The 56,914-nt window shown below is 42.1% G+C and overlaps 3 protein-coding genes across 4 annotated transcripts; 2 read left to right on the forward strand and 1 right to left on the reverse strand.

Annotated features, from left to right (window-relative positions):
• Positions 1-21,226: 21,226 nt before the first annotated feature.
• On the forward strand, positions 21,227-23,110 carry LOC109218984 (pentatricopeptide repeat-containing protein At2g22070-like). The gene has a single exon (XM_019383385.1). The coding sequence runs from the start codon at positions 21,227-21,229 to the stop codon at positions 23,108-23,110; it is 1,884 nt and encodes a 627-aa protein (XP_019238930.1).
• Positions 23,111-23,242: 132 nt separating this feature from the next.
• Positions 23,243-28,020, forward strand: LOC109218985 (CRIB domain-containing protein RIC4-like). Of its 2 annotated transcripts, XM_019383387.1 has the most exons (5): positions 23,243-23,596; positions 23,832-23,872; positions 23,993-24,067; positions 26,728-26,886; positions 27,594-28,003. In XM_019383387.1, the coding sequence occupies exons 3-5, from the start codon at positions 24,061-24,063 to the stop codon at positions 27,758-27,760; spliced, it is 333 nt and encodes a 110-aa protein (XP_019238932.1). In that variant the 5' UTR covers positions 23,243-23,596; positions 23,832-23,872; positions 23,993-24,060; the 3' UTR covers positions 27,761-28,003. The 2 variants fall into 2 exon arrangements, with proteins under 2 accessions (XP_019238932.1, XP_019238931.1); XM_019383386.1 differs by lacking the exons at positions 23,243-23,596; positions 23,832-23,872; positions 23,993-24,067 and adding an exon at positions 25,987-26,250 and having other exon boundaries at positions 27,594-28,020.
• Positions 28,021-28,482: 462 nt separating this feature from the next.
• Positions 28,483-31,257, reverse strand: LOC109218986 (L-ascorbate oxidase homolog). The gene is made up of 2 exons (XM_019383388.1): positions 29,782-31,257; positions 28,483-29,183 (listed from the first exon to the last, which is right to left on the reverse strand). Exons 1-2 carry the CDS (start codon positions 31,152-31,154, stop codon positions 28,883-28,885), a joined length of 1,674 nt encoding a protein of 557 aa, XP_019238933.1. The 5' UTR covers positions 31,155-31,257; the 3' UTR covers positions 28,483-28,882.
• Between the last annotated feature and the right edge of the window lie 25,657 nt (positions 31,258-56,914).

The following is a 56,914-nucleotide window of genomic DNA, read 5'->3' on the forward strand; positions in this document are numbered from 1 at the left end:
GATATCCACGTCAGGAGCCAAGTAGACTTCAGACCACCTGATGGCGATCATGAACCCGTGTTTCTGAGATGGATGCGGAGACGCTCATTGCATTTAGGGCTAAATGGTGAATCCCGGCCCACATCAAACTTATTCCTGCTGGTAGCGATGTAGTGCAGGTACATCGCCCAAGGTATTGTGCACTTTACGCGTACCCATTTGTTGTCGGCTATACACTTCCTCTTCCTTCCTTGGCGGAGGATTTTTGCCATTATTACAGTGTGTGCCCGGCTCAGCTCTCCCCGTACATATACAAGCTTTTCCTTATGCTTATCAAGTATGCGGAGCTGGCCAACCGTGGTATTTATCTCCGCCATCTGCTTCATCTCTTCGCCCCGTGTTTTCATAGGGGCACGATGATACACCTGCGCCATCGTGGGACCAAGGGATTGGCGGTGAAGATGGACGATAAAACTAATCACTGTTTTTGGGCCAATTTCTTCTACATGAGGACGGAGCACGTGGAATCGAACCCCAGCGGATTCCCCGAGGAGTGGAACTTTGCTCGTAAGTGTTTTCTCCCAAATGACTTTGTTGTTTCTTTTTGGCGATCTGATCGGTCTCCTTTACTCTTTTTTCAGTCGAGAGGGACCTCCTTCGCTAGTCATCGACATTCACGACTGGGTGAGTCAGATTTTGCCTCACACGGTGGCGATTCGTGAGTGGTTGCAGTTTAATGAGAGGTTTGGGCGCAGGCCTGCGACCGGTGAGTCACCTTGCTTTGATCTTAGTAATTTTGACCTTTGTATCGTCCTTTCTTTCCTTCTGTTTATTATTTGTCTTTTTTCGTTGGTAGGCCGGAGGGCTTCAAAGAGGGTGAGGGCTCCCACGCCTGCTTTTGCCAGTCAGGTATTTCGGTCGGGCCCATACTCGTTGTGGCTGCAAGTGAGCCTGATCAGACCGTTGTTACTCCTCGGACCCCGACCTCGCATGGTCCTAGCCGCCAAGCTGCTGCCCCGCTAGCGGAGATTCCAGCTTCTACAGTGTTTCACTTGGTCGATGAGTCGGACCAGGGCGAAGACGAAGAGACTCCGCTGGAAAGACGAAGGATAGAGGTTGATGGAAGAGTGGTCAAAGAAGAGCCGGCGGGGGGTGAACCTGAGTTGACCACAACCGAGCTGAAGGGCGGTACGACCTTAGATGTAGAGACCGTGCCTCCTTCGGACATGGAGATCACCTCCATGGAAGAAGGGGAGCGACCAGAAGCGGCTGTGATCATTCCGAGGAGTGATCCGTCAACGTTAGGGCAGGCCAACGTTCCTTCTTCGGCTGAGAAGAGGGCGAAGAGAGTGCTCGTAGATGATTACGAATCCGGCTCTGATGTTGACCCCAAAGAAGCGAGGATATTTGATGAAGGGCATACTCGGGTGGAGGTGAGAACGGGTGGATCCTCTCGCTTGATATTAATCCCTTTGGACTCCGATTTGTTGGAGGATACAGTGAGTATGTTCCCCTCATTTGCCCCTCTTTGCTCTGCCGCCGAAAACAGGACCCTTCAGGCGCTCCGGGATTCCGACCTGTCACTGGGCATATCTGGGATGGCTCTGAAGGTTAGTTTCTTTCATCATTTCTGCAATTTGCGTCTTTTTCCTCTTTCTATCTTTACTAATTTTCTTCTTATTCTCTTTTTTTAGACTTTCATTTTGGAGATCGAGAGTTCTCAGCGAGAGGAGACACGGAAGGTTGTTTTTCAGAAGATGGTTTTGAAGTACGTTCGTTATCGTGACAAGTACCGTGAGATGCGTGCACGGTTTAGAGCAGGTAGTAACCTCCAGTCCCTTAGAGACGAATTAGGAGAGAAGGATGAGGAGCTTGTGTGAACTATTGGTAGATGCAGTGAGCTCGAGAGGTTGCTCAGAGCCAAGGACGATGAGCTCGAGGTGATCAAGGGGGTCGTGGTCGAGTGCCTCGACCTTCAAGCGCAAGTGGCGACCCTGCGGGCTGAGCTTGAGCAAAGCTCAATTAGAGTTGCCGGCCTGAATGGTGAGTTGATTAAGAAAGTGGCAGAGTTGGTGAGGGCCGAGGATTCTCGGTAGAGGCTTTGGCAAAGGCGGCGCATTAGAGAGATCAATCCCCGTCCTTAGGTCTGAACGTTCAACTGATGCGGAAACGGCCGCGCTAAGAGAGGCACGACTTGGTGAGCGAATTGGTATAACGACCCGACCGGTCGTTTCATGAGTTACAACCCCGTTTTCGCTATTTCTGCTTCTTTATGTGTTGTTCAACCGTATTTCATCATATCAAGTTGGTTGTTCTGTGTTCTTTGTGGTCTTGGAGTGGAATGAGACACTTCGTCTCTAATTTAGGAGCTTAAGTTGGAAAAGTCAACCTGATGTTGACTTATGTGTAGAAGGTCTCGGATGTGAATTCTGATGGTTCGGATAGATTCGTTAGGTGATTTTGGACTTAGGAGCGTGTTCGGAATTTAATTTAGAGGTTCGTGGTAGATTTAGGCTTGAATTGGCGAAATTGGAAATTTGGTGTTTTCTGGTCGGCAGTGGTAATCTTGATAAAATTGGAGTAGGTTCGTTGTGTCATTTGTGACATGTGTGCAAAATTTCAGGTCATTCGGAGGAGGTTTGATAGGTTTTGGCGTCGTTTGCGGAATGCATAAGTTTGGAAATCCTTAGGCTTGAATCCGAGGGTGATTTGGTGTTTTAATGTTGTTTTGAGTGTTCCGAAGGTTTGAATAAGTTCTAATGGTGTTATGTGACTCGTTCGTATGTTTGGTTGAGATTCAGAGGGCCTCGGGTTGATTTTGGGAGGTTGACGGATCAAGGATGGGATTTGAGGAAGTACTGAAGAATTCCTTCAGCTGTCATAATCGCACCTACGGAGTGGGGACCGCAGGTGAGAGGTCCGTAGAAGCGTAAAAGCAACCACAGAAGCAGTTAAGGCCAAGGAAGCCAGGATCTGCAGATGCGGGAGGATGAGTGCACCTGCGCGACCGTAGGTGCGAGTATTAGGCCGCAGATGCGGCTAAGGCCGAAAAGTGAAAACCATAGATACGGTTGGTTTGACCGCAGAAGCGGACCCGCAGGCGCGGGTAATGGCCACCTTTCGCGAATTTCTGCCATTTCTTCACCATTTTTGGACGAGTTTGGAGCTTAGGGCTGTGATTTCAAGAGGGAATCAAGTGTTTTCAGTGAGGTAAGCTACTTGGGCTTTGTATTTTGTGTTTGTGATGATTTTTCCACTACCTAATCATGAAATTAGTGGGGAATTTGGGGTGAAATTGAAGGTTAGGGCTTGAGTTTTGGAGAGCTTTGATTGGGGCTTTGAGGGACCATTTGGGATCCGATTTTAATGATTTTGTAAGCATAGACTCGGGAGTGAAAGGAGTTTCTAGTTTTGCAATTTTTTTTGGGATTCTGAGACGTGGGCTCGGGGGCCGGGTTTGAGTCCAATTCGGGATTTTTGGTCTAATTTGATTATTTTCGTGTGGAATTCATTCCTTTAGCGTATATTGATGATAATATACTGATTTTGGGTTGATTCGGAGCATTTGGAGGCCGGATCGAGAGGCAAGGGCATCGCGGGTTAGAGTTTTGGCTTGGTTTGAGGTAAGTAATGCTTCCAAACCTGGTTTTGAGGGTTCGAAACCACGAACTATGTGTTCTATGATTAAATATTAAGGTGATGTAGATGCCAAGTGATGGGCGTGTGGGCGTGCACCGTGAGGATTGCAAACTGGATCGTTCCATGGCACCTCTTAGTGACTCTTTCTTGCTGATACCTGTGCAGTGATCATGTGGCTAAGTTAATGAGCTGTAAATCATGCTAATTACCATGTTAAGGCTTCACGCCGATACTGTTGAGACCCGAGAGGTCGTTTCTTGCTGTCATATCATTAGCATCATTGATATTCTGTACTCAGTCTTATTCATGCTTATATATCATGTCTCAGTCTCGGTTATTGTTATTTGGTACATCATATCATTGTTTCGGGCTGGTTTATTGGCATTGTGAGCCCGTGTGTGTGAGATTGGAGAGTATTGACTGAGTGAGGCCGAGAGCCTGATTTTGAGTGACAGTATTGGATCGGGCTGCACGTCGCAGCAGATTATTGATTATGCCTTCGATGGATTGTTATAGCGCTTGGGCTAAAAGGAGCCCCTTTGGAGTCTACACACCCCAGTGAGCGCGGGTGATATTATTGAGGGATGGATTTCCCTGGACATGGATTTGTTCGAAGTATTGACATATGGAGATGGATTTCTCCGCAGGGATGGATTTCCCTTTTACTCAGTACCGAGTGACGTCTAGTCATTATTGAGTATGTTCAGGAATGGATTTCCCTAGTCCGGATGGGCATATGCGGTATCGAGTGGTTGAGTGTGTATACATATATACCTGGAGATGGATTTCTCCTCAGGGTTGGATTACCCTTGTTCCTCGGTACTGGATGACTTGCAGTCAGCGCTGTATATGTTCTGGGATGGATTTCCCTGGGCTGAATGGCCATATGTAGTACCGAATGGTTGAGCACTTGAGAGTGGGAGCACACGGTATATTTTCATACATTTCTGGCATTGACATGTAGCGATTTACTGAGCTTTATAATTCACATTATTCGGATTAGTGATTTTCTTTACTGTCAAGTTAAAAATATTAAATTGCCAATAGCCTACTTTCCTGTACAACTTAAATGTGTTATAATTTCTGAGGTTTAGTTCGTCACTACCTATCAGTCCATTGTTTGGACTTGTTACTAACTAAGTTGGTGCACTCACGTTACCCCCTGCACCTTGTGTGTAGATCCAGTTATCTTAGGGCACGGTAGCGGCTGTTGACTATTCCAGTCGCGAATTATCACCGGAGATAGCAAGGTAGCTGCCTGGCGATCGCAGTTCCGCCTTTCTCCTTATTTTTCTTCCTTCTAGTACATTTTGGCTATTTCCAGACTATTTTGGTCTTGTTTTGTTTCAGAACTATTGTAGCATTGTTCATGACTTAGTGACACCCGAGGTCGGGCTTTTATTTTCCGCTTTTATTTTGGTTTTGACTTTATATCTTTTACGGAATTTCGGTTGAAAATGGTATTGTTTAAGATTTAAATGAAATGTTGAACTATTTTGGAAATGTGTCGACTGGCCTAGTTTCACAATAGGCGCCATCACGACCGAGTCAGTTTTGGGGTCGTGACAAGTTGGTATCAGAGCCTAGGTTAGATAGGTCTCACGGGTCATGAGCAGGTTTAGTAGAGTCTCGTGGATCGGTACGGAGACGTCTATACTTATCTTCGGGAGGCTACAGAACCTTTAGGATAAACTTCACATTCTTGAATTTTTGTTGTGCGAATCCGTTGACTCTGGTAACTAAACTTCTGTTATTCTATTCTCTCACAGATGTAGAGGACACATGCTACCAGTTAGGACGGACGACCACCAGTACCATTAGTTGGGGCCACTAGAGGCTAAGGTCGAGTCCGTGGTAGGGGCAGGGGTGTAGCCCGCACCGCTGATAAGGCAGTACCTGCAGATCCATTAGCCGCCCCAGTTCATGATCAGGTTCTAGTAGGGGATGCTCCAGCAGGACCAACTCAGGCACCGACTATGCCTATTGTTATTCTGGGTCTTCAGGAGACCTTGGCTCAGATCTTAACCGTGTGTTCTAGTCTTGCTCAGGCGGTCGCAGTTTCTACTACAGCAGCTACTTCTCAGGCTAGGGGAGGCACTCAGACTCCCGCCGCCCGTACACCTGAGCAGGTTATTCAGGGATTGCAGACACCAGAGGTACCACCAGCCTAGCCGGTTGCACATGCTCAGGATTATTTGGTACCAGTTATGCCTGATGACGAGCATCGTCGATTGGAGAGGTTTGGTAGACTTCAGTCTCCGACTTTTAGTGGTGCAGAAGGAGAGGATGCCCAGGGTTTCTTGGACAAGTGTCAGAGGATTCTTCGTACAACAGGTATTTTGGAGATTGGTGGGGTCTCATTTACGCCTTCACTTGGTGGGAGGCTTATGAGAGGCGTAGGCCTGTTGGTGCAGTGCCCCTTACCTGGCATCAGTTCTCCATTCTCTTTCTGGAGAAGTATGTACCGCATTCCCGCAAAGAGGAGCTGCTCAGGCAGTTCGAGCAGTTACGTTAGGGGGATATGACCGTGACGCAGTGTGTGATGAGATTCTCCGAGTTGGCCCGTCATGCTATCTGGCTAGTTCCCACGGATAGGGAGAGGATCAGGAGGTTCGTTGATGGCCTCACTTATCAGCTATGGATTTTCTGACCTGAGAGAGGGTATTTGGCGCTTCTTTTGAGGAGGTAGTTGACATTGCCAAAGAGATAGAGTCAGTTCACCGCCACGAGCAAGTTGAGAGGGAGGCCAAGAGGCCTTGGGGATCTGGTAGCTTTGGTTGTGTTCCTTCTGGAGGTCAGTTTCAGCACGGCAGATGCCGTCCATTTAGACATACTCAGTCAGCTCGTTCGGGTCACCGTGGTGGATCATCTGGCCATGGTTCTCACAGTTCGCATCAGGGTCACTCATCTCTCAGTGCCCTTCCAGCTCAGAGTTCGACTCATGCACCATCAGTTCAGGGTTCATCTATGCCTGGTTCTTCTAGTGGGTATCCCGGTGCTCGGGGCTCCCTTCAGTCCCCGTTGCTAGTGGCCGGTAGAGGTTGCTTTGAGTGTGGAGATTTAGGTCATATCAAGAGGTTTTGTCCCCGTCTTACAGGAGGTTCGTCCCAACAGAGGAGTCAGCCTTCGCCTTCAGCACCAGTTACTTCCCCACCCGCTCAGCCAGCTCGGGGTAGAGGTCAGTCAGCTAGGGGTCACCCTAGAGGGGGAGGCGGATCAGGTGGTGGTCAGGCCCATTTTAATGCACTCCCATCCAGACCAGATGGTATCGCTTCGGATGCTGTGATTAGAGGTATTGCCTCAGTCTGCCACAGAGATGCCTCTGTGTTATTTGACCCTAGTTCCACTTTTTCGTATGTGTCATCATATTTTGCTCGTTATTTGGATATGCCCCATGAGCCTCTTGTTTCATATGTTTGTGTATCTACTCTGGTGGGCAATACTATTGTTGTGGACCGCGTATATCGGTCGTGTGTGGTGACTATTGGGGGTTTGGAGATCCGAGTGGACCTTCTGTTGCTTTGTATGGTGGATTTTGATGTTGGGAATGGATTGCTTATCTTTGTGTCGTGCTATTTTGGACTGTCATTCTAAGACAGTAGCTTTGGCTATGCCGGGTGTGCCACGGATTTAGTGGCGGGGTTCGACGGATTATGTTCGCAATAGGGTGGTTTCAATTTTGAAGGCCCATCGGATGGTTGGGAAGGCTTGCCTTTCTTAATTGGCCTTCGTGAAGGATGTCAGTGCAGAGGTTCCTACCATTGATTCAATCCCAGGGATTTTCCAGACGTGTTTCTTGCAGACCTGCCGGGCATGCCACCGGACATGGATATTGATTTTGGTATTGATTTGGTTCCGGGCACTTAGCCCATTTCTATTCCACCATATCGGATGGCACCGACGGAGTTGAAGGAGCAGCTTTAGGAACTCCTTGATTAAGGGTTTATTCGTCCTAGTGTGTCGCCGTGGGGTGGGCCTGTCCTATTTGTGAAGAAGAAGGATGACATGATGAGGATGTGCATTGATTAAAGGTAGTTGAACAAAGTCACAATCAAAAACAAGTATCCTTTGCCTCGTATTGATGATTTATTTGACCATCTTCAGGGAGCGAGGGTGTTCTCCAAGATTGATCTCCAGGTCAGGGTATCACCAGTTAAAGATCAGGGACTTGGAAATTCTTAAGATAACTTTCAGGACCCAATATGGTCATTATGAATTCCTTGTGATGCCTTTTGGCTTGACCAATGCCCCAGCAGCGTTCATGCATTTGATGAACAATGTGTTTTGGCCCTATCTCAACTCGTTTGTTATTGTATTCATTGATGATATTCGAGTATACTCGCATAGTCAGGAGGAGCACGTCGAGCATTTGAGAGTTGTATTGTAGCGGTTGAGAGAGGAGAAGCTTTATGCAAAATTCTCCAAGTGTGAGTTTTGGCTCAATTCAGTGGCTTTCTTAGGGCACGTGGTGTCCAGTGAGGGTATTCAGGTCGATCCGAAGAAGGTAGAGGCGGTTCAGAGTTGGCCCTGACCGTCCTCAGCCATAGAGATTTGCAGCTTTCTTGGGTTGGCAGGTTATTACCGTCAGTTCGTTAAGGGATTTTCATCTATTGCATCACCCTTGACCAAATTGACTCAAAAGGGTGCTCCTTTCATGTGCTCGGATGAGTGTGAGGCGAGTTTTCAGAAGCTCAAGATTGCCTTGACCACAACTCTAGTGTTAGTTTTTCCATCACCTTCAGGTTCATATACGGTGTATTGTGATGCTTCCAGAGTTGGTATTGGGTGTGTGTTGATGCAGGAGGGGAGAGTGATTGCTTATGCTTCTCGTCAGTTGAAGCCCCATGAGAAGAACTACCCTGTTCACGATTTGGAGTTGGCTGCCATTGTCCACGCGTTGAAAATTTGGAGGCATTATCTCTATGGTGTGTCTTGTGAGGTGTTTACCGATCATCGTAGCCTCCAACACTTGTTCAAGCAGAAGGATCTCAATTTGAGGCAGCGGAGGTGGTTGGAGCTACTAAAGGATTATGATATTACTATCTTGTACCATTCGTGGAAGGCAAATATAGTGGCCGATGCCTTGAGTAGGAAGGCGATGAGTAAAGGCAGTATGGCATGTATTCTTGTTGGGGAGAGACCTCTTGCAGTTGATGTTCAGGCCTTAGCCAATCGGTTTGTGAGGTTGGATATTTCGGAGCCCAGTCGGGTCTTAGCTTGTGTGGTTTCTCGGTCTTCTTGTTCGATTGCATCAGAGAGCACCAGTATGACGATCCTTATTTGCTTGTCCTCAAGGACAGAGTTCATCATGACAATGCCAGAGATGTGACTATTGGTGATGATGGGGTATTGAGGATGCATGGTCGGATATGTGTGCCCAATGTAGATGGGCTTCGGGAGTTGATTCTGGAGGAGGCCCATAGCTCGCGATATTCTATCCATCCGGGTGCCGCGAAGATGTATCAGGATTTGAGACTGCACTACTGGTGGAGGAGAATGAAGAAAGATATAGTGTGATTTGTAGCTCGGTGCCTCAATTGTCAGCAACTGAAATACGAGAATCAGAGACCGGGTGGCTTGCTTCAGCAAATGGATATTCCAGAGTGGAAGTGGGAGCGGATCACCATGGATTTCGTAGTTGGGCTCCCATGGACTTCAAGGAAGTTCGATGCTATTTGGGTGATTGTGGATCAGCTGACCAAGCCCGCGCACTTCATTCCTGTGTGTACTACCTATTCTTTAGAGTGGTTAGCTGAGATTTATATCCGAGAGATTGTTCGCCTGCATGGTGTCCCAATTTCCATCAATTCAGATAGAGGTACTCAGTTTACATCATAGTTTTGGAGGGCCGTGCAGCGAGAGTTGGGTACTCAGGTTGAGTTGAGCACAACTTTTCACCCTCAGACGGTCGGGCAGTTCTAGCGCACTATTCAAATATTGGAGGACATGTTGCGTGCTTGTGTCATTGATTTCGAGGGTTCATGGGACCAGTTTCTACCGCTCATGGAGTTTGCATATAGCAGTAGTTATCAGTCGAGTATTCAGATGGCTCCGTATGAGGCTTTATATGGGAGACGGTGTAGATCTCCAGTAGGTTGGTTTGAGCCGGGTGAGGCTAGACTTTTGGTACAGGCTTGGTACAGGATGCTCTAGACAAGGTGAAAGTGATTCAGGAGCGGCTTCGTACAACACAGTTAAGACAAAAGAGTTATGCTGATAGGAAGGTTCGTGATGTGTCTTACATGGTTGGGGAGAAGGTTCTACTGAAGGTTTCACCCATGAAGGGTGTTATGAGATTTGGGAAGAAGGGTAAATTGAGTTCTCGGTTCATTGGGCCTTTTGAGGTGCTTCGGAAGATTTGGGAGGTGGCTTATGAGCTTGCTTTGCCACCTAGCTTGCCGAGTGTGCATCCGATTTTTCATGTTTCTATGCTCCGAAAGTATATTGGCGATCCGTCTCATGTTTTGGATTCTAGCACGGTTCAGTTAGACGGTGATTTGACTTATGATGTGGAGCCAGTGGTTATTTTGGAGCGGCATGTCCGAAAGTTGAGATCAAAGGATATAGCATCAGTGAATGTGCAGTAGAGAGGTCGGCCCGTGGAGGAGGCTACTTAGGAGACCGAGCGGGAGATGCGGAGCAGATATCCTCATCTGTTTGAGGCTTCAGGTATGTTTCTTGACTCGTTCGAGGATGAACGTTTGTTTAAGAGGGGGAGGATATAACGACCCGCCCGGCCGTTTCATGAGTTACAACCTCGTTTTCCCCCATTTTTGCTTCTTTATGTGTTGTTCAGCCGTTTTTCATCATAACGTGTTGGTTGTTCTGTGTTCGGAGTGGTCTTGGAGTGGAATGAGACACTTAGTCTCTAATTTAAGAGCTTAACTTGGAAAAGTCTACCGGATATTGACTTATGTCTAGAAGGTCTCGGATGTGAATTATGATGGTTCGGATAGCTTCGTTAGGTGATTTTGGACTTAGGAGCATGTTCGGAATGTAATTTGGAGGTCCGTGGTAGATTTAGGCTTGAATTGGCGAAACTGGAAATTTGGTGTTTTCCGGTCGGCAGTGGAAATCTTGATATCGGGGTCGGAATGGAATTTCGGAAATTAGAATAGGTCCGTTGTGTCATTTTTGACGTGTGTGCAAAATTTCAGGTCATTCGGAGAAGATTTGATAGGTTTTGGCATCGTTTTTGGAATTCGGAAGTTTGGAAATCGTTAGGCTTGAATCCGAGGGTGATTTGGTGTTTTGATGTTGTTTTGAGTGTTCCGAAGGTTTGAATAAGTTTGAATGGTGTTATGTGACTTGTTCGTATGTTTGGTTGAGGTTCGGAGGGCCTCGGGTTGATTTCGGGAGGTTGACGGATCGAGATGGGATTTGAGGAATTGCTGAAGAATTCCTTCAGATGTCATAACCGCACCTGCGGAGTGAGGACTGCAGGTGCGAGGTCCACAGAAGAGCAAGAGCAACCGCAGAAGCAATTAAGGCCAAGGAAGCCAGGATCCGCAGATGCGGGAGGAGGAGCGCACCTACGCGCCCGCAAGTGCGAGTATTAGACCGCAGATGCGGTTAAGGCCGGATAAGTGAAAACCATAGCTACGGTTGGTTTGATTGCAGAAGCAGTCCCGCAGGCGCGGGTAATGGGCCGCAGGTGGGAGTCTCCTGGGCAGAAACTATAAAAGCCACCCTTCGCGAATTTCTGCCATTTCTTCACCATTTTTGGACGAGTTTGGAGCTTAGGGCTGTGATTTCAAGAGGGAATCAAATGTTTTTAGTGAGGTAAGCTACTTGGGCTTATTTTGTGTTTGTGATGATTTTTCCACTACCTAATCATGAAATTAGTGGGGAATTTGGGGTGAAATTGAAGGTTAGGACTTGAATATTGGAGATCTTTGATGGGGCTTTGAGGGACCATTTGGGGTCCGATTTTGATGATTTTTGTATGTATAGACTCGGGAGTGAAAGATGTTTCTAGTTTTGAGATTTTTGTTGGATTCTGAGACGTGGGCCCGGGGGCCGGGTTTGAGTCCAATTCGGGATTTTTGGTCTAATTTGATTATTTTCATGTGGAATTCATTCCTTTAGCGTTTATTGATGATAATATACTGATTTTGAGTAGATTCAGAGCATTTGGAGGCCGGATCGAGAGGCAAGGGCATCGCGGGTTAGAGTTTTGTCTTGGTTTGCGGTAAGTAATGCTTCTAAACCCGGTTCTAAGGGTTTGAAACCCCGAACTATGTGTTCTATGATTAAATATTGAGGTGACGCAAATGCCAAATGACGGGCGTGTGGGCGTGCACCGTGAGGATTGCGGCCTGGATCGTTCCATGGCACCGCTTAGTGACTCTTTCTTGCTGATACCTGTGTAGTGATCATGTGGCTAAGTTAATCGCTGTAAATCATGCTAATTACCATTTTAAGGCTTCACGCCGATACTATTGAGACCCGAGTTGTCATTTCTTGCTGTCATATCATTAGCGTCATTGATATTCTGTAGTCAGTCTTATTCATGCATATCATATCATGTCTCAGTCTCGGTTATTGTTATTTGGCACATCATATCATTGTTTCGGGCTGGTTTATTGGCATTGTGAGCCCGTGCGTGTGAGATTGGAGAGTATTGACTGAGTGAGGCCGAGAGCCTGATTTTTAGTGACAGTATGGGATCGGGCTGCACGCCGCAACAGATTATTGATTATGCCTTCGGTGGCTTGTTATAGCGCTTGGGCTGAAAGGAGCCTCCCCGGAGTCTACACACCCCCAGTGAACGCGGATGATATTATTGAGGGATGGATTTACCTGGACATGGATTTGTCCAAAGTATTGACATATGAAGATAGATTTCTCCGCAGGGATGGATTTCCCTTTTTCCTCGGTACCGAGTGACGTCTAGTCATTGTTGAGTATGTTCTGGAATGGATTTCCCTAGGCCGGATGGCCATATGCGGTACCGAGTGGTTGAGTGTATATACATATATACCGCGGATTATCACCGGAGATAGCGAGTTAGCTGCCTGGCGATCGCAATTCTGCCTTTTTCCTTCTTTATCTTCCTTCTAGTACATTTTGGCTATTTTTAGACTATTTTGGTCTTGTTTTGTTTCGGAACTATTGTAGCATTGCTCATGACTTAGTGACACCCGAGGTCGGGTTTTATTTTCCGCTTTTATTTTGGTTTTGACATTATATCTTTTATGGAATTTCGATTGAAAATGGTATTGTTCAAGCTTTAAATGAAATGTTGAACTATTTTGGAAATGTGTCGGCTCGCCTAGTTTCACGATAGGCGCCATCACGACCGGGTCGGTTTTGGGGTCGTGACAATTGGTGGGCTTGAAAAAGATTTTTCGAGCCTAAGTGACCAAGTTGCCGCTCTTGAGGCTGAGAAGGCACGGTTGTTGGCTCGACCTTCTTCCTCTTATGCTTCCGCTTTCCCCAACGTTCCTCATGATTTATACGAGATGTGGATCCATGCTGAGGCAAAGCTTGACATATATAGGAACTTGATGATGGCGAGGAAGGTTCCTGCGGCCGACTTCGAAGATGACCGTGTTAAAGCACATGATGCCAGGCTTGCCTGTGGTTATGACCCCGTCACGCCGGGGAACAACGATGATGAAGAGGACTTGGACGGGCTTGAATCTAATGCTTTGTACGATGATGAGTATGGTGATGGCGCGGGTGATGGTGGAGATGGTGCTGCTGGGCCGGACGGTGAAGGTGGCGATGGAGCCGACGGAGATGATATAGTGTGATACTTGTGCACTTAGTTTTTGTTCCTTTTCTTTATTTTTTCTTCTTCTCTTTTTTTTGTGTGTGTGGGGGGGTGGGGGTGGGGGTTCTTTCTATCCCTTTGTAAGATACTTTATTTTTTGGAATGGAATGATCGACTTTTTGGTGTATGTTCTTGGCTCTTTTCACTTTTCTTAGAATTTTTTTACTTTGTAAGAGATCTTAACTCTTAGTTGATTCGAACGAGGGCGAATGTTAATTAATTCGAGCGAAGTTGAACGCTAGTTGATTCGAACAAGGTCGAATGATAATATATTCGAGCGAAGACGAATGTTAAATAATCCGAACGAAGAATGTGAGTCGATTCGAGCGAGGTTGAATGTTGATAAATTCGAACGAAGTCGATTGTGAGTCAATTCGAGCAAAGTCGAATGAGTCAATTCGAGCGAGTTTGAATGTTAGCTCAAGTGATTCGAGCGAGGTTGAATGTGAGTCGGTTCGAGCGAGGTCGAATGTTGACTCTTAAGTGATTCGAACGAGGTTGAATGTTAACTAATTCGAGCGAAGTCGAATATGAGTCGATCCAAGCGAGGTCGAATGTTGACTCTTAAGTGATTCGAACGAGGTCGATTGTTAATTAATTCGAGCGAAGTCAAATGTGAGTCAATCCGAGTAAGGTCTAATATTGACTCTTAATTGATTCCAACGAGGTCGAATGTTAATTAATTCGAGGAAAGTCGAATGTGAGTTGATCCGTGCTAGGTCGAATGTTGAATCTTAAGTGAGTTGAAACGAGGTCGAATGTGAGTTAATTTGAGCGATGTCGAATGTGAGTCGATTCGAGCGAGGTCGAATGTTGACCCTTGAGTGATTCGAACGAGGTCAAATGTGAGTCGATTTGAGCAAGGTCGAATATTGACTCTTAAGTGATTCAAACGAGGTCGAATGTGAGTCGATTCGAGCGAGGTCGAATGTTGACCCTTGAGTGATTCGGACGAGGTCGAACGTGAGTCGATTCGAGCGGGTAAAATGTGAGTCGATTCGAGCGAGGTCGAATGTTGACTCTTAATGATTTGAACGAGGTCGAATGCGAGTCGATTCGAGCGAGGTCGAATGTTGACTCTTAAGTGATTCGAACGAGGTCGAATGTTGACTCTTAGTTTGGCTTAATGTATGAACTTGGAAGAGATGAAAAACTCGTGTGTTTGCGTATTTCGCTTTGTTTATACATTCATTGGAGAAGTTTACATGTTTTGCCCTGTTCATGCATACATTGGAGAATTCCCATACATCGGAGAAGTCCCAGTCTATCCAGTCCCTTCATTGGTAGACCAAAAGTAGTTGAGAGGTCGAGCAATGAACTTATACTTAACTTCGAGACGCTCTCTTCGTCGCCTCATTAAAAACCTCCCCGAGAAAACCCACTTGGGACAAAACTCGGGTAAGGGAAAAAAGAGTACGACTCGGGAGATGTCTATCCTTAGAAGTTGAAGTATTTGAGGTTGGCGGCGTTCCAATTGTTTGATAGTAGTTTTCCCTCCATTGTTTCTAGCTGGAACGACCCTTTGCTTACCGCCGCCGTGATTTTGTATGGGCCGTCCCAGTTGGTTCTCAATTTTCCTTCTCGTGGGTTTTTGCTTGCCTGTCTTTTGTCTTTGAGTACATAGTCCCCGACTTTGAGTGGCCTGATCTTGGACTTTTTGTTGTAGTAGCGCTCTGTCTGTTGTTTTTGAGCTATCATTCTTATGTAGCCATGTCTCTCCGCTCTTCGGCTTCGTCGAGGTCTTGCCTTATACTTTCATCGTTGCTTGGCCCGATCTTGTTTGAATACCTTAGTCTTGGTTCACCGACTTCGACCGGTATTACTGCATCGGTCCCATAGACTAGTGAATATGGTATTTCTCCTGTGCTCGTTTTTGGCGTAGTGCGGTATGCCCATAGCACTTCCGGCAATAGTTCCAGCCATTGTCCCTTGGCATTCTCGAGCTTTTTTTTCATGATGTTCAATATTGTTTTGTTGGAGGATTCCTCCTGACCGTTGACTGCGGGGTGAAATGGCGTGGAGAGTATTCTTTTGATGTGCCATTTTTTGAAGAACTCGATGGTCTTTTTTCCAGTGAACTGGGGACCGTTGTCGCAACTGATTTCTTTGGGGATGCCGAAGCGACAGATGATGTTTCTCCATATGAATGTGATTACTTCTTGCTCGCTTATTTGGGTGAATGCACCTGCTTCTACCCACTTAGAGAAATAGTCAGCTAAAACTAAAAGAAATCGTACATTACCTCGTCACGCTAAGAGGGGTCCGACGATGTCCATTTCCCATTTGATGAAAGGCCAGGGCAAGGTGACTGAATGAAGGTGATCGCCCGCTTGGTGAATCATGGGGGCGTATTTTTGGCATTGCTCGCACCTTTTGACGAAGTCGGCAGCCTCCTTTTTCATCGTGGGCCAATAGTAGCCTGCTCGTATGAGGCATCTGACGAGAGCTCGGTTGCCGGTGTGAGCTCTGCAGTGGTCTTCGTGTACTTCTTTGAGGACAAGCTGCGTTTGATTTGGTCCTAAGCAGTTTTCTAGGGGACCACCAAACGTTCTTTTGTACAGGTCGTTGTCGACAATGCTGTACCTAGCCGCCTGCATTCGAAGATTCTTGGCTTCTTTTTTATCGGCGGGAGCACTACGTCCTACAAGTATGAGATAATACGATTGCGCCAGTCCCAAGTCAGGTTTATAGATCGTACCTCGATTTGATCTATTGATGAATGGAGGAGAGTGACCATGTCCTCCTCTCCGGTATTTCTGTAGTCATTGCTCCTTAATTTGGAAAGTCCTTGTGACTTGGTTGACGACGATTTGTGAGTCGCATCAAAGGATGACTCGCAGTTCTCCTTACTTGAGTGCCAACTTTAACCCTGCAATCATGCCGTCATATTAGGCCTCGTTGTTAGTCATGTCAGGGCATCGTATAGACTGGCGAACCCTTTCTCCTGTTGGGACCTCGAGCATGAGTCCTAGTCGAAATCCTGATGCGTTAGAAGCGCCAATCGGTGTACAAAACCCATTGATCGTGTATTTAGGTGGAAGTACTGGTGTTTTCCCTTTCGACTTCGAACATTATCTTCGCAATGAAGTCCGCGACAAAGTCGACAAGAACTTGCGACTGTATCGCTGTTCGCGGCTGATAGGTTATGTCGTGCTCGCTCAGCTCTATGGCCTACTTGGCCAATCTGCCCGACAATTCAGGTTTGTGCTGGATACTCCTTGAAGGGAAAGTCGTGACTGCCGAGATGGGGTGGCACTGGAAATAACGTCTAAGCTTTCGTGAAGCTATGACCATGGCAAGAGCTAACTTCTCGAGGTGGGGTACCTCACTTTAGCGTCGACCAAAGTTTTGCTAATGTAATAGATTGGAGATTGCGTACCTTTATCCTCTCGTACCAGGACTGCACTTACTGCGACATCGGACATGGCGAGGTAGACAAGGAGGCGCTCTCCGGGTTCTGCCTTAGCTGTGAAACGGTGGCGAAGACAGGTAGGACTTTAGTTATTTTAAGGCGTTGATGCACTCGGAATTCCATTGGAGTCCGTTATCCTTTTTGAGTACACCAAAAAATTTTTGGCACCTATCGGAGGACTGCGAGATAAATCTTGATAGGGAGGCTATCCGGCCGGTCAGCTTCTACACTTGCTTTTTGCTGGTTAGATTTGCTGGGATTCCTTCTATAGCCTTGATTTGGTCGGGATTGACCTTGATGCCTCATTGTGATACCAAGAAGCCGAGGAATTTTCCAGATGTCACGCCGAAAGCACATTTTTTGGGGTTTAATTTCATGCCGTATCTTCTGAGTATGTCGAAGGCTTCCCTCAGGCGGTCGATATGGCCTTCCTTTCTTTTTGACTTGACCAACATGTCATCTATATATACTTCCATGGTCTTTCCGAGTTGATCTTTGAACATTTTGGTCGCTAGCCTCTAGTACGTTGCCCCCGCATTTTTTTAACCCGAACGACATCACCCTGTAGCAGTACGTCCCCTGGTGGGTAATAAAGGTGGTTTTTTCCCGGTCCTCCTCCTCCATGAGGATTTGATTGTAGCCCAAGTAGGCTTCCAAGAAGCTCAGCAGTTCGTGCCCGGCTATAGTGTCGATAAGTTGGTCGATGTGGGGCAGCGGGAACGAGTCATTTGGGCGAGCTTTGTTTAGATCTGTGAAGTCTACGCACATCCGCCACTTACCATTTTTCTTTTTCACCATGACCACATTAGCGACCCACTGAGGGTTTCTTCGATTCTCTGATAGAACCGTTCACTAACAGTTTTTCGACTTCCTCACGAGTCGCGTCATTTATTGTAGAGTTGAACTTTTGCCGAATCTCCTTTACTGGGGGTAAAATGGGTCGACGTTCAACTTGTGAGTGGCTATCTCTTTCGGGATACCTGAAGTGTCTGCATGGGAAAAAACAAATAGGTCTACGTTACTTTTTAAGAATTGGTGAAATTTACCTGGATCTTGGAGCTTATGGCTAATGAAAGCTTTCTTGCTGTGGCAGTTGTCGTCTAATTGGACAGGGTCGAGGTCCTCTATGGTTGACCATGTGGCTTCTATGATTTCAGGGTCTCTAATGACGTCTTTCCTTTCATCGCCCCCTGACCCCGACTTTGTTAATTGCTATGCTTTCTCGGCCTTTCCTTTCAATTGTTGGGTGTATGTGCAGTCTTGGATGATGCGGTAGCATTGTGGGCCGTGCATTGCTCTCCCCGTATGTAGAATACTCCCTAGGGGGTGGGATGATTTGGTATAAGCTGGAGGGGAAGGCTTTCATGGCGTGTAACACGGTCGGCCTATGATGGAATTGTACGCCGTATCCTGGTTCATGATGTGGAACGTGGTCTCCAAAGTGGCCTCGCCGGCCAGGACGTGCAGTGTGATTTCTACAGATGTCCGCTCAACTGCATTGTTAAAACCTGTTAGCGTGATGCAACGGGGTACTATCTTGTCCTCGAGCTTCATTTGGGTGAGAACTCGAGGATGGATGATGCACGTGCCGCTTCCATCATCGACCATAATACGTCTTACATCAATATCAAGAACACGTAAAGTGATGACAAGGGCGTCATAGTAAGGGAATACCAAACCGTGGGTATCTGACTTATTGAAGATGATACTCTCTTAGAGTTCGTGATACCGTTTGTGGGTGATCGACCGTTTGAGTTTGTGACTGGTGGTGAATTTCACGCTGTTGAAAGATGCATCGTCGCCTCCTCCGATGATCATTTGAATGGTCTGAACTGAGGAAGGTGGTTTGGGCGGCCCCTGGTGTTGTTCTCTCCCTCGGGCGAGGTTGGCTCTCCCACGATCGCTCATCAGCTCTTTCAGGTGCCCTTGGTGAAGCATATTCACGACCTCCTATCTAAGGGCTATGCAGTCCTCGGTTCTATGACCTTGTTCCTGGTGGAATGCGCAGAGGGCATTTGACTTTCCGGTACTTGGGTCGGATTTCATATTTTGTGGCCATTTTACCTTTGGGCCGAGCTTCTCCAAAGCGTAGACTATTTCTGAGGGGGAAACACAAAAATTGTGAGCTGATAATAAGGGGGCATACCTCTTTCATTTTGGTAAATTCCCTTTCGTGGCCTGGATGGGCCTTCATCGTGGCATGGAGGCGGCATGAGGGTGCCTCTGACATAAGGCTGATGTCTTTCTCGATTAGGTCGGGATCCTGCTAGATCCCTCATGCTGTCGTTTCTCCGATCTTTCCTAGACTCTATTTGGACCGAGGTCAGACGTTGGGTGGGTCCGTTGAGATCGTCCTCGTCAGCTCTTACCTCGGCAAAGTAGGCGTTGTGTATCTCATCCCAAGTGGTTGAAGGGTATTTCATGAGTCGGCTCAGTAACTTTTTGGTTGCCCGTGATCCACTTCTACTTAGCCCGTTGTGGAAAGAGGCCACCGCCATTCCTTCAGATACATTCAGAAGGGTCATTCTTACATAGTTGAACCAGGTGAGGAAGTCCCTGAGCCCTTCGCCAGGCGATTGCTTAATGGCAAATATGTCGTTCACCCTCGCCTCTGCTTTTTTGGCCCCGGCATGGGCGGTGACGAACTTGTCTGCCATTTCCTCGAACGTTTCTATGGAGCACACAGGTAACTATGAGTACCAAGTCAGGGTTCCGTTGGTTAGGGTCTCTCCAAACTTCTTCAGCAATATGGATGATACTTGTTCTTTTGCGAGGTCGTTGCCTTTCACTGCAGTGACATAGTGGGTCACATGATTCTTCGTGTCCGTCGTGCCGTCATATATTTTCAAGTATGGTGGCATTTTGAAGGTTTTTGGTATGGCTTGTGGTGCAGCCTCGTCGCTATATGGTTGCTCGACAAACCGACCAACGTCTCTTTTTGGCAGAAGTTTTGTGGCACCTGGTATTTTGTCTACCCTTTCTTGGTGCTCTTTCATTTGGCTACGGAGCATTTTGTTCTCGTTCTCCATCTCCTCCATTTTTCTCAAGATGCCTGTGATGGTGTTATTACCTGCATCATTAACATTATGAGTAATACCTGATGCGGGGGGAACGTGCTGTTCTTCAGCTGTTGATGCGACACCAGCTCTTGTTTCTTCCCTATTCGACCTTCGAGCGGGCTTGTCTAGGAAGCCGGTTAGCGATTTTTCAAGCATGCCTCAAGTAACTTTTACACTGCTGGTGGTGCCTTTTCTGCCATGGACGTAGAGGCGCCTTTTCCGTGCGAGGTCGTAACGCTGTCGGGAGGTGGAGGCTAGTTGTTTCGCCTGGGAGAGGTATTTGGTGTTATGTGTTCACCCTCCTCCTCGTCTGCTTCGTTAATGGTGTTGAGGAGATTGGCGGTGAGATCGGCTATCGCCTTTCTCTTTTCCTGTCCATTGCCTGCCATGTCAGATTTGTGCCAATGTTACTTCTTAAGCATGACCTCGGCCTAATTGACTCAATTGCCATCTCTAAGGCGAGGTCCCCTTGATTAGATTTTGACCCATACAATAACAACATTTGGAATACGAATTAAGCGTATTAATTGACATGGACTAAAAAAAGTTAGATGAAAAAACTAATCCCCGTATTAGTAAATAGGGGCGGGCAGAGTTTGGGCAAACCCAAAATCCAAATTAAATCCAATTTGGTTTGGACTTTCGGATTATGCATTAGATTTTGAATTTGATTTTTAAAATTTTGAATTTCGGATTGGATATTGGATTCGGTACTTTGGATTTTTTGGATATCAGAAAATCCAGAATTTTATACTTTATATGTAGTCTATTATCTATATGCCAGTAGTAATAAGTTCAATACCCTACCACATTAGATATTATCTCATATATTCAATATTAATTACTAAGTTACTGCCAAAATACATTCTATTTGGATTTGGTTTTACTGTTGCTACTTCTTATCAGCCATACTAATGCCTCTATTGTATTTCATTGATAATAATTTCATTACTTGAATACTTTATTTTGATGATTGCGGTGAGAAGAAGGTACTTTTCAAGCAATTTAACATGAGTACTTTATTTGAATATTCTGTTTTATAAAAAGAAGAAACATCTCAACTTATAAGCTCAAAACCGAAAATCCAAAATATCCAAACAGATTAATCCGAAACAGAACTCAAAAAGTTCAATCCAATCTAAGCTTATTTGAATTGGATATGAATTGTCATTTCTTCAATCCAAAATAAAAAAATTCAAATCAAAATTTTCATATTCTATCCGAACGCCCACCCGTATAATAGTAAATCAGCTTTTATTTTGTTTACCATATATTTATATTCGTTTGACATGCATTTTTCAAAGAATTTATAACTTAAAGATTATCACAAACGAAACCTTGGAATTGTATACAATTACAATGATATGGAAGAAATATGTGTACAGTTACAATGATTCACTTCTAAAATGTTCTCCCGCTCTTTCTGTTCTTTCAGTTTTAAATAACACTGCAAATCCAGTTCTCATAAAACTTCATCATCTTCAATTTTATGCCCATTATTCTTCCTCGCATTCAGTTCCACTATCCCAAATCAACGTTGAAGTAATTCATGCCAATAAAATCAAAGATGGTTCGGTCCAAAACTCCTCTAGCAGTAACTATTTATTGAATCTTTACACAAAAAGTTACCATTTAGCCTCTGCACAGAAACTGTTTGATGAAATTCCTCAAAGGGATGTTCGAACGTGGACGATACTCATTTCGGGTTCTGCTCAATATGGGTGTTACAGAAATGCATTATGGTTGTTTATTAAGATGCAAAAAGAGGGCAGTGTTATTCCCAATGAGTTCACTTTATCTAGTGTCTTGAAGTGTTGTTCTAGTGTTAGTAACGGGCTTAGATTGGGCAAGTCTATACATGGGTGGATGCTTACTGCTGCAGTGTATTTGGATGTTGCTTTGGAGAATGCTGTACTTGATCTTTATGTCAAATGTGAGGCTTTGGATTATGCGAAACGGTTCTTTGAATTGATGGATGATAAAAATGCGGTATCTTGGAATATAATGCTGGCAGGATATTTGAGTATAGGAGATATGGAGAAGAGTGTAAAGCTTTTTAAAAAGATGCCTGAAAAGGATGTTTCGAGTTGGAATACAATCATTGATGGGCTTATGCGACGTGGGTATGAAAAGGATGCCCTTGAGCTCCTACACCAAATGACCTCATGTGGGCCTTCATTTAATGAAGTTACGTTTTCTATATCATTTGCATTGATGTCTTCGCTTAGAAATCCCGAATTAGGGAGGCAACTCCACGGTAAAGTGTGGAGGTTGTCGATATATGAAGACGCGCTTTTAAGGGCCTCACTAATTGATATGTATTGCAAATGTGGTCAAATGGAGAAGGCTTCTAGGATATTCCAGGAGTTACGCCAAGTTGTTGCCGAAGTACAACATTCACATTCTGTTCCATGGAGTACAATTGTTTCAGGTTATATTCACAATGGAATGCTGAAAGATGCTTTGGAAATTTTTAGCTCAATGGTGCGTGATCAATTGGAAGTTGATGTGTTTACACTATCAAGCATTCTTAGTGCTTGTGCAATTAGTGAGCTTTTGGAACTTGGGCAGCAGATTCACGGCTATGTCCAAAAACTTGGACACATATGGGACATATTTTTGATTTCAGCAATTATTGACATGTATGCCAAATGCGGAAAGTTAAATTCTGCTTGGTTGTCTTTTGAGCAAACCCAATCTCGGAATATCGTGGTGTGGACGACTATGATAAACAGTTATGCAATACATGGAAAAGGAGCAGAGGCTGTTCAGCTTTTTGAGCTTATGTTGAATCAGAGGATTGCACCAAATGAAGTAAGTTTTGTTAGCGTCTTAACTGCATGTAGTCATGCAGGTTTGGTGAAAGACGGGTGCAAGTATTTTAGGTTGATGAAACAAGTTTATGGCATCAAGCCTTCTGTCGAACATTTCACTTGTATGGTTGATCTTTTTGGCCGAGCAGGCTGTTTAGAGGAGGCTTATGATTTCATTCATGAGAATAGAATCTCTAACATGACCCAAGTTTGGAAGGTACTCTTATCTTCTTGCTTGGTTCACAAAAACGTAAAGATGGCAAGGCGTGCTTCTGAGAAATTGCTACAACTTCAGCCAAGTGAAGACAGTCCTTACATTCTGTTGTCAAATACTTGTTCAGACTATGACAATTGGGATGAAGCATCGAAAATAAGGGTCTTGATGAAGGAAAGGAAAGTTATGAAACTCCCAGGTCAATCATGGACTTAGTTGAAATATGAAATCCGGAATGAAAAAAATCAGATTATTGAAACAAGCTGCCGTGCAACTGAAGGACACCCACCTTTGAGAATGACATAAATTTGGGAATGCAGGAAGCCGAAGAAAGAGAGGAGCAGACACATCTTTGTACAACTTTTAATCACTAGATGTTTCATTTTCTGAGCCTTTACCCAGTTTCCAACCTAATTTCTGGTGCCATATGTTTGATGCGTACTTTACAGTTCGAAGGCTGATGTATTGCTCCTGACACATACAGAGATTACCAGTAAATCAAGCTGGTGATGGTTAAGGAACATGAACTCAAATCTTTTTGGATATTTCTTGGTTTGATATATGGTTGATCATGTCATCATTTATCTTTTTGAGAGGTCAAGAACAATAATTTGGTCAGATATGCCTTTGTGAAATAACTACTGATGGTTTGCCTCAGATTGTCTAACCTGACTTCAATTGGCACTCAAAATTTAATCAGAGGTAAATGCATTAGAAATAGAATGAATTTTTTCTACCTTATGCTTTCTATTTAAGCTGTTGTGTCTTTACATCCCTGATAGTTGTATTTGTGGGATCTTTAACTGTTTAGCTGGTGTATTGAGTTGGTATCAGAGTGTCTTTTGCTATTCTTAGTTTTCAACAGTAAAACATGCCCTTTTCTTGGGTGCGTTTGTTGATTTATATTAGACTTCACCTGTTCACCAATGATATTCAGGAACCATATTTCTCCAGCTCATTGGGTCCGCTTAATTCCAGGTAATAATCTCTGCTTTCTCCAGCTCATTGGAAATTCCATGTTCCAAATACATATATGTATAGCTCTTCAGGAACTGTAGCTTCTTGATGATGAATTGTTTTTTCTCCTTTCACTACCAGTTGATAGTGTCAAGGAAGAATGCTCGTGACGATTTACATTGAGGCCCAAGGGTTTGGAATTCACAATTATGTGCAGTAAGTCATTTCTATAAAATCTATGCTTACTTCTAATTTCTCTTCAGAAATATCTTATGCTGCTGTATGAAGATGTTAATATATTTCTGCCTTGCATTTTATTTGATGTCTTCATTAACATTTCGTGTAAACAGAGTCCAAAGTTGTGACTTTACTTGTACAAGACTTCAACAATTTGTTTATCATAGGCTCCTCAAAACTGAACGAACGATGTGGTAGTTATGGTGCCGCGATTTCACTAATTAAGGTTGACCCCCAGGACATTTGTTCAGTGATAGGAGTGCAGTGCGTGATGCATGGGGTCAATGTAACAGCCCAGCCCGCTAGTGATATTGTCCGCTCTGGGCCTAGGCCCTCACGGGTTTAAAACGCGTCACTAGGGTCTAAGGCCTGTTTACTTATATACCCAGCATCTCTCCCGCGTTTTGTCGATGTGGGATTTGCCTAGGATGTCACAGTCAAGCACTTGTCATGGATTTTGAACTCGACTCTGGTACTTAAATGTAGAATGGTAGAGGGGGGAGAGGGCACGTCATCCACCGAGTTCTGAATTATGTGCCAGTTGGTCCTCGAGAATTTTTCGGTTATTAAAAAAATATCACTGATTAGGGTACCTCACTTCAAGTGTCATCATTGAAACTCTTCCAAACCCTATTGCAAATGATTCAATTAGGTAGGCCATATTTTTCTTCTTTACTTGATTCTTGATTGGTGATCAACTTTGGATGACTTGTAGTTTAGGGCAAATCAATGTAGGGTACAGTATATTCAATTCACTTTGCTTTAGATTTGCTAGAAGTAGGTCATCTCATTAAAGTTTGAAATGCTTATTCTGAGAATTTATCATACACCCAAAAAAGTAGGTACACAGCTATAAATGTTACATTCTTTTTGCACATTTGGACAATAAACGCGTCCCTTTTACCAAAATTTTATTCTCCAATTATTCTGCATCATTCATTTTTATTCAGGTATATCTTTTTTGCTCCTTTAATTTTATTTAGGTTGAATTTGTTCGTGGGTGATCTGAAGAATATTAAGTTCATTTATTAAAGAATTCTAAGTACTTAAACGTCTCATTTATGAGTTGTGACTGTGAACTAGTCACTCACATTAAAAGATTGTTTTGAGGATTCAAGAAAGAGATAGAACACTTGTAATGTCCAAAAATTAGCAGCTTAGCCAATACAGTAGTAATTGCATCTAATAAGAAATTATGGATCCAAAATCATCTACATTAAAAAAGTTCCATTTTTGCTTGTTATACACTTAATAGAGTTGGAGTCCAATTGAAGTAAATACTCGATCATGTTTCACTGGAAATGAAAAGAAGGAAAAGGAGAAGAATTTTGGTAAGTAGTGCATTGGGGACTAGTGTTTGGTATCTTCCAACTAAAACAAATGGTGACTTCTCCTCTAAGTGTGACAAGCAAATTAAAAAGAAGACCCCACAATGCACTACGACCCAACATATGAAGGTCTGACAAAACAAAGATACAGATCTGAATGTACAGTTGAGATTTCTTCTTTAGCACTTCTTCCATCCCAATTTACGTGACGGTGTTCAGATTTTAAAAGTCAAATGAATTAATCTTTGAATACAACTTTCTTATATGCCTTTTGAATATTTTGAATTATTAATTATAGTGACTTAGATACTTTTGACATAATTTCGAAATATATAAATTTTCTAATTTGGAAAAACTTAAGGATTGTATATGTCTGGCACACGGTCAAAATTAAGAGGTTTGACTCTCGAAAAACAAAAAGTGTCACATAAATTGAGACAGAACGAGGAGTATATATGTGCATTATGTATGATTTGAACATTCATGTTTAACTTAAGATTTGATATTGACTATACACGTAGTATTATTATTATTTGGAGTAATATAACTTAACAATAAAGGCAAAAGACAGCAACTACTATAACAAACCCATCCCAACTCTCTCAACCTTATAATTCCAACTACCATTTTCTTCTCCCTCCTTTCACCACAAAGGAACAAGAATATCTACATTTTTGTGTGTGTTGTTAGTTTGTTTGATCAGAATGAGGGATAGAATGGAAAAATTTGTACTTCTTCCATTTTCTATGGGTTGCATCTCTGAATCAAGTGTTGCAATTGGTCAACTTCATCATAAAAGATCAAGCCCTCGTGAAACCAACTTAACTCCCACAAGTCTCTTTTGCTCTTTCTTTCTCTTAATTCTTCCCTCTCCCTTACACTACACACACCTCATTAACACTTATTTGTAGGAGTTATAATTTCTATACTGACAATGTAACATAATTTTTACACTACTAGATCAAGATAACATACAAGTGGTTGTCCAATAAAAATATGAATATTAACATGAAAATAAGACAAGTTACTAACCTTGGCGTAACTGGTAAAGTTGCTGCTATGTGACCAGCACGTCACGGGTTCGAGCCGTAGAAACAGCCTCTTGCAGAAATGCAGGGTAAGGCTGCGTACATTATATACCCTTGTGGTCCGGCCCTTCCCTGGACCCCGCACATAGCAGGAGCTTAGTGCAACGGGCTGCCCTTTTAGTAGCTACAACAAAATGTAAATATTCTTTAGACTGTCAGTATATACAAGTTAAATTCTTTATATAGAATGGCTATGTTGGTGTTAATACTTTCCATAATGCAGGGAGCCAAGAAGAAGGAAAAGAGGATGAGGAGGAGGAACAAGAAGAAGGAGAGGATGATGACAGAATGTCAAGTTTGAAGGGTCCTAATTTAAGCCTTATGGCACTTCCCAAGTTTCAGAGGCTTTTCAAGAATTTCAAGAACTTGTCCCACTTATTTGGTGAGTCTCCACATTTTACCATATATGTTAAATCTCTTATTCTTGTTTGAACAACTTTTGGTGGTAATCACTTACTAGGGAATTCAAATGCTTGAAATGAATTAAAAGAAGTTTTCTTGTACTTCAATGGAAAGCAAGGAAGGTACATAAATTTATAACTAAGCAAGTTTCCTGGTTGCATTCTGTTGCATTGAATTAGTTTGTTACTCAGGATAAAACTTTCTCTCTCTCTCTCTATATATCTATATATATATATTTTCCTACAATAGTAAGTGGGAAATAAGTAAAAATCTTAACTTTTGAATAGATTGGGATATATTTCTTTCCCTTTCTCTAAAGTCAAGACTACACAGCTAGGGAAATTCTGATATATTAACCATTTCTGTCTCATACAATTTCATTTCCCACCTCCAACCTAACACCACTCAGACAAGTTAATTTTGCATATTATCACTAAATTTTATTCAACATGACAGTAAAAAAAAGGCAGCCCAGTGCACTAGGTATCTCGTGTTTACGCAAGTCCAGAAGAGGACCGCATCTCAAGGGGTGTGATGTAGAAAACCTATCGTAATGCAAACATTAGTGAATACTTCCACAGTTCGGACCCATATGACATATAAGTCACACAAAGACAGTAAAATTACAAAATTATTTCTGTAATTGAATACTTAACTAACTATAATAAGGTTATGTAATATTTGCAGTGGATAAGGATGAAATGAAGAATGAGGAGATCATTGGGATGGAAATAGGAGTTCCAACAGATGTGAAGCATGTGACTCACATAGGAATAGATGGTGCCTCTACTTCAATCCTTTCTAGGAGTTGGGAACATCTCAAAACCCCTGATTTCCTTACTCTCTCTTCTTAATTAAAACATTATTATATTTTCTGATTTTTCCACTGTCAAATGAATCAATTTGCAAGAAGGAAATGTTAAGTGTCTTTAGTGCCAACATATATGTGTATTAAGGCTTTGGGATTATTCCCAAAAATTTGTTGTTTGTACAGTGATGGCTTCTTAATTGTCTTCTTATGTGTGAGGTGTGGGAAAAACATCCAAATCTAAAGGTATTGATCAGATCTACTCTCCCCGTCCATATTTATGTGAATATATTCTGATTTCGAGAATCAAACGAATCCTTATATGACCGTGATTCTTTCATGTATCTTTTAAATATTTTGAATTATTAATTATTGTGACTTATATTACTTTTTACTTAATTTCTTAATATGTTAATTTTATCTCAGATTCTATGCTTAAATTCATGGTGAAAATTAAATAATTTGAATCTCGATAAACGAAAAGTGACATAAATTGGGATGGAGGGAGTATCATTCTTTGAGTACTCTTATTATTAATTATTATGACTTATAGTATTTTTGACGTAGTCTCTTAGTATGTTAATTTTATCTTGAAATAAAGATTTTTATGTCCAAATTCACGATCAAAACTAAAAAATTTGAATCTCGATAAACGAAAAGTGTCGCATAAATTGGAACGGAGGGAGTATCATTCTTTGAAAATAAATAGTAAGAAAAATGAAACCCAAGTGCAATGAAGAGAAATAACAAATTTAAAACGTACCAAGGAGGATGGAAAACATTCATTGTCCTCTTATTTATAAGTGTGATGATTTACTCATTGCATTCAGAAACAAATAACAAAATTATTTCATGACTACCCTATTTAAATAAATAAAAAATTTGAAGGAATTTCATTCTGCATGTACAAAAGGCTGGCCAATGTGTTAGGGAATAGTCGACCAAGAATTTGAGATTTTTGTCACCCAAAACTAGAAGTCGTCCTCTTTCTTTGGTTGCCTCAACTCTTCATTCCCCTTACAACAAACATGGATTTCTAGTCAAATTTTTTTCCCCCCCCTTTTTTTTTTGGGTTTATGCTATCTTCAATCTAACTCAGAATATTAAGCCCTACATGAGTTAGGAGCAAGAAAAGTTATTCTGAAATCATACATAAGAATATCAATGTTTATACGGAATAAGGTTTTGGTAGAGGCATGTCCTTGATTATGCCACACAAGATATCATTGTCAGGCATATTGTATTCATCTTTCAAATCTCTTTTTGGAGAGAGGACACTGAAGTAAAGCTGTTGTCCTAAGTATTGCCTTTCAAGAGAGTTTGACCTTAAGTTCCAAAGGCCAGCATTGTCAATAGTAGTCATAATTGCTGCCCATGAATTAGGATAAACTTGGATGGTATTCCTTGACACTGCATCAAGCAAGTTGTAGTTCTTCCTCTTCTCTGGTGTCCATTTCCCTGGTTCATTCCTACATATATACACCATGTCATTTCATTAAAATCCAGAGACATATCGAGGATTTAAACTTGGTAAATTCAAGATTAATTTAACGTTCTTAGTTCTTGAACCATTGTACTATATACACATAGATATTAATTTTCATAGATATACACACACACATATATATATGCTACGCGTCAAATACTGTAAACTACATCCATCACTAACAAATAGTGACAGATGCAATTTTAGGGATGTGTAATGCATAAGTTATAGGTTCATCCAAACCTAACAACTTTGACTTTAACTCTGTATATGTGTTAAAAAGTTCACTAAACCCAATAAATTATGTGGGTTCTAGTTGAGTTTTAACTCGAGTCTGTAATGTTCGAATTTTAGATCCGTTTATGTTAGGGATGGATAATTTTTTTATTTAGACCATAAATATATTCGTGAAAACCTCTAAAAATTAAATATTATATTCTGATCTCATATTTTCGAAGAATTCGAAACCTTGAACCTATTTAAATCAAATCCTGAATTTGCCTCTAGTAAAGTTAGTAGTGTAGAGGGGGCAAATATAGCATTCTTGAGTAGGAGTAGAGGTTTGGACAAAAGATACTTACGCAACAGCAAAGAAAGAGTATCCAGCCAAGTGAAAAGATTGAACACTCTTCTCGTGGTTCTCAAAGATGATCTCCACAAAGTTGCGGTAAGTGCCATTCACTACATTTGGTGCAAGTGTAATCTTCTCTTCTGTTTTAGCAGTTGGAGCTTCATAATCATCCTTAATAAGATCATACTTGAAAACCTTGTCAGCAACACCGTAGTACTCAGCCAACTTAATTGGAGTCTCAGGATTCACATGTGAAACACCGTTGATTGCATATCGAAGCTTTCCGTCCACTGATCCCACCGTGTTCACTAGTTTTATGGTACGCGTGATGTTGATCTGACCGTAGTGGTAAGATCCTTGTGGATTAGGTCTAGCTGCACTTGCTGTCAAATTCCAACGGAATGAGCGGAACTGGTTAAGTGACCAAGCCCAACCAATTGGCGCCTTTGGCAATTCTAATGAGGCCGGGGCGCCTTTGCCATTGGCATAACGGATAGTGGCGGTAGCAGTGTGTGGTTCCTTTGTGAATCGTGTGGAGGCCACGAGGAAGTAATCCTTAGGTTCTTTATCAGCTGTTACCAGAACAGACATACACTGTCCGAGGTGAACGTCAAGTGAATCGTACATGTTTTGTACGGTGTGAGATCCTTCGATCTCAACTAATTTCATGACGTGTCCTTGGATTCTAACGTTGATAGAATCCTTCATGCCAACGTTACAGAACCTGTACCTGTACGTCTTTCCAGGGGTCATAGTGAACATTGGCTCGTCCTTGTTATCGCCTTTGCCACTTTTGCCATTGATGATGACTCCGTTGGGCCTTCCCAGGGCGCGCCCACTGTCCAAAAGCTTCCTCAATTGGGAATGACTTTTGGTGTACCAATCACTTACAAGGACGAAGAATTCGTCTGCAGGGTTAACATCAAAGGGTACAGGAATCAATGCACGACTATGGACACTTATCCCACCATACCCACCCGCTGCTCGATGCAGAGCTGTGGTTGGGTAATAATAAAAGCTTCCAATTTGATCCTTGACCTGGAATTGGTACGTGAAATTGCTCCCGGGAGGAATGGGACAATTAGTGCCAAGGGTACCTTCTTGCCACGAATTCTTCCTCTGTTGGACGCCGTTCCATGTAAAAAGGAACGGCTCGTCCAACTGATTGAAGACATTGACAACAATATTATTGTTGGAGGTACCATTAATTATAGGTCCTGGAAATTGGCCATTGATCAAAATAACTTGTTGGGGTACACCAAGGGGAGAGATGGTGCCATAAGTGACTTTCCATTCAAAAAACAAAAAAGGATCTCCTCCTTTTACTAGTGTTGTTGAAAGACACAATGCTAGCAACACAAGAACAAATCTCAACTTTTCCATATTCTATTTTCGTTTTTTTCTTTTTTTTTTCTTTGTTTGGTTTTAATGAAAACAATAGAAGAGTTTTCTATTGACAAAAAGGACAATCAAAGAAATGATTGTGCATTATGTTGAGAGGGACTGCCCTTTTATTTATGTTAGTTGTGGTATTTAGAGGTTGTTTGGGATTGGTGATTGATGGCCAGACAAAAATAGCCGTGAATATTTCATGAATTGTCCGCAAGCGTCGTTTGCTCATGGTATTCGCAATTGCTTCCTTCTTGCGGTTTTCCTTTGTCGTCCTTAACCCCCATAGACGAACCTATTAAATATTAAATTTATCCTTAAAATTTAACTTACAAAATGTTATTACGTATAACAACAAAACTTTATAAAATTATACTACTTATTTTCGAAGAAAAATATTAAATCGTTCTTTTTAGATGGTTTACAAGAAACTTAAGATTGTATTCTTCGTTCGACCAAAACTCGTCTTTTTTTTTAGGCAAATTAAGCTATTTTATAAATAATAAAAGAGAAAAGAAACCACAATGGAAAAGTACAAGTAAGAGGGCTAGCTACAGTTGTGTTGCCTCTATGCCTTGGTTATATAATCACTCCTTTGCGCCTCCATTGCCTTAAGATGGCTGCCTCATGTAGAGGATCATGGTATAGTTGCCGACAGAAGTCTCACGAGGGCATATAATCTCATAGCCGGTTGGATCTTCCCAAAACTCGTCTTAGTGACTATAAGAGCATTTTTTTGGCAATTAAAACAATATTATTAATCACCAGCAATCTGTATAAAACAAAGGCAACCTACCAAGCCACTCTTCTCATGGCTATCCTATGCCACCAACAACCTTATCTACTAAAACATCAAAACTCCTACAAAGAACAAATAAACTTGTTTACCTTTAAAATGAGTAACAATTAAATTTTTACGCAGTTTAAAAGATATATGATTTAATTTAACATGAATAATCTAAGAACAACAAATAATTAAATTAAAGAGAAACAAAACGATCAAACCAAACATGATGGAACTAAGCCTGACTTTAAGTTGAACGCTGAAACTGGTTCTGATCGAGCCCTCGAGATGGGCTCGGTTACAACTAAAGAAATGAGCAACTGAAGAACACTTTGAACTATAGCTTGAAGACAAAAATAAATTTTATTGCTTTGATATGCGTGCCAATAGTGGGTGAAAAATGAAAAGGTTCTCCCCTTTATATAGTAGAGGAGTTTCAATCCTAGTACAAATCTAAATAAGGTAGAAATCCTTCTCTTCTAGTAATCTATGATCCGCAACTGATATCGTGCGAGATTTATGCCGTAATATTCGGTTGATGGTTGATATTTCGGCCCTTCGCTCGTTCTCTCTAACCGTCTTACCTTAAGCCTTGATTCTTTGTCTTGCTCAAGCTCGATCCCTTTCATGTTTGGCCATGTCTGAATCTTGGTGCGTCACTTGTCCCCCCGGGCTTTGATCTGGGGAACCCTCGGCTTTACCCGAGCCTGCGATGAACCACGTCGTTTCCTGTTTCTTCATCGGGAAATCAGGGATGACCTTATCCCCGATATTACTCGTACACAGATAGTCCCCTCACTTTTCGGAGAGTAGATTTATAGAAACGACGTGAAGTGATTAATTGACTCCGGCTCCTTCTTCCGTACGCCACAAGCGAGTTGACAAGTCCCCAAAACGTCCCATCAGTCGCGTCGTTCTGACTTCAGATACGTGTCAGCCGCTAGTTGACCATCCTCGGTAAGTACCGAATGCGAAACGTTACGCATTTATTATTTCTTTCCTATAAAATCTCCGGTTTCCTTTTTTTACTTTTTTACTTTCGGATTTCGAATATTCTTGAGTTACCCTCTAATTTTCTATTTGTTCATCAATCTCTCAAATCTTCATAAAATGTTCTCCACATCTTCATATCTTTATCTTTAGTCTTCAAACCTTCATGCTTTATCTTCAAATCTTCATACCAGATCTTTAATTCTTCATACCCACCTTTGAACCGTCATATCAACCTTCATATTAACCTTCCTCATATTTCCAGGTCAAGATGGCTCAAACCTCAAAACACTGCTCCTTCAACATCCACCTAGGCCGAAGGCACCGAGGCAACCCTTCCGGTAGAAGCCCCGGAACATCCTCTTACCAACTTTATCCCCGGAGGTTGCTCTATAGATAGCGACTTTAAGGTCAAAAAAGTCTCTAAGCAAGGGGACCGAGAAGAGGAGGCATGGAGGTACGTCTGCTCCATCACCGAGGAAACGCTCCATGTGGTCCAAAAGGACTGCAAATGGGAAGGCAAAAACGTACTTGTTCCCAGTCCTGATGAGGACATCACGACGCACGTGTAGGGATACTTAAGCGTTTATACGTATCCCTTCACACTAGGTCCGATGGAAATGGTGGTCCTTAATTTCTTACGAGGTACGGGATCTGCCTCAGGTAGATCTACCCGTCATTTTGGAGGATCGTCACCCTTCTCCGTCACTTTGCCAACAACATAGAGGAGCCCCGGTTAACAATCGACCATCTGCTTCGTGTCTACAACCCCCGAATCTTCCGAGGGGGGCTAATCAAGCTTGCTCGACGAGCAAAGAAGGCTCCCTTCTCCTACATCGACGAGGACAAGGACCAAGGTTGGAAAGGGAGGTTTGTTCGGATAAAGACCAAAGACCTTATTCCCTCCGAGTTCCTGCCGTTCCCCGGGAAGTGGAACTCAAAACATAAGTTTGTTTCCTCTTAATTTACTCCTTTGGTACCCCCTTTTCTCATTACTTGTTTTTCTCCTGATATGTAGCTGTCGCCCGAGTCCCCAATCCAGCCCCCCATTTTTGGGGAGTGGGTTGAGGGCGTCTAGAAATATCTCACATATTTCGAGCGCGAGTGGTGGAAGTTTTCCAAAGGCAAATGGGAGGCTCGTTCTCATGGTGAATGTCTCCCTTCTCTCGTAGTTGAATTCCCCATTTATCTCAATATTTTGACTAAGTATTTTCCTTTCGCAGATTTGCCCAAGACTACCAAACTTCGGGCAATTACCGAGGCTATGGCCTCGTATCTGTCCAAAAAACCCTCTATTTCATTGTATCTTACTGTCGAAGCTGCTGCGAAGAAAGAGGAGAAAACAAAGAAGAAGAAAAGACCCCCTGACTCCTCTGATGCTCCCGTCGAGTCTAAGAAGAAAAGTATCATAGTCAGGGTCAAAAAGAGTACCAAGTAAAGTACCCGTGCCAGGGTCCCGGACCCTAAATCTCTCTATCGGCTCATGGACTACCCCGAGGACGATGATATGGAGTTCGTCGTTCACGAGCCGATCAACGATGCATAAGAGCTGGTAGCCCGGGGGGGGGGGGTGATGGTAAGGCTGAATCCTCCTCAGCTCGATAGACCGGGGAGGAACATGTGGCCACTGCTCCTCAAGAATCTCCTTCGGTTCTGAAAGAGTCCATCTCTATAAACGCTGACGTCATTGCCGTCCCGGAGTCACCATCTCATATGGAGCCTTTTTTAGATGAGGCTCGGGCCGTCGCATAAAACTAATCGAGGCGTCTCGGGCCGTGGAAGAGGCTCTCAATTCATTTTTTGAAGGCGTAGATGTCGGCGTGCTGGAGGACTACTCTGGTTTTGGCCATATGGAGATCCCAAAAAGGGATGCACTGCCGGGTCAGGTGGGCCGAGTTCGAGCCCGAAGCTCGAGAAGCAGCACCGCCCGTATGAACCCTGATCGAAAGAATACGATCATGTTCACAGTACCGTCGGATACTAGGATGCTATCCGGGCCAGTCGATATGGCCACCTATCTCCGTTCCTTGGTAATTGAAGAGGACCAAGTGAATATGAATGAGATAGATAGGCCAAGCCTATTCAACAAGATACAGCAGGCGCTGAACAGGGTATACTTTCTTTCCCTTGTATATTTAAAGAGTTCATTTTACCTTAACGGATTTTAACGATTTTTCTTCTTTTATGCCTTAGGCCTCGGTGCTTCATCAGAGCTTCCACCGGTCCCGAATGGAGGTGAGTCACCTCGAGTTCGAGCTTAGGGAGCATGTCCAGCAAAAGGTTATGTACAAATTTCTTTGTGAGCAAAAAGATGAAGTCCTCAGGGACCACTCCGTCCTCCAAGCCGAGCTGGAAAAGCCCAAAAGGAGGCCTTGAAGGAGAAACAGGAACACACCCTTCTGGTTAAAAAGCTAAGAGCGTTTGAGATCAATAACAAGAGGTTAAACGCAGCTCGACTTGGCCGTTACAAAATGGGATATCCGCGGCCAAGAATACACCGCGTTGAATTCCAAATTGGAGTCGGCTTCGAGCGAGACCTTCGTAGCTCAGGACATGTTGGCACAGTACAAGAACAATGTAGAGGTGGCCGAAGCCCGTGTCATAACTGTTGACGGCCAATTTTGACCCTCCCTTTAATTTATTTATACTTAATAATTTGCAATGGATATTTTTTAAATATTTTCAATAAATAATACTTACTTTTACAAAATCAATTTAGTATTAGTACTTTTGGAAATTGATAATTCAATGTTACAATTATAATTATAAATATACCATGCTTACTATTTTTAGATTATTAAAATAGTTTTCATATACGTCACATAGGCTTTATGACTAATTTAACGAATTACTCCTTAATTTTTAATTAATTAGATGACTGTACTAATAATTTAAAATTAGTATTACAATTTAGAAAATAAGGTATTTTATAAATAATTAATTACAATAATTACTAGTATATTTGATACTTATAGTTTTACTATATTTATTAAAAATAGTTGAGTTTATTTAAATTAATCTCAAAAGGGTCAAAATGCTATAATTGCAATTCTTAATTAAACATGAATTGGCCATTTTTTAAACTAATACTAGCCAAATACAAGAGCCCAATCCGAAATGACCCAACCCAAACAACCCCTTCATTCCAAGTTGGAAATCCTTGCCTTCACCATTAGACCAATCAGAACCTGCCACGTCACCCGTCTCCCACACTCACAAAACAAACAGAACTAATCTGGATCGTCCGTTTCTTAGATCAACATCCCACGATTTTTAACTCTATTTCCTCTTTAATTCTTAAACGCCTAGAGATTTAATCGTAACCGTTGGATCATAAGGATCCAACAACCACCAAAATTCCCCACAAAAAAATGTAAAATCCCTAAATGATCCCTTCCCCGAACTTTAACCAGAGACGACCTTAAACTACCCAAACCCTAAAATCATTTCCCCCTTTGACCGCCGCCCCCATTTCCCTCTCCTCTCTCTATTCTCTCAACTCACAGATCAAAACCAGTCACAGAGCTTGCACAAATTTGTGCAAGGTTACTAATCGGTCTTGAAACTATCCTTTTGCCTTCTGAAGTTCCCGAATCCAGCCGATTATTTCCTGTCTCATCACTCAAAATTCAAATAGCCAAAATCTGAACCCTAGATTCAACGATGCAATATTAAATCTCAGATTTCTCTCATGTGTTGTTAAATCCACGGCGTGCATGGCGTTTCTTCATCATTACCACTGTAATTCTTTGTAAAGAGGTCAAACCCAGTGACTTCTAGACATTGAGGTCTTATCTGATGGATCTTTTCCTTCAAACGACCAATCTTTACCCAGGTAAACTTCTTCATCATTCTTCCTCTGTCTCCTTAGATTTTTCCCGATTTTGCTTGCATCACCACTCCTCTATCACTCTCTACTATCATGTTTTGAATCTGAAACCCTAAGGCTCAACGACCACTATAAATAGAGGCCTTAAATGCTCTCACCTAGAACACCAACTACACCAACATCTGAAAAATTAATACACAATATAGTGTTGTTTAGGAAATTTCAATTGAAGTTTGAGTTCTTACTCAATCTCTGCTTTTGTCTTTCTTTCTGTTTCTTGTTACTAACAGAAAGCTTGAGCTTTGGCGTCCTTATCGGCTAATTTGAATACTCGTTTGATTTGCTGCCCCAAAGGAGGTCAGTAAAACCTCGACCATGTTCTTCTTTTATTAATTTAAGTTGCTGAACATGAACTTTTCTACTACCTCTTGCTGAAAGATGTTACTAATAATGTGCTCATGTTTTGACTGTTTTATGTGTTTATTAATGACTTTTAAATAGATATTGCGATCGTGAACTTCTTTTAGTTATTGAAATTATAATTATGTGTTGATCCAAATGAGATTTGATGAATTATCTCTATTGTTAAGTTTTGAACACAACCTAGAAATTCAAGCTATCCTGATATTTAATTTTGATGTTCTGTTAATACTACTATGACTGTTATGCTAAGCTGCCTCTAGTGTTATTTGCATTTCATAATGGTTCACTTAATAACCCGGACTTAAACAAAGTGTGTACTTGTTTAACAGGGAAAACCAGATTGTCATCTTAGTTTAGATACACTAGTTCAAGACTTTTAAACCATTTTATCTCTCTAGCATGCCTCTGTAATTTTGTTGAATCTTAGAAGTTTATAAATCATTTGATTGAAATCATGATTGCTTGACATATTATGTAGGCATACCCTAAGTTAGCTAGGTCTTTGTGTATATTCTAAGATTGCTCTACACTTAACTTACGCCATGAGGTGTGGATAAGATGTATTTAAGTTATGATGTCACATTGTTGAGCTAATGTGCTGCTGCTAACTTCCACGATATCTGAAACCCCATACCAGACTCACTTGACATGCTTCCTCAATGTGATGATATCCCTACTCTTTTCCTGAAGCTCATAAAGTAATACTGTTAGCTTGATGATGACAACACTTTCATTTTGAAATAACATGATCCCTGCTAAATGTCCCCTGTGTGTGTTCTTGTGATCCTGCATTCATTTTGATCTCTCAATACTTCTGCTTGCGTTCCATAACCATGTACATGTCTATGTATCCTTAGAATTTCATTAAACTTACTTGAATGAACCAGACTAAGTTTATGAACTTTAAATGAATCTTCTGTTGCTACAATTTGAGTATAATAGCATGTTTGATCTCCATTAAGGTTAGTATGAAGCTGAGTGATTTTGTAAGGAAGTGATCATGCCATCCCTTTTAGAGTAAGACAGGACTGTTAGCATGAGATTCTGTTAATACTCCCATAAGTTCTAATTGAAGTTGTGAATATGTGACTTTGTTAATGTCTTTTAGAAGTTCTACTTGCAGTCTATTAATTTGCAATCCTTGTTAATACTCCTAGAAGTTCTAATATAGGTTGTGAATCTGTGACCGTGATAATACTTTTAGAAGTTCTAATTGTAGTTTGTAACTCTGTTAATACCTGTAGAAGTTCTAACAATGGTTGCTATTTTTGAATCTATGTTAATACTCTTTGGATGTTCTAATTGAAGTCATTAATCTGTACCTCCCAGTTGAAGTTATTAATATGTATCTCTAATTGAAGTTGTTAACCTGTATCTTTTATTATTCTAATTGAAGGCTGTTAAGGGAAATGTATCTGTGCTCATGGACTGTTACAGATTTGAACTATATACTCCCCTATCCTTAAGACATATGATCCAAGTGTTTGGGTCCCTAACAGTAATCTGATAATGTCTTTGTCTCTATGTGTGTTTGAAGCAAATTTCCTTTGAGTATGCCTAACCTATCATTCACAGTGAATCATGTACTTTTATTAGATTGTTACTACATCAGGATGATTAGTTGTCTATAGTATTTTGTATCGACTGTTATGGGAAATGAATATACTTCTGTGGTGTGGTATCATTGTAGTATGAGGATTTACATTGAAGTGACTCATTCGCACCTAATACTGTAGGGAAGAATGAGTGTAAGTGGTTAGGGGTATTTGGGAGTAAAGTTTAGTTCCTGGTTGGGTTACTCTCCCTGACACAAGCACTGCCCTGGGCCTTGAAACCCTTGGAACTTTGAAGTGTGAGGAATCCAAAGTATGTTTTGGCCTTGAATGGAATTCTATCCTTAGCCTCTAATCTATTGACATTCATTACTCCTTCTAGGTTTAGTGTTTAATGACAACGAAAGGTTTTCAGATCACTTTGCCATATGTGACCCCACTTTAGTATAATTTTCATATTCTGGATTATTGTTATTGATTGTTATCATTTGTTTGGGCCTTTACTAGTTTATTTTTCACGTATGATTATATGCATATAGTAGCATATCTAATGACCTTCTTTATTTTTGAACATGTATTACCGTTGGGCCTGCTGAGTTCTCAAAGAACTCAGGCCTAAGTCCTGTACCTGTGCATTTGGAAGTCTGAAGTCTGCTGCTGTCCGCTTCTACTATTTGCTGGGCCTACCCTTCTTCAGGCCCAACCAGAGTCACTACTTCCTCTCTTCTTCTTTGTTTACTTTCGTTATTGTTTTACACCTGTATATAACACTTACCATATTTGATTGAATCTTTTACTCTATATTTTTGAATCATGTGGATAATCTACGCAATCCTAAGAATGTAGGATTAAAAGAAGTACTAGACTTAGTAATAGATTGTTTTAATTCATTAATTACACACTTTTTACTATTAATCCCTACTAACTCCTTTTTACGAAGTCTTTTGGAATCAAAATAGCTTTAGCAAGCGACCGTCTTCTCTTTTAAAAATAGATATGGAATCCGAAATTGGCCTTCTAAATCGAGTTTTCCTAAACAAGTGCCTTTGCCCTGTTTTAAAAGGCTTTCCAATGATTTCTTCAAAGTAAAAAAATGAAATATGAAAACCAAAGGTATATTTTAGACCTACTTTTACAATACCCTTATTAGAGTCACATAAATAATTCTTTAAATATAAATTATTTTTATAACTTAGCCCCCATCTCATATGTTTTATAAATATAAACATTATGTACATACTTTAAACTCTTTCAATCATATGCATATACAAACATTATCTTCAAGGCTTTTATAAACTTATATCGTTTCAAAAACTACACATCCTTTTTTCAAATAGAAAGTTCTAACTTAGATATATGTAGTATGTGGTACCCCCTAACACTAGTTAAGCAGAATATAGATAACTAATCCTTTAAATATAGTCTAAGTCCTATGGAGATACCTCAGGTAGATGTTATGAGGTCCCTAATACCTTCCCCTTAGAAGAATAAGAACCCTTACCCAAAATCTCACGGGTTAGTAGACTAATAAAGAAATGACCTTAGTAATTATATAGATACTCTAATTTACCTTTAAATATTAGATGACTCTCTTTTATCATTAAAAAGAAAACCATAAGTTGAATCTTGTTTTGACTCTTGCGAAATAGGGTACAACAACATGGCGACTCTGCTAGGGAATTCACAGTTAGGTTCTGACCTTAGCAGACTTAGACTAGACCTGGAATTTAGGGTTGTTTGTACATTGCTTTAACTGTGTTTAATTTGCAATTATATCCTTACTTGCCTTACTTGCTCATTATTGTGACTACCTGCTTATTTTAAATTGTTATTGCTAACATCACTATCTGTTAGCACTATCATCACAGTTCTTCCTATCGAGTCTTGGCTATATACTATCACATACGAGGACACGCGAGGGTATTCTTTTACACCCTTTTGAACCTTCTTTAAAAATTCTTTAGTTTCAGAGAGTGGCTTTATCAGGTCAATTGACATAACTTCTCGCAGTATTCAGTCCAATTCAAAAGTAGGAAACACTCTACTCTAGCAAACATATGCCATACTGCATAAACCTTACGTGAGTCGATCCTTGGCATCGACACATAATTAGGAAAGCCACCATAGTGTCAACGGTTCGTGCACCCAACAACATAACTTATGTGGAAAGACTAACCAATCATGACGAGACACTTAAGATTCGAAGCAAACACTTATCAAACACGTTTTCTCTACCCACTTCAAAAATCGAAATCAACTAAAACATCCCCGAGATCAATATTGTGATGGGAGCACCACACAAGTTGAAGCAACGGTGGAAGAACATCCGCCGAGATCATGGAGACAAAATCAGGACACACCTAGGAGCATAACTGCCTTGCTAAATATGCAAGCTGACAAGGTGCTTACTCGCTTGCTGATAGAGTTCTGGGACCCGGCCAAGGAAGTGTTCAAGTTTGCTGATTGTGAGTTAGTGCCAACATTAGAAGAAGTTACTAGTTTCACGGAGCTACCATTTACGGGAGGAAACCGATCCTACCAGTCACCATGCCCGGCTACAGGTTTTTTGATGCTTTGGGTCTGGCAAATAGCCGAGGTATTAGAAATATCGAAGATGGATCGGTAAGCCTAGACCAGTTGTTCGACAGGTTCGGACATCGTGAAAGCTATGAATGGTACTTGGGAGAATTTCAATGTGATCAGGAAATGTGGGAAAGCCTCCGACCCATAATCTTTTCTTTGGAGCTGCCGGGACTATGGTTTCCCGCAAAGAAGAGGACGAATCAATATCAACTTGTTACCCGTGGTTCTAGCAATATTATGAGCGCAACCTCCAAGCCACTCTAGTACTTATGGTGTTAGCAGAGATTCTCAGAGCCTTGTCCACATATTCCCGGGGTTATGATTTCTTCAAGGGTTGTAACTTGCTGCTTCAAATCTGGGCCACGGAGCATTTCTTTAAGTGAGAGGCCACAGTTGACTACTTTGTGGGCGTCAGCAACATGATTCGAAGTCACAATGAGAGGATGAGACATTGGGTCTCCCCGCACGGACAGGAAGAGTGGGGAGAAATGCTGACCAACTTAAGCGGAGAATGGGTCAATTGGCAGCTGTCATGGCTAGGCTAGGGCAATCCTAAGGACTCCTCAGAAATATTTCATCGAGCTAATAAGACTTGAGGGCATCCAACCATACTCACCCCTACGAGTTCTCAGGCAGTTAGGGTTTATTCGGAACGTACCTCTCTGGACGAGGATATCAGTGTATGAGGACGAATACCACAGGCAAATCCCAATACCAAGGATAAGGAGGCTTCAGGAGGAGTGGAATGATCTAGTCACAATGCCAATAGGTCAAAATTTGTGGTGCACTCTAGAATATTATGTCTGGATCAATGAAGAAGACGAGCTAGCCCGACCAAGCATGGAAGGAATAGCCTAGCCGGAGGACGTAGTGGCGGCTTTGCAAATTTATCATGAGATCTTGATACACTATCTTGTGAATACCTCGATGAACCACCAAGTGGTCCCGGGATCATTTGATCACATGTTGCCACCTGCCGAGGATGATGACCGAGTAAAGGAGTGCATTGATAATAGGCTACTTAGACGATATTTACACCCTAATTATACCATGCTTTATTGTTGTTTTATAGGCTAAATGATAACAAAGTACTCTAATCGATGTTCTTTTGCTTCGCAGGGACTAATCCAAGTTAGGAAGAACTATGGAGTGTTTTGGAGTCAATAATGTGAAGAAAACATCCAAGCAAGAAGCACCCGAGCGGAAAGAAGCAAAAAGGGGACTGGAGTTGAATCCACCGCGACCGCGGTGGACCGCGGTAGGCCACAAAACGCAGGCAGAATGTTATGCTCTCACCGCGGTCGTGCCGCGGCCGCAGTGAACTGTGCAATCGCCTAGACTTTTGGGACCAAAGTGTAACTCGGGGTAAACTTGTTCCAAACCCTTATAAACTCAAGAAGCTCGCCCAAGATAAAAAAAAGCTTGTTTTTAGACTACTTTGGAGGCAAGAACAATTGTGAGAAGATCAACCAAACATTAGAGTTTTTCTATCTCCTTTTATTTCTTGCAATTACACATTATGAACATCTTTGTAGTTTTATCTTGTTTTGTTATGAGTAGCTAAACAATTGATCTAGGGTTGATGGAACCAATTGTTGGTTGAAGTTTTGACTCAACTTGTTATAATCGAGCCGGTTTTATTACATGATTGTTCAACTACGTTTTGTATGGTGATTAGCTGAATGGGCCCTTGATTAATCGTGTCTAATTGTCTTATATTGCTTGAGAAAGAATATTAGGTTAGACTGCTGTTGAACAACACCACTTTTGGGTAATTGAAGAGATTCATTACTTGAACTTAAAGTGGGGTTAGAGATAACGAAACTTTGGTTGGATAACTCAGAGCTGCACATATGGTCAGCTAGAGTAGTTCGAGAGAATGCTCTAGTAAATTATCGTAGTTGATCGAGAGATAATTACGATAACCCATAGCTCATAATCCTCATAGAGTATTACGGCGAGATTATAGCAAAGTAGTTAAGACCTAAACTAACAATTGGGGAAATCAATGCCCTAGACCTTTTTACCATTGAATTATCTTTAATTTAGCATATTGTCAATTTTAATATCATTTGAAGTAGTTAAACAAAAACCCAACCTTTATTGATAAAAATCTTGCATCTGGAAATTGTTTGAGTTGATAATAGCATTGCCAAGAGTTGTAATAGATAGCAGTAGGGAGTTTGTGCTCCCTGCAGACTTTGTTATTCTGGATTGCCAGGTAGATGAGGAGATACCTTATCATTTTAGGGAGGCCATTCTTAGCCACTAGGAGAGCACTGATCAATTGTGAAACTGGGAATTAAAAATGAGATTGAACGATGAAGAAGTCATATTCAACGTTCAGCAATCAATGAGGAGACCTAGTGAATATGCTAATTGCTCCCTAGTGGAGGCAGTGGATGTGATCTTGCACGAAGATGATGTGACCCTGATTGCTAAAGATCCATTGGAGGCTTGCCTGAACAATTTTGAGGAGATGGATGGTGAAGGGTTGGCTGAGTGGGTCATGGCACTCGAAGGACAAGGATTCTGGAAAGAGGGAACCTCAGTTCGAGTCCCTTGAGTTAGAAAAGTGGGCTACACCACCGGCAAAACCATCAGTAGAGGAAACCACCAAACTGGAGGATAACCGCTCCCAGCTCACCTCAGGTACATTTTCTTAGGACCTAATTCTACTTTGCCTGTTATTATATCATCCGTTTTGCTAGATGTGCAGGTAGAGCAGCTCCTACAGGTACTACAGGAATGTAAGACTGCCATGGTTGGACCATGGCAGACATAAAGGGTATCAACCCAGCTTTTTGTATGCACAAGATTCTCCTGGAAGAAGGGCACAGACCTTCTAGAGAACATCAACGAAGGCTGAACCCAAAATATGAAAGAGGTGGTGAAGAAAGAAGTGATCAAATGGTTAGATACGGGTATCGCTTTCCCATCTCTGACAGCAATTGGGTCAGCCCAGTTCAATGTGTGCCAAAAAAAGGAGGAATGACGATCGTAGAAATGAGAATAATGAGTTGATCTCGACTCGTACAGTCACGGGATGGCGGTTTGCATGGATTACCGGAAATTGAACACAGCCACCCGAAAGAACCACTTCCCCCTGCCATTCATTGACCAAATGTTAGACAGGCTGGCGCGCGATCTCCTTTGTTTCTTGAATGGATATTCGGGGTATAATCAGATTCTCAATAGCCCCAGAAGACAGAGAGAAAACATCATTCACTTGTCCGTATGGCATCTTTGCCTTTCGGAGAATGCCCTTTGGGCTTTGCAATGCACCGACGACATTTCAATGGTGCATGTTAGCCATTTTCATAGACATGGTGGAGGACATTATGGAGGTTTTTATGGATGATTTCTCTGTGGTGGGGGATTCATTCGAGGACTGTCTTCACAACTTAATACGAGTGCTCAAAGATGTGTGGAGACAAAATTTAGTGCTGAACTGGGAAAAGTGCCATTTTATGGTACAAGAAGGGGATAGTCTTGGGGTATCGAGTGTCCAGTAAGGCAATCGAGGTTGACCATGCTAAGGTTGACGTGATTGAGAAAGTTTCCACCGCCTACTTCAGTCAAGGCGGTGAGAATTTTCCTTGGGCACGCCGGTTCTACAGGCGATTCATAAAAGATTTTTCTAAGATTGCTAACCCCTTATGCAAACTCCTTGAAAAGGATCACCCCTTTGTGTTTTGTTAATGATTGCAGGTTGGATTTGAGGAGTTGAAGAGAGATTGTGACTGCACCCATCATTGTTGCACCCAACTGGGAGCAACCATTTGAGCTCATGTGCGACGCAAGTAACTATGCTATAGGAGCAGTCTTGGCAGCGAAAGGATAAACTGATGCACCGGAGTTACTATGCAAGCAGAACGCTAAGCGTGCACAACTCAATTACACTGTGATGGAAAAGAAGATGTTGGCTGTCATTTTTGCATTCGACCAATTCAGGTCTATACTTGATTGGCTCAAAAGTTATTATGTACACTGACCATGCAGCAATTAGGTACCTGATAGAAAAGAAGGAGTCAAAGCCACACTTGATTCGTTGGGTTCTTCTGTTACAAGAATTCGATCTGGAGATACGTGACAGAAAGGGGACAGAGAACCAAGTAGCTGACCACCTCTCAAGGTTGGAAGGAGCCGAAAGAAAGTAGAGGTTGAGGATATAACAAGACATTCACGATGAACAGTTACTAGAATGACAATGGAGGAGGCACCGTGGTATTGCTGATATTGCTAATTATTTAGCAAATGGTATTGTACCTATGAACTCTCCTCAATTCAAAAGAAAAAGTTTTTTCGTGATTGTCAGTCTTATTATTGGGATGAACCTCTATTGTTTAAAATATGTATAGATAACATGATCCGGCGGTGTATCCCCGAGAAAGATCAACATTCTGTTTTGCAGGCTTGCCATGCTTCACCATATGGTGGACACATGGAGTAATTTGGGACATCAGCTAAGGTGTTGGAGTCGGGCTTGTATTGGCCAAATCTGTTCAAGGATGCCCCATGCTTGGGTAAAAAGTTGCGATGAATGCCAAAGGACAGGCAACATATCTCCGCCGACACGAGATGCCAATGACCACAATTCAAGAGGTGGAGGTTTTTGACATGTGGGGGATTGACTTCATGGGCCATTTTGTCAGCTCGTATGGTAACAAGTACATATTGGTAGCAGTTGACTACGTCCCAATGGGTCGAAGCAGTGGCTCTCCGACCAATGATGCTAAAGGGGTAACAGGCTTTCTAAAGAAGAATATTTTCACAACGCTTTGGCACCCAAGAGCTATAACTCAGTGATGGCGGAACCCATTTCTGCAATAAGAGCGTTCGCACGGCTGTTGGAAAAGTATGGAGTTCATCATAAAGTGACCACCCCGTACCATCCACAGTTGAGCGGGCAAGTTAAAGTGTCCAACAGGGAGATTAAAAGTGTCCTTACAAAAACAGTGAATGCAAACAGCACTAATTGGGCAAAGAAGCTGGATGATGCATTGTGGCGTACCGTACAGCCTTCAAAACTCCAATTGGTATGTCACCAAACAAGTTGGTGTTTGGAAAGGCATGCCACCTTCCGGTAGAGCTCGAGCATAAAGCACTTTGGGCATTGCGGCAGTTGAACTTAGACATAGGCACTAACAGAGTCACTGGGTTACATGAGCTAGAGGAATTCAGGTTCCAGGCATTCGAGAGTGCTAGATTATACAAAGAATGGATGAAACTAATGCATGACAAGCACATCGTTGACCGAAAACTTCAGATCCGGAGAGCTAGTGTTGTTATACAACTCAAGATTGAGATTGTTTCCGGGAAAGTTGAAGTCCCGATGGTCAGGACCCTTCAGAGTGGTGCAAATGTTCTCAAGTGGGGCTGTTGAGATTGAATCAGAAAGATGGACGAATAAGTTCACAGTAAATGGGCAAAAGTTGAAAACATTACCTTGGAATAGTGAGAAGGGGGATAGAGAGATAATAACGTTGGAAGAGCCCCAGTATGCGAATGAGGAGTGATGATCCTGCCGTATCGTGCCGCGACGTTAAATCTGGCGTTGCGTGGGAGGTAACCCACGAATGTTGTTGTTTTTATTTTCTTATGTAACCTTATTATAATATATATATATATATATATACAATACATATATATATATTATATATATATATATATATATTACTCGCATCGCGACCGCCGGGTAGGATCGCGGTGAGAGGCGAGTATTTCTCCTCAAATTCACTTAGCCCACTGCGACCAACGGCGCGACTGCGGTGAGAGGCGAGCATTCTGCCTGCGCGATTAAAAACCCACCGCGGATCGACCGCGGTGGGCACAGTTAAGTTTTTTTTATTATTTTATTTTTTTATTTCTTTTCTTCTTCTTTTATTTTATATTATTAACCCCCCCCCCCAATAAACTACTACCCGCTCAACCCCTCAATTCCCCAAATTCTCTCTTCTCTAACCCTAACCAACAATCCTCTCCTCTCTTCTTCTCCCTTCTTCTTCACTTATCTCCCATTCTCACTCCACCTCCACTCCTCTACCTCTCCACTCATCCCATGTATGGCATGTTTCTCCTCTTTTTCTTGTATTTTGTTTTAGTTTTTTTTTATGTAGTTTAATGTTTAATTGTGTAGTATTTTTGTAGATTTTTTTCTTTTGATTTTCCTTTGTACTTTGTAATGGGTTTTGTGCCTAATGTGTAGTGAAGGGTGTGCACTATGTTGTAGAGATGTGTGTGTGTAAGACTAGTATTGTAGGTGGAATGGTGAGTGTAAATTGTAATTTGGGGGAAGCATTGATATATTCATATGTAGCTATATGTGTTAGGAAAGTGTCCTGCCCACAAGGTGTTTGTGGAATTGCCCCAATGGAGTTATAAGGGCTAATGTGACCATGGTTGTGGTGAAGTCTGAGTAACCACCCATAGTTCACACAACTCACACCCTCACTGATAGCGATTCTCTGATTTGACAGGTAAAATGCATCCATCTAGGAAGAGACGCAACACAAGGTCCTCCGCTAGTGGACCGAGCAGTTTCTCATCAGAGCTAGGGTCAAGCTAGTGCGGCACAGTTTGACTGCACTAGGTTTGTCTCCAAACCGGTGGAGGACAGGTACAATGCAAAGGCGTCGAAGAAATTGTTACATGAGGTGCATATTGACGGAAGCCTTAGAAGTGGAGTGCCCGAATATCTTTGCTGAGTTGAGGAGGTGTCAGCTGGACATTTTTTTTAAGGAACCGGAGGAGGGGAACGTACAGGTAGTGAGGGCATTCTATGCTAACTGCCCGGAACACGAGAATAGGGTTGTCACAGTATGCAATACCCGAGTAAATTCATCCCTCGAGGACATACGCAGGGTGTACCGGCTGCCAGTGTTCATGGGGGAATCCGATAATTATCGTACTTATCGCCGATCAAGTGCCTTGTGGGCAACTCTTCTTGAGACAATATATGTGCCAGAAAGAGAATACATATGGATAAAAAAGTGGATCACACTTAACTCCTCTCTCAATTGAGAGGCTAAGTGTTGGCTCACAATTATCAACAGTCGGCTGTTGCCTTCCAGCAATACTACTGATGTCAATCAACCAACGCGCAGTAACTATCTACTGTTTCATGACCCCAGGATTTTGATGTTGCCCAACTCATTCATGATGAGATGTTCATCCGCTCACCTGAGATACTCAAAGGTTTTTACTTCCCTTCTATGGTCACTAAGTTGTGCCGTGCTGCTAGAATCCCTTGAAACTCCGAGTTGATGGGAAATTGCTATTGAAAGCTCCGTTCCGGGCGAGCAAAATCACAATTGGGAGAGAGTCGGTGGTGGTGGTTGAGGATGATGATGCAGCTGACAAGGTGGCTGAGTTTGCTGCTGTTCCACCACCTCAAGAACTGATGAGGCGGGCCCATCACAGCCCCGCCGAAGTACCCGCCTGACAGCCCTGGAGCAGGAAATGGCTGGCCTCCACACTCTGTCACTGACCTGGGCACCAGAGTTGACACTCTGGCCACTCAACAGGCCAAGTCGGAGAAAAAGATTAATGGGATGGCTTCGAGCGCTAGGACGAGCATGTCACCTCGATCCTAGCACCGTCTCTGATCAAGATTGAGCTTCGGGGAAGTCCCCTTACCCTACTCTGCTTTCTATTTGTTGACATGGGGACATGCCAAATTTTTAAGTGTGGGAGTAGGGGATGGCTGTTGTTGTAAAAAGATTGTATAACTGTGTATGATGTTGCTTTCTTTCTTTTTGATTGTTTGGTCTCGTAGGGTCATGATTAACTTCGACTGGGCCGAAGACGGACACCTTTCGACAGGTCTCTTGAGGGACATTAGTCGAAAAAAAAAAAAATTTAAACTTAAAAAATACATAAGGACTCTTCCTGATGACGGATATTTGAGATAGTGTTCTTGAGGAAGTTAGTCTAGAGAAAATACAAAAAAGATTTTTTATTTTATTTTAGGTAGTGTAGTAACTCCCCCTTGGTTTTTCTTTGGGCCACAGTTCTTTTTCCAAGGGTTTAGCTTGAACCGGGTGTAGGTAGTTTTTTTGTTTTTGTTTTTTTACTTTTTTAGTTAGTATTGATGGGCTACGAAGCTGAAATAGAAAGAGAAACCTTGGCGTTAAATACACCTGAACACAGTCGATACTAGAGTGTAGCGCCTAGTCTCAGTGGTTGACTCTTGCTAAAATGCCTTAAATTTGTATGTTTGTAACTGACTTGAACACTCAAAAGAGAATGTCTTGATTAACCAATCTGGAAGCAAGTCATGTGCCATGTGTGTGTGAGCTGTACTGTATTCTCTGCTTTACATTTGATGCCTAGAACTTGCCCTGTGTGTTTGCAAAGCGAAATAGTAGCTTCATTCAGTCTTAGAAGTGATATACGCATTTCTTTGTTAGCCAGATATATAAGCAAAACCCACCTAATTGTAATACATCGTAGTTAACCCGTTGAGCCTATAAACCTCCTGTTTCTTTGGCAACCACATTGCGAACCTTACCCAATTGTTTGAATAGCCATCTGTTTGAACCCCTTTTACCTCCCATGAGCACTTGAATGACCTTGACATATGCAAAAGTTAAAGTGTGGGGTGGTGGTTTGGTTTTTGAGTGGAGCCAATGAAATAGAAGAAAGGTGCAGTTGTGGAAGAGTAAAAGAGAAGCGCCACGTAAAAAAAAAAGATGGAAAAATGTTGTAGTTTGATAAGTGGTAAGCTTGATACAAATGCACCTAAAGGAATGGGATGTCATAAATAAAATGTGGTGGAACGTCCGGTGACGTAAGAATGAATTGGAAGGTTAATGTGATTGTATTAAAAGTGCTTAGGGTGTTATAGTCACTATATCTAGATATATCCTACTCATCCCTTAGCCTACATTAACAACCAAGTGAAGTCCTAATTGATCTTAGACTGAATAGGCTCGATTAGTAGAGTAGTACACTACGGGCAAGCCTATGGTGCATCTTTGTGGCATGTAAATGTTCTTTTTGAGAGTGAGCGAATTTTGTCCATTTGAGTTCCTAATTGTTCGTTATATTATTATTGTGGAACTACTCTTCTTTGTGTGATGTGAGGGCATGTGATTCACGGAGGAAAGGTAAGTCTTGACTTCTGTATAGTAGTTTATAAATGCAAATATTGCATGGCATGAAAGACTCGACTTGTGAGGCAAAGGTTGTTCACTACTAGGTGCAACTTTGGTGAATTTTTCATGGGGTAATTCGTTAAAGGGAAAGCTTAGGGAAGGAACTTTGATAGATGTGTGGTAGATTGCTTGAGGACTAGCAAATGATGTATGTGTGGGGTGGGAGAGTTGAAAGTCGTGGGATGTGAATGTTTGCTGATGTTTCTCTCCTTATAACCAAATGAGAACCGGTAAAAGATAGTAATTGACTGGGGGTAGGGGTGGGGTGGAATGGATATGTAAGAATAAGTTAATAGTTACCTACATTTTTTCAAGCTTAGCTGAAGATTACCCAGTTCTTGAGGGATCTCTCCTTCAAGTAAATTTTCGACGCAGTATCCGTTTACTAGCCATTTGTTGTTGTATAAATTGGAGAGGAAGGAATAGCATATAGCTGACCGGTTTCATGTCTGACATTCCCATATACATTATCACAATCAAATCTCTCATTCTTTTCAAAGTTAGTTTGCTTCTATTGTGAATCATGTGTTGCACTATACATTTTTCTGATAGAATCTGTTTATAAATATGAGATATTATTACGTGAAGCATCTTGCAGTATCTATTTGTTTGTCTTGATTTCTGAAATAAATAGAGTATGAAATATTTAGTAGTATTGTATGCCCATTTCCTTATGTTATTTTATTTAGTACTCGCAACATGTTTTTCATCTCAGTTGATTAGAATCTGTTTTCATCAGGGCATGCCACCTGGCCAAGCAGGCTTTTGATTGGAAATGTGCATTGTTGTTGTAGGATCATCAGGTACTTGACTTGGCTCACCAAAGTGATTTTTATCTGTTGCAGTCCCAAGTCGAGCAGCTAAGTCCTTTGCACTTTTCTGCTAATTTACATTGCATGTAACTCTTGTTTTTCATCAACTGATTGTGTCTCATCCTCCCTATGTTGCTCCTTATTTTTAGCCTCATTCACATCATGCTCACCCTCATTGACCAATGCATCAAAAGAGTTTGAGACTCTAATAATTGTTGATGGATGAATCTGATTTTGAATAACTGGAGTTTGTTTCTTGATAGGTGATTTACTCACCACTGTCCAATTACTGCTCTTTGTATCAGCTTTGTGTGGTGTAGTAGCAACTTGCCTTTTAGTATTAAGTACCTTCTTGTCCACATGCATTACTGCCTTCTTGAGACTTTTTTGCTGCTTCATCAACCAGCTTATCACCTGCTATTTCCATAGATCTTTGATTCATTCTTTTGGCATTCAAGTAGTCCCTAGCATCACCTTGCAACTTCTCAAGATTTGTGATGTTACCTTGCCGGACGCCGGAGTTGTGGCTCTTGTATGTCCATTATTTTCTTTTTCGTTTTTGATCAATTTATTTAGTCTAGGCATTCCAGATGAAAGGTAATGACTTTATTTATCCTCTTTTGTAGGTGGAATAGATCAAGAAATAGAAGATGAAGGCAATGAAGATCTAGACCTTACTTAAGATGAATTTTGAATTGCTATAGATGAATGTTCTAGGAATCTTTTGTTGTCAACATTTTGAAACTTACTATCTTAAAATGTATTAAACTTATGCACTTGGGGTAGAACATTTACTTTTATGGATATTATTAGCCTGTTGGACGAGTTATATTATTAATAATTTCATTTTGTGAGTTATTTAAATTTTAGTGTTATTATAATATATATATATATATATATATATATATATATATATATATATAGATAGATAGAGAGAGAGAGAGAGAGAGAGGAGCTATATTTCTGTTTTATATGAACTGTTACAATAGCCTACCATAACCGTTGCAATAAGACACAAATGGCGTTCCATTAGAATGTAAACCGTTCCAATAGATCCAGTAAACCGTTCCAAAATGACCTCTAAAACCGGTTCCAATACGGTAGTTAAACCGTAGACGATACAAACAACCGTTACATAGCTTAAGAGACCGTTGTTATATCCATAATAACGTAACATAGCTTACGAAAGTGTTGCATTAGATAAGTATGGTAACGGTTATGAACCGTTGCATACACAGTTATAGTAAACGGTTTTAAACCGTCCCAATTGGAAGGAATAATCGTTCCAATAGAGAAAAGGAAAACCGTTGCGATAGACGTCTCTATAGCAACGGATATGAAAACCGTTCCAAGAACCGTTCCTATAGCTCTATTGGCACGCGAGCGGATGTGACGGTCTGTAAACCGTTCCAATATCGCTACGGCAATGGTTTATCAACCTACTGGAACGGTTTTCCATGCATTACCATAGACCAATTTTTCAGTAGTGTATCCCATGCACTATTAGGAGTTATGCCTTTGCAAAGGCATTATGTGACTTAGGAGCCAGCATAAACTTGATGCCGCTGGCCATATAATGCAGCCTTTTTTGAAAGTATTCGATAGCAAATCTTTTAGAGTTAGCAGCCTGCATCCTCTTGTTAGAGGCTTTCTTTGCGCAGGATCCCCTTTCTTCTCAGAAGAGTTAGGGAAGGCAAAGGAAGAAAGCCGGGCAGGTGGGTCTTTGCCGATTCCTATCAACATGGTGTACCAAACTGGGCATTGCCAGAGCTAGACCGACTTTGATGCTTTTGCAACTGGCTGACCGTACGGTTAAAAGGCCGACAAGGATTCTTGATGATGTGTTGGTACAAGTAGGGAAGTTTGTGCTCCCTGCAGACTTTGTTATTCTGGATTGCCAGGTAGATGAGGAGATACCTATCATTTTAGGGAGGCCATTCTTAGCCACTAGGAGAGCACTGATCAATTGTGAAACTGGGAATTAAAAATGAGATTGAACGATGAAGAAGTCATATTCAACGTTCAGCAATCAATGAGGAGACCTAGTGAATATGCTAATTGCTCCCTAGTGGAGGCAGTGGATGTGATCTTGCACGAAGATGATGTGACCCTGATTGCTAAAGATCCATTGGAGGCTTGCCTGACAAATTTTGAGGAGATGGATGGTGAAGGGTTGGCTGAGTGGGTCATGGCACTCGAAGGACAAGGATTCTGGAAGAGGGAACCTCAGTTCGAGTCCCTTGAGTTAGAAAAGTGGGCTACACCACCGGCAAAACCATCAGTAGAGGAACCACCCAAACTGGAGCTGAAACCGCTCCCAGCTCACCTCAGGTACATTTTCTTAGGACCTAATTCTACTTTGCCTGTTATTATATCATCCGTTTTGCTAGATGTGCAGGTAGAGCAGCTCCTACAGGTACTACAGGAATGTAAGACTGCCATTGGTTGGACCATGGCAGACATAAAGGGTATCAACCCAGCTTTTTGTATGCACAAGATTCTCCTGGAAGAAGGGCACAGACCTTCTAGAGAACATCAACGAAGGCTGAACCCAAATATGAAAGAGGTGGTGAAGAAAGAAGTGATCAAATGGTTAGATACGGGTATCGTCTTTCCCATCTCTGACAGCAATTGGGTCAGCCCAGTTCAATGTGTGCCAAAAAAAGGAGGAATGACGATCGTAGAAAATGAGAATAATGAGTTGATCTCGACTCGTACAGTCACGGGATGGCGGGTTTGCATGGATTACCGGAAATTGAACACAGCCACCCGAAAGAACCACTTCCCCCTGCCATTCATTGACCAAATGTTAGACAGGCTGGCCGCGCGATCTCACTTTTGTTTCTTGGATGGATATTCGGGGTATAATCAGATCTCAATAGCCCCCGAAGACAGAGAGAAAACATCATTCACTTGTCCGTATGGCATCTTTGCCTTTCGGAGAATGCCCTTTGGGCTTTGCAATGCACCGACGACATTTCAATGGTGCATGTTAGCCATTTTCATAGACATGGTGGAGGACATTATGGAGGTTTTTATGGATGATTTCTCTGTGGTGGGGGATTCATTCGAGGACTGTCTTCACAACTTAAGAAGAGTGCTCAAAAGATGTGTGGAGACAAATTTAGTGCTGAACTGGGAAAAGTGCCATTTTATGGTACAAGAAGGGATAGTCTTGGGGTATCGAGTGTCCAGTAAGGCAATCGAGGTTGACCATGCTAAGGTTGACGTGATTGAGAAGTTTCCACCGCCTACTTCAGTCAAGGCGGTGAGAATTTTCCTTGGGCACGCCGGGTTCTACAGGCGATTCATAAAAGATTTCTCTAAGATTGCTAACCCCTTATGCAAACTCCTTGAAAAGGATCACCCCTTTGTGTTTTGTAATGATTGCAGGTTGGCATTTGAGGAGTTGAAGAAGAGATTGGTGACTGCACCCATCATTGTTGCACCCAACTGGGAGCAACCATTTGAGCTCATGTGCGACGCAAGTAACTATGCTATAGGAGCAGTCTTGGGGCAGCGAAAGGATAAACTGATGCACCGGAGTTACTATGCAAGCAGAACGCTAAGCGTTGCACAACTCAATTACACTGTGATGGAAAAGAAGATGTTGGCTGTCATTTTTGCATTCGACCAATTCAGGTCATACTTGATTGGCTCAAAAGTTATTATTTACACTGACCATGCAGCAATTAGGTACCTGATAGAAAAGAAGGAGTCAAAGCCACACTTGATTCGTTGGGTTCTTCTGTTACAAGAATTCGATCTGGAGATACGTGACAGAAAGGGGACAGAGAACCAAGTAGCTGACCACCTCTCAAGGTTGGAAGGAGCCGAAAAGAAGGTAGAGGTTGAGGATATAACAGAGACATTCACGGATGAACAGTTACTAGAAATGACAATGGAGGAGGCACCGTGGTATGCTGATATTGCTAATTATTTAGCAAATGGTATTGTACCTTATGAACTCTCCTCAATTCAAAAGAAAAAGTTTTTTCGTGATTGTCAGTCTTATTATTGGGATGAACCTCTATTGTTTAAAATATGTATAGATAACATGATCCGGCGGTGTATCCCCGAGAAAGATCAACATTCTGTTTTGCAGGCTTGCCATGCTTCACCATATGGTGGACACTATGGAGTAATTTGGACATCAGCTAAGGTGTTGGAGTCGGGCTTGTATTGGCCAAATCTGTTCAAGGATGCCCATGCTTGGGTAAAAAGTTGCGATGAATGCCAAAGGACAGGCAACATATCTCGCCGACACGAGATGCCAATGACCACAATTCAAGAGGTGGAGGTTTTTGACATGTGGGGGATTGACTTCATGGGGCCATTTGTCAGCTCGTATGGTAACAAGTACATATTGGTAGCAGTTGACTACGTCTCCAAGTGGGTCGAAGCAGTGGCTCTCCCGACCAATGATGCTAAAGGGGTAACAGGCTTTCTAAAGAAGAATATTTTCACACGCTTTGGCACCCCAAGAGCTATACTCAGTGATGGCGGAACCCATTTCTGCAATAGAGCGTTCGCACGGCTGTTGGAAAAGTATGGAGTTCATCATAAAGTGACCACCCCGTACCATCCACAGTTGAGCGGGCAAGTTAAAGTGTCCAACAGGGAGATTAAAAGTGTCCTTACAAAAACAGTGAATGCAACAAGGACTAATTGGGCAAAGAAGCTGGATGATGCATTGTGGGCGTACCGTACAGCCTTCAAAACTCCAATTGGTATGTCACCATACAAGTTGGTGTTTGGAAAGGCATGCCACCTTCCGGTAGAGCTCGAGCATAAAGCACTTTGGGCATTGCGGCAGTTGAACTTAGACATAGGCACTAACAGAGTCACTGGGTTACATGAGCTAGAGGAATTCAGGTTCCAGGCATTCGAGAGTGCTAGATTATACAAAGAATGGATGAAACTAATGCATGACAAGCACATCGTTGACCGAAACTTCAGATCCGGAGAGCTAGTGTTGTTATACAACTCAAGATTGAGATTGTTTCCGGGAAAGTTGAAGTCCCGATGGTCAGGACCCTTCAGAGTGGTGCAAATGTTCTCAAGTGGGGCTGTTGAGATTGAATCAGAAGATGGACGAATAAGTTCACAGTAAATGGGCAAAAGTTGAAACATTACCTTGGAATAGCAGATGAGAAGGGGGATAGAGAGATAATAACGTTGGAAGAGCCCCAGTATGCGAATGAGGAGTGATGATCCTAGCCCGTATCGTGCCGCGACGTTAAATCTGGCGTTGCGTGGGAGGTAACCCACGAATGTTGTTGTTTTTATTTTCTTATGTAACCTTATTATAATATATATATATATATATATATACATATATATATATATATATATATATATATATATATATTTACTCGCATCGCGACCGCGGTAGGATCGCGGTGAGAGGCGAGTATTCTGCCTCAAATTCACTTAGCCCACTGCGACCACGGCGCGACTGCGGTGAGAGGCGAGCATTCTGCCTCGCGATTAAAAACCCACCGCGGTCGACCGCGGTGGGCACCAGGTAAGTTTTTTTTATTATTTTATTTTTTTATTTCTTTTCTTCTTCTTTTATTTTATATTTATTAACCCCCCCCCCCCCAATAAACTAATCTACCC

Source organism: Nicotiana attenuata, unplaced genomic scaffold, assembly GCF_001879085.1.
Source record: "Nicotiana attenuata strain UT unplaced genomic scaffold, NIATTr2, whole genome shotgun sequence".
NCBI lineage: Eukaryota > Viridiplantae > Streptophyta > Magnoliopsida > Solanales > Solanaceae > Nicotiana > Nicotiana attenuata.

Bases quoted from the DNA above. Each gene is read 5' to 3' on its own strand.
- LOC109218984 (XM_019383385.1), top strand. From the start codon at position 21,227: ATGATATGGAAGAAATATGTGTACAGTTACAATGATTCACTTCTAAAA.
- LOC109218985 (XM_019383386.1), top strand. From the start codon at position 26,121: ATGAGGGATAGAATGGAAAAATTTGTACTTCTTCCATTTTCTATGGGT. The intron at 26,251-26,727 runs GTCTCTTTTGCT...TCCATAATGCAG, and splicing joins AACCAACTTAACTCCCACAA to GGAGCCAAGAAGAAGGAAAA. The intron at 26,887-27,593 runs GTGAGTCTCCAC...TAATATTTGCAG, and splicing joins GAACTTGTCCCACTTATTTG to TGGATAAGGATGAAATGAAG.
- LOC109218986 (XM_019383388.1), bottom strand. From the start codon at position 31,154: ATGGAAAAGTTGAGATTTGTTCTTGTGTTGCTAGCATTGTGTCTTTCA. The intron at 29,184-29,781 runs GTAAGTATCTTT...GTATATATGTAG, and splicing joins TACTCTTTCTTTGCTGTTGC to GAATGAACCAGGGAAATGGA.